This window comes from Gossypium hirsutum, chromosome D04 (assembly GCF_007990345.1).
Source record: "Gossypium hirsutum isolate 1008001.06 chromosome D04, Gossypium_hirsutum_v2.1, whole genome shotgun sequence".
NCBI lineage: Eukaryota > Viridiplantae > Streptophyta > Magnoliopsida > Malvales > Malvaceae > Gossypium > Gossypium hirsutum.
In genome coordinates, this window is record NC_053440.1 from 39,660,597 (window position 1) to 39,732,685 (window position 72,089).

A 72,089-nucleotide genomic window follows, 5' to 3' on the forward strand; every position below is an offset into this window, starting at 1 on the left:
TTACCTTTCTTATACCTTATAACATAAGGAAAAGATTCAATGAATTCAACCCACCTCGCATGTTGCTTGTTTAACTTACCTTGTCCTTTTAAGTGCTTAAGTGATTCATGGTCAGTGTGAATCACAAACTCCTTTAGTAAAAGGTAATGTTGCCAAACTTCTAGTGCCCTTACCAAGGCATACAACTCTTTATCATAGGTCAAATAGTTCAAATGTGCTCCACCAATTTTCTCACTAAAGTAGGCTAGTGGTTTACTATCTTGCATGAGGACGGCACCTATACCTACACCAGAAGCATCACATTCAATCTCAAAGGTCTTTTCAAAATTAGGTAAAATAAGAATAGGAGCATTACACAATTTATCTTTAAGTTCATTAAATGCTAATTCTTGCTTATCTGTCCAATGAAAAGATACATTATTTTTAATAAGTGCAGTCAAAGGCGAAGCAATTGTGGAAAAGTTACGAACAAACCTGCGGTAGAAACCGGCTAACCCAAGGAAAGACCTTTCGTCAGAAATAGTTTTAGGGATAGGCCATTCTTTAATTGCCTTTACCTTCTCCTCATCCACATGGATTCCTGTAGAACTTATCACAAAACCCAAAAAAATAAGCTTATCCATACAAAATGTGCATTTTTCAAGATTAGCAAAGAGTCGTTCATGCCTTAACACATTCAGTACTAATTTAACATGCCCAACATGATCATTTAAAGTTTTGCTATAAATTAGTATGTCATCAAAATACACAACGACAAATTTTCCTAAAAAGGTCTAAGTATGTGGATCATTAATCTCATGAATGTGCTAAGAGCATTAGTTAAGCCAAATGGCATGACTAACCACTCATACAGGCCATACTTAGTCTTAAAAGCAGTTTTCCATTCATCACCTTGTTTCATTCTTATTTGATGGTAACCACTTTTTAAGTCAATTTTAGAAAAAATGCATGCACCATTAAGCTCATCCAACATATCATCTAATCGAGGAATTGAATATCGATACTTTACCGTAATCTTGTTGACAGCACGACAATCAACACACATTCTCCAAGAACCATCTTTTTTTGGGATGAGAAGTACAGGAACCGCACAAGGACTTAGACTCTCACGAATCAACCCTTTCTCTAAGAGATCTTCAACTTGCCTTTGCAACTCCTTAGTTTCTTCAGGATTGCTTCGATAGACTGGTCTATTCGAAATACTCGACCCAGGCACAAAGTCAATTTGATGTTCAATCCCTTGTAAAGGAGGTAATCCCTTAGGCATTTCAGAAGGAAATACATCCTCAAAATCCTGCAAAAGATCAACAAAACAACTAGGCAAATGTGTATTAGGGTTAGTCAAAACAAAGTTTTCCCTAAACCTAATAATTACAAATGTTTGTTTTGTACAAAGAGCAAATTTGATATCTCGAAACCTAGCGAATAAACTCACTCTCTCATCTCGTGACTTGTGTGTGCAATCACTCACTAATGTTGGGCCTTTAAGTTGGCTTTTAACACTAAGGGTCTCTTTACTCTCAGCCTTTTTTAATGATTTGACCTTACTTCCCTTACCCATCTCACTAGCAAGTTTGAGTTGATCATTGTAGACTTCTTGAGGAGGAAGTGGAGCCAAAGTAAACTTCTTTCCAAGGAACACAAAGGTATATTGGTTAAGGAAACCATCATGATTTACTCGTCGATCAAACTGCCATGGCCGTCAAAGTAATATGTGCCCAGCTTGTATTGGAACAACATCACACAAAACTTTATCAGAGTATCTACCAATGGAAAATGAAACTAAGCATTGTTTAGATACTTTTACCTCCCCACTATCATTCAGCCATTGCAAGCGGTATGGCCTTGGATGCTTCATACAAGGTAGGCCAAGTTTCTCAACAAGGGAAGAACTTACTACATTGGTGCAACTTCCACTATCGATGATCAATGAACTAGGTTGTCCACCAATCAAACATCTCGGGTGGAAAATGTTATCTCTTTGTTCGCACCCTTCCTCTTTAAACTGAACATTTAAAGCCCTTCGAGCAACAAGTGCTTTCTCACCATACTCCAAGTATTCTTTATACTCATCATGAGTATGCACATCATCAGCATCTTCCAAAGGAGGCATCTCATCTTCGTTATCAGACTCAAAATCAACCTCGCCATCTTCTCGAATCACCAATGAATTTTTATTAGGGCATTCTTGAGCATAGTGACCCATTCCTTGGCATTTGAAGCAAGTAATATCTTTTGGCTGCTTAATGGCACTAAGAGAAGTAGAAGAAGAAGATGGAGCTCGATTAGTAGAAGTAGAACCTTTAAATGAATTAGGCATACCTCTATCTTTGGAGTAAGTTCTAGGCTCATTTGGCTTGAACCGTGCATCTCTCCCATTCCACAATCTGTTATCTTGTTTTTGTCAATTTCCTCTCCAAGTAGGATTAGAAACTGAACTAGCACCCCTCGTTGTCCCTTTCTTTCGTAATTACTTTTCAATTGTGAGTGCGGTTTGAAGCATCTCTTCAACATCATATAGTGTTGTAACTCAACTCGATTTGCAATCTCAGGCTTTAGGCCGGCAAGGAATCTAGCCATAGTCACCTCAGCCTCTTCAACAAGATTAGCTCTAATCTGAATAGTCTTCATCTCTTTGTAGTAGTCATCCACAGATCTATCTCATTGAACAAGATGTTGGAGTCTTTGATGGAGTTCTCGATAATAGTATGGTGGAGCAAACCGTTTTCGCAAGATGCGCTTCATTTCAACCCAAGTAGTAACAAGTTGCTCTCTATAAAGAATCCTGCTTTTACATAATTGATTCCACCATGTTAGTGCATAATTAATGAACTCAGCGACAGCGTATGTTACCTTTTTCTCATCAGAGTAATTGTAACAAGCAAAGACTGCTTCCATCTTTTCCTCCCAATCAAGGTAAGCATCAGGATCATTCTTCCCTAAAAAAGAAGGAAATTTTGGTTTGGGGGTGTCATTGTTTCGCTCCAATCTTTCTCTAGGTACATACTCGGACTCAAAGTCATCATCAAAAACATGATCCTCCCTTCGTTTAAAAGTTCGATCTCGCGAATTTAATCGGCTTATAAAGGCTTCGTTCAACTTCTTGTAATTATCGACAATGTATCTCTCTTGAGTTGTAAGTTTTGTATCAAGATACTCCCTTTGCTCTTGTAACATTTGGGTCATGCGATGTTCGAATTGAGTTTGCAACTTTTTCATCTCTTTTTGTAACAACTCGACTAAAGGATCGTTCTCTCTTTTTTGCTCATCCTCTTCATTTTTACTAGTTTGGGATCTAGTGATCGGCATGGTATCTATGAAAAAATCACACAAACAGGAACAAGAAAGAAATAATAATAATAACCTCACTCGTTAGCTCTCAAAAGAATAACTCTCTGAATGATTCAAAACTTGTAAATATGTTTGGAGAGGGTTACTAATCAAGATCAAATGACGGAGGTGCAAACTTCAAAGAAACAATGAAGATCCTAATTGCTTTAAGAGGCCAATAAACTTGACGAGGCAATTTGTAATGGCGGCTACACGGATAAAGGAATTGTGCGTGCCTTTAATATCTGCTAACACAAGAAGAAACAAAGTGTTAGAAAGCGTAAGAGAAACAAAAAAAACGTAGACCTGCAACGATCCCTAACTCTAGAGTCAAAGAAAAGCTTTAATAAGAAGAAAACTTAAGAAAACTCTACCCAATTTAATAAAAAAACAAAAATCAGAAACGTTCTGTGTCTTAAGATTTTGAAAAAAAATTGAAGCTTTAATTATACTTGAGTCAAGAAAAGATGAAGGAAAAGAAATTCAATTTTGGGAAAAATAAAAAATAATAACAATAATAGGAAAAGAAGAAACCTACGTATGAAAGGTAGGTAACTTTTTTTTTTGCGGTTTTTTTACACTTTTTTTCTTCTTCTTTTTTTCTTCTTCTTTTTCTTTTTGCTGTTTTTTTAAAGAATAAGAGGAGAATAAACACAAACTTCAAAAAAAAGAGAATCGACGAAACCGATGAAAAGTGTTTTTGGTATTTTGACTCGTTTCGGATTTGATTTTAGCTTCAAAAATAACACCGAATGGCCTGAAACTGATACCAACTGATGCAGAACCCTGGATCTAGACATAAGAGAAACACAAATTAGAAATAAAAACGAGAATAAATAAAATTAGTTAAATAATAATAATGATAAAAGGATAGATTTGCCCTATGGAACCCTTGGTTAACTTGCAACCAAAAACGCCAATAATTTAGCGGCTCCCTACGAAACCCCTAGAAGAAGAACCTCTAGAAACACCGATGAACGGGAAAGAAATTTGAATATTTGTAACTCCGAAATACCCTCGAAAGTAACAAACTCCAAACTAAATAGCAAGAGAAGAATCACTCTACTATCAGAAATTTGCCTCACACAAATTTGGAAGAAAACAAATACTCTCTTTTTTTATGTCCTTCAATGTGTAGAAAACAAGCCTATTTATAGGCAAATTACAAGAGTAATTGAATCCTAATAAAAACTCTTTAAAGAGTAATTGAATCCTACTTAAACTCTTTAAAATTATCTAAGAAAATAAATAAATAATAACCTAACCAATAAAATTACTTAACTCATAAATGATGTGTCCCAACCAATGAGAATTAAGTAAATAATAATAATAAGATACATAAAAGATTAATCCACCAATTTATGGGCTTTCACTATTCCAAGATTGGTCCAGTGAATTGCATTCCCATATTTGTCAATGTCACGAACATGATGAATTAAATTTGTAGCAACAAAGTCTTGGACAAAAGCATTCATCTTTGATTTTTAATTGTCATTCCTTCCTTCGAGTGATTGGACCACTAGGAAAAACAACACATTGAGTATCACCTCCTTGGCTCGTATCAGTGAGGGATTGCCTAAATATGCTCTAGACTTTATGAATTTTGAAAAAGACTTTATATGATCGATAATTTGATAACAGCCTTAATTGATGTATGATAACTATTATTAGGTGCCCTACTAAACTTAGTGGAATAATTAGGACATGTTGGCATGCCAATAGGGATTAGATATAGAGTTTTGATATGTTCGGAGTTATGTTGCCTTCAGGACTTGCACATATTATATGCATTCTTTATTGGCCTTTGGGATATGCATTCAATTTCATTTTAGGATGTCTTCGTGTTTTGCACTTTGGTTCTGTTTGGTGTGTTTTGGAGGCTAAGCACTTCGGTGCTTTCTAGTGTGTTCTAGATGGTTCTCGTGTACCTAAATCATTTTTCTAGAGTTTACTATGGGTGAAATAAGTTAACATCTTAATATTAATATTGGCTTATGTATTTAAATATTATATATGACCTAAGTGGTGTATATTGAATAATATTAACAAAATAAGTTAATGCATAAGTGGACCAAGCAATATGTTAATCATGAAATATTTTGAGATATTATGCTTTAATCTTTGTATCATAAACAGACATTATGCATAAATAATTAAGCTAAATGAATTAGTGAATGACAATAAAAGGGAAGCCATGAACTAACCTATATACATGAATATGGTCATAAGATAAAGATTTGAGTTTTAATACCCTAGATAAGAGGTGAATATGAACATAAGATTTATCTATTTGTATGAGAAAAAATAAGCTATAAGAGAAATCTATATAAAGAGGTCATAACAATGGTATACTTGATCAAATTTCACTTGAGCGCTCCTTAAGAGTTATTTGTTTGAACTTCATAATATGGATGACTATTGAACCATAAGATTGTAAGTGGAGCTCTTATAATTTGGCAATAAGAATTGAATCCACTAGTCATAATTAAAATGTGGCATGTGTAAACTTTGAAATGAATACTCTTGGGGAGCTCTACATTAATAACATATATGATTAGTAAGATTATCCTTGTGTACTTATTGAGCTCATTGAGCTTATGCATTAGTTGTTTAAAAACTGTAGGTTGAGAACGTGCAATGTTTACTTTGGATGGATAATTTGATGCTTAAAATGTATTTTGGTATGTTTTTTGTGCAAGTTTGAGAACGTGTGCAATGTTTACTTTGGATGGATAATTTGATGCTTGGTATGTATTTTGGTATGTTTTCGTCTAGGTTATGTTATGCTTTACGGGCCAAACTTAGTTTTTGGAAATTTGGCTCAAACTAGGTACCAAATGGCCTAATTTTTTATACCAAAAACCTCGTTGCAAAGTTGACCTACAGTATGTGATGTCACGACATCGAGTGGCCTAATGTTGTGACATAACAAACTGTTTGGCGACATCATGACGTTAGCCCTGAATTTTCAAAACTTTACAATTTGATCCTATTTCAAGCTTAGGTTTATGAAAGACTCGATTAAGGCTTGGATTTAATTGTATATCATATTATCAATGTGTTTAAGACATGGTGGAATGTTTGAATGATTTATTTACGATGTATTTTGTTGGAAAATATGTCCATATTGTAGTAAACATGTAATTGTTTTCTATGTATTTGAAAGATGAATAAATAAATTTCACATTTCACTATTATGTCTTTTGTATTTTTGTCTTTTATATTTTGCATGCATAGCAAAATTGTGACAAACAAATATTAGCTCATTGATTGTCTAAGTTCAAACTGATGATAAGTGACATTGTAAGAACGTTTACATTGTGAGAAAGACAACTTACTTCAGTAGATAATCTAAACGAGTCTATAATCCTGTAAAGTAATCAAAGTGAACAATTGATTCAAATGTTGAGAAAGATTATCTAGTCGTCTACAAATCCAGTTGAGCAGATGGCTAGTCTTGGCTATCGGAGCAGTTGACTCCACAAGTAGAGACATAAGTGTCTTCATTGGCAGAATGATTCATTAGACTGGACCCAAGATGAATTAATTTTTAATCCGTTTGTGAATTAATTCACTTGTGACGTTCATGGTGTGATTTACCTAAATCCTGAGTTTGTCACTAACCATGCGTATGTAACTCATGTGAATTAATATAAGTGGAGGTTTATGCTTTAAAGATGATCGAGTCAATAGCCGGTATGTTGAGTACATGACTTGTGTATGGCATGGCATGGCTTTACTAGCAATAGTGGAATTCATAGCTCAATTAAAAAGCTAACGATATCCTCTCATTGGCATTGTGTGGATTGATAAATATGGAACGTGGCCACGGGTTGCTTATTCTCGAACGAGTAATTTATCATAGTAATTTGTTGATAGTGATCATATTAATCATTAATATGACACAATGGTGACAATGAGATAAAATATAATTGTATTGAGTGAACAGATTTAACTCAAAGGAATCAAGGATGTCATATGATGGTAACACACATATGACGAGATCATTGGGCAAAGCACTTGGATGAATTACTTTCGTAAAAAGTATACAATAAAGAGTTTTCAGTCATGGTACTTCTTGTGAACTGACTCCATGATTAAGAAATTGTGAATTATCGGAACGATGCTTCTGGACAAAATTGCAATTATTAAAGCCTAATTGTATATGTCTGATTGGTGCCTCTGCTAGCTCAACAAAAGCTCGATCGGATTGCATTTGAATCAGAAGGAAATTATACGACTTCAGAAATAATTTAATTGAGTCGATTTGTTTGATGTGGACTTAAATTGGATGGTCGTAAGAATTGTTCAACTAGAGAATTTGATTAAAGAATTTGATTAAAGAATTTTCTTGAAAAATTAATTTGGAATATCTACGTGATTTTTGGGAAAATTAATTTTGAACAAGTAAAATTAAATTAATCAAATTAATTAAATTAATATGATATTTTTTAAAATTAATTTTAAAGTCAGACAATTGGCCAATGGGTAATTAAATTTAAAAATTGGACCTGAGATCGTAAATTGGGCATGGGAGCTCAAAACCAAGATCAAGACCAAAAAACTGGTCGAACTAGGCCTGGTATGTGAAACCGACTAATGATCCAACCGGCGACTGGACTGGATTATTTAGACTGTCACTAGCCCAAACTGAACCGTAGTAATCGAACCAGCTTAGGGTGCCATCAGCTGCGACGGTGGCATTCTCGTGGCCAACAAATGTCGACAACGATGGGTCTTTGGTGGTTATTATTTAGGCACTTGAATTCAAAATAAAGTTGTAAAGATAAAAATTCTCTGAAGAAATTATTTCAGAAAATTTCTAGATATATTTTTCTTATTTACAACTTAACCTAAAAAGTTAAAGAAATTGCGAAATTAACTCATTGCGAAGAAGACTACTCGATCGAAGAGTTCATCCTAGACGAATCGAAAAGGTACAATTTTGATTAAGTATTTATTACTTTAAGAACCACAACCAAGTTCTTGTTTTGGAAAAAAAATTAAAACTCTGGTTTTTTCGTTGCGTTTTCTAAACCCGATTTTTCTAACAATTGGTATTAGAGCTAGGTTGTGCTATCTATAAGTATAAACAAATAATCAAAATAAATTTCTCTTCTTCTTAAATGATTTGATTAGATAGAAAGTGACATTCTGTAGATCTCATGCATGTTTTGAGTTATATATGGGAATGAATGCGATATTATATATTTGTTATATAATTCTTTTTCTCAAGGTTGTGGTTCTTAGGAAATAGACATTGGATATCATTTCTACGTAAGACTTTTTTTAGTTCATAGAATTTCTTATAATCGGAACGGCCATAGGATTTAAATGTAATTTTTTCAAAAGAAGTCCATAACAAGGAGAAGATGGAATGATGGTGGTTGAAGACCCAAGGAATGCCTTGTGGCAAAAAAATTATTTAATTTATTTTTTATTTATTTTCTCAAAATAGAACCATGGAAACCTTGGCAGACAATTTAATTTTAATTACCTATCTCCTTATATATCTATTTTTATAATTTTTTATAATATTTATAATATTTAATGTTATAATTGTGATATATATATGAGATGATCCACAGTTAATCGATTAAAAATAAGAAGTGTGGTAATGAGAAAATCCATGCATTGTGGTATTCTGTTCACTTCTTTAGGTTATTCGATTAATATGAGAAATGTGGTAATGAGAAGGTGCATGTTTAGGATTGGCTCTAGGTAGGAAAGGCTTGGTTTTTAAGTGGTCAAATTTGACTCACCTCCCTTTCTTGGGACCCTACCTGGTGCACGGTTCACATTCACTTCTTCAGTTTTTTCCCTTAAAAGAAAAACTATGGAGAATCAAAATTATTTGTTTTTATGATTGATTCTTGTGTATAAATGAATGTGAATATTATAAAATTATTATAGCATGACATGCATGTATTGGAAGCATGTCATATAAATTAGGTAAGAATGCCACTAGGACTATTGTATGATCATTCTGGAAATCTGAGATAAAAACCTTGCATGGTTTTTTCTAAAATATTAAATGGGAGAACGCCCTTAAACTAGACCTACGGCCTCCACTGATGGTCCCGAAGTGGTAGCATGATAAAGTTTTGAGTTGATTCCTATCCTGGTTGCACCCCAAGGTAAATTTTGTCATGTGGGTTCACTAGATGGGATTTACTTTTAAGGACAACTAATCATGCATGACTCTCAGAGAGATCTTCCCAAGATAACTTACAAATGAAAGCATGTTCATGATGGGTATTGAGTCAATGGTTACACACTTAAGATCATCTCTTATTAAATAGTTTCCAAAAAAATGATATTTAAGTTAGAGATGATGTTTCTTCTACATTTCAGATCAAATTGTAAGAAGTATTTGGATTACCTAGACGAAAAGGGCAAAGGTATGGAACTCTCTATGGTTGAAGCTTGCTTAGTGGAAGAATCAATTAACAGCTGGGTTATTGATTCTGCAGCCACTAACCATGTGTGTGTTTTCTTTACAGGGGTTCAACAAAACGAGAAGTCTGCATGACAAAAGCCTCTCATTGTGGATCAAAAATGGGAGCCTTATTTCAGTCGAAGAAGTGGGAGACGTTATTTTACATTTTGATAATTTTAGGAATATTAATTTAAAGGACATGTTTTATGTACCTTATTTTAAGAGGAATTTAATTTCTATAGCATGTTTATTTAATGACGGTTATTCTATGTCATTCAATAAAAGGATAGCTATTCACAAAAATCGTTCTTTGATTTGCAGTGGATTGATGGAAAACAATCTCTACTTTATCAAACCAAATAACTACTTGATGCTTCAAGCTGAAATGATGGATAAAAAGCTTAAAACTTCACTCTAATAAGGGGTACCTATGGCACTTAAGACTTTGTCATATTAACTAAGAAAGAATCACTAAACTCATGAAAGATGGTCCCTTAAGTACGCTGAAGGAAATTAGTCTTCCACAACATGAACTTGCTTGAAAGGTAAAATGACTAAGAGGTCTTTTAATGCAAAAGGTACAAGGGTCAACCAAGCTTTAAAACTTGTGCACATTGATGTATGTGGTCTCATGAGTATTAATGCCTGAAGAGGTTATGATTATTATGTGACTTTCATCGAGGACTATTCTTGATATACATATGTTTATCTAATCCACTGAAAAAACAAAACCTTTGACAAATTTTGAGAGTTTCGTGCAGAAGTGGAAAATTAAGTAGTTTATTTGTAACATCTCGTTTTTCAGTAGTGTTGGAAACAGTAGTTTCAAGACCACAAGTCTAACGAGTAAGTTCATAAATATTATTATTTAATATTACAATGAGAGTATGATTTTAAAAAGGTTTTAAAAAGGTATTCTTTTGGAGCATGCATAATCAAGATCGAGTGGAAAATAGAGGAGAATGAAAAATTACTAAAATTCCATTGTACTTTGACATTTTTGTAATTTATCCAGGTAAGTTCGTACAGTTAGAATTTAACATCAATATGAATTGTTGAGTAAATTAACATGATACAAATTATATATTTATTTTTAATTGTTGATAATTAATGGTAATTTGAGATATAATGTTGAATTTGATGCTCGGTTTGGATTGAACACGGTATAGAGTACAATTGTGATTTGGTGTGTTTCGGGGGTTTGGAGTGGAGATGGTATTGGATGGAGATATCTATATATTACTCGAGTAAACTGAGGTTCAATATTTGTTGCGAACTCTCGTGTTATACTCTTTGTCTGCTGTGTCTCAGTTGGATTAGCTCTTATGAGCTTCTGTTTGCGTGTTTCGATTGGATGATTTATCGTTTAATGCATTGAACTTACTAAGCTTCATTAAGCTTACTTGTGCTGTTTAATGTCATTTTAGATTCTCGGAAGGTTGGATGATCGGATCGGTACTCAAGTCACACATCCAGCTCAATTTAGTAGTTTTTGGAACGTTTAATTCAGATTATATGTCATGTATAGGCTCTTGTGTGATTACTGTTAATGTTTTGGTTTATATAAAAATTATGGATGATCTTTTGTGTAAATGGTCAACTTATATAATATATAAGAATGAGGTATAGTTTCTATGCTAATGTGAATGATATGTATTAAAGAAATGTTGCGATTGAGATACCGTTGATAGGTATTTTGGATAGGTATGAATTGAATGGTTTATTGTTCTGTTTGTTCGGTAATGCTCTGTAACTCTATTTCGGCAATGGATACAGGTTAGGGGTGTTACATTTAATGGTATCAGAGTCAAGTTTAGCCGATTCTCAGACTAAACGTAGTGTGTGAAATGTCTAGAATTACATGCCATATAAATCTATGATAGTGTGATGTGTTTGATCTGATCTAACCTTTGTTTTCTTATAGATGGTAAGATGTTAGACTGATCTGATCGTGCTGACAATAATGAGGTTAATAGTAATATACCGACCTCTGATCATTGGAAGAGTAGTAGTGTTCCGATTAATTCTGCTCAGGAACATAAACTTAAAAATATGTTCTTTGATTTAACGAATTTATGCAAATGAATTTAAAATTAGGTCCATAATGTAATGTTGTTAATTAAAGATATGTTTGATGTGTATATATAAGAATTAGATTTAGTGGCTTTACGACCTCCACCCCCTCACCTTCAAAGTCTCATACAACGGAATTCATACAAGATTTATGTTGATTAAGTCTACAAAAGAGAAGCTATAGAATTCAACGATTGAATTAGTAATAATGTGGTCAGAGCTGAGAAGGGGTTAGCAACTAAAGAGAGTTCTATAAGAGATATTAGATTTTTATAAAGATCATTCGAGATACGCAACAAAGCTATTAAAGAATAGGTTAATCATGGGTAATCGACTTATTCAGCCATTATGACCGAGTATCTTACAACGATCTCCTCTAGATATTCTATATGTTCTTTTATCTTTAGAGATATGCAATTGTTTATTTTCAGATGTAATTTTTATCATATGGGAATGCTAGCTAACCATAATGTTAGACGAAAGTATTGTTAGTCTGGTTGATTATGATCGGCATTGCTCTATTTTTCTTTGGCATTCTATTTTATTATGTTCGGTAGAAGATTCAACAATAAGACTCATATGATGTTATTTTATTTCTTGTACTGGTTGATCCTCTGAATTATATATATGCAATTTATGTTGTCTCTATCATAATTGCTTCCAGTGCGTAAGAGCGATATTCTTCTGGATTTTGTCTGGGTTATCATCGATCTCTTTATCATTCAATGTGGGTTGTATTCTTGAAAATTCAGTATAGCTTCACATCTTGGATTTCATTATCTCGGTTTTCTTATCATTCATATTATTTAATCTATCAAACATGGTTCATCTGTAAAGGATATTCACTGGCCGAAGGTAATTACACCTATTATGGTTATAATTTCTGGCTCAATCATGAAAACATTGTGATACAAATATTAGATTTATAGAGGTTGAGTTACTGCACTTGTGTTACTAGAACTACATTCGGTTTTTCTCTTTTATTTCGGAGTACACTATTGATGTTGAGGTAATGTTCTATCTATATGGTTGAAACGTCGATCTTATTATAGCACTATGGTTTTAATTCATCTAATAGTTGTACCTCTAGTATGGTTCAAAGCTTCAATGTTAATAATTGAAATAGCTTTATTATATATCCCATTTATAGTTTTCATGAAGGGGATAGGTAATGAAAAAGTATAGACAATGGAAGATCGAGCTCAACCTTGAATATTAATTCTCATTATTCAGGTAATCTCGGATTATGACAATGAGTTAAAACGGGATGTTATATGTCGTTTGAGTTAATACAATTTGTAGAAATCTTTGATTGATATTCTGAGGGAATTATGATAGATTGTATGTCCCGGTTGTCTTGACAACAAGAAGAATGGATTATTCTGAAATGTTATTATCTGATAGTTAAGATCGAATCAGTTGTTTGAGTTTATCCTCAAGTCCGGGAATAAATTTTGTGCATTTACGGGTAAATTGAGGGATAGTAGAAATGAGGGATTCATATTCTAGAAGACATGATACAGAAATATATCTATCATATCAGTTATAATCGGGAAATGTCATTGTAGGTTAAAGTCGTCTCGATAGTTGAAGCTGTCGCGCTTCTGTTAAATGATATTACTTAATGCTTCCCATGAAAAGGGGAATAAATATCAGTTAAAAGTTACAGATGTAAACATGTCAGAAGCATCAGTCAAAGTTTGATAATTCGGGTTCCTTGGTTATGTTTCGACAGACGGTCACTGGGAATTTCTCGGTAGTTATACTACTGATGGTAAAGTTATGACATGAGAACATCATAGTTGTTCAGTTAAGCTTAGATATAATATCAAGTTCTGATATGACTTCTGATACGAGTTCTGGATCTAGATGAGTTATGATTCATTTATTTTTGGACTACTTTAAGAAGATGAAAGAAATATTTGATGTAATGACTTCTATCTAGTGAAAAATTTCGAGGACGAAATTTTCGTAAGGGAGGGAGAGTTGTAATAGCCCATTTTCAGTGGTGTCGAAAATAGTGGTTTCGGGGCCACAAATCTGACGAGTAAGTTCGTAAATATTATTATTTAATATTTACGAGTCGAGTATGGTTTTAAAAAGGTTTTTGATATGATAATTTATGCTATTCGAATGATTAGTTCAGTTCAAGTGGTAAGACCCTAAGGTCAAGTGATTTTAGAAAATGAGGCATCGGGACCCGTTTCTATAAACCTAGCCATAAATATTTTTATAAATATTTGAGTGTCATTAAGGTGGTATTAAAGTTTCGTTGAAAAATTTTAATGTTTCGATAGTTAATTAAGCAAAAAGGATTAAATCGTAAAGGTTGTAAATTTAATGCCTATAACATTATTTGTATCTAATGGATATAAAAGCATGAAATAAGGGCCTAAATTTGTAATTCAACCAAATTAAAGGATAGTGGATGAACATGGCTTGGCATTTGGTGAGATTTGGTTGAGTTTTTAAGGGTAAAATGATAATTATTCAATTAAACTTAAAATTAAATAAAACAATTAAAGCAATCATCTTTCTTTTTGATGTTTTTTTGAATTTGAGAATGAAAGAAGCCATGGAATAGGGTTTAAGCATTTAGTATGCATGATCAAGATCGAGTAGAAAATCGAGAAGAATGGAAAATTACTAAAATGCCCTTGTACTTTGTCATTTCTGTAATTTAGCCAGGTAAGTTCGTATGGTTAGAATTTAACATCAATATGAATTTTTGAGTAGATTAACGTGGTACAACTTATATATTTATTTTTAATTGTTCATAATTAATGGTAATTTGATATATAATATTGAATTTGATCCTCGGTTTGGATTGAACGCGGGATAGAGTACAATCATGATTTGGTATGTTTCGGGGGTTTGGAGTGGAGATGGTATTGGAGGGAGATATCTGTATATTACCTGAGTAAATTGAGGTTTAGCATTTGTTGCAAACTCTCGTGTTATACTCTCTGTCTGCTTGTTTCGGTTGTATTAGCTCTTATGAGCTTCTGTCTGGCTTGTTTCGATTAGATTAGCTCTTATGAGCTTCTGTCTATCATGTTTCAGTTGGATTAACTCTTATGAGATTCGGTCTGGTGTGTTTCAATTAGATTAGCTCTTATGAGCGTCTGTCTGGCGTGTTTCGGTTGGATTAACTCGTATGAGCTTTTGTCTGGTGTGTTCAATTAATCTAATGATGTACTATTATTCGTAAGTTGTTCTTCGAATGAAAAATATCGGTAAGGTAATCTGTTTAATGAATGTGAAAGATTTTTTATTTATTGAATATTGATCTGAACATAGATGAATTCATTGGTTGAAATTATGGATGACAGGGAATTCTAATGGTTGATTATTATTGTTTGAACTATTGTATTTGGTTCGATAAGATTTATTGTTTAATGCGTCGAACTTACTAAGCTTCATTAAGCTTACTTGTGTTGTTTAATGTCATTGTAGATTCTCGAAAGGTTGGACGATCGAATCGGCACTCAAGTCACATTATCTAGCTCAATTCGGTAGTTTTTGGAACGTTTAATTCAGATTATTTGGCATGTATAGGCTCTTGTGTGATTATCGTTAATGTTTTGTTTATATAAGAATTATGGATGATCTTTTGTGTAAATGGTCAAATTATATAATATATGAGAATGAGGTATATTTTTTATGCTAATGTGAATGATATGTATTAAAGAAATGTTGTGATTGGGATACCTTTGATAGGTATTTTGGATAGGTATTGATGTATGAATTGAATGGTTTACTGTTCTATTTGTTCGGTAATGCTTTGTAACTCTGTTCCGATGATAGATACATGTTAGGAGTGTTACATTATCCATAAATACTTTTTGGTCTGATCGAGGTGGGGAATACTTGTCTGACGAGTTCTTAGGATAACTCATTGAGAATGGGATTTTATCCCAATTAACTCTATCGAGAACTGCACAGCAGAATAGCATTGCTGAGAAAAGGAATAGAACCTTGCTTGACATGGTTCGCTCAATGTTAAGTTATTCACAACTCCCTACTTCCTTGTGGGGATATGCGATACAAACGGCTTGCTATATTCTGAATGATGTGCCAATCAAGTCTACTTGTAAGACACCTTATGAACTATGGCATGGAAAGGAACCCACTCTAAATCACTTTAGAATATGTGGATGTCGAGCAAACATTCTAGATAAGGATGCAAAGAAGTTTGATGCACGGACAAAATTTTGCATGTTTGTAGGATATCCGAAAGGAACAAATGGTAGATTATTCTACACTTTGAAAGATAATACGATCAAAGTTTCTACTCATGCTACTTTCCTTGAGGAAAGCTACATGGATAACTTTAAGCCTCGAAGTAAAGTGGTACTTGAGGAACTTTCGGGAATTGTAGAATAATCACCAAGTTCAATTCTCAAGAAAGTTGTAAAAAGACCTGCAAACAATCAACAACATAGGAGAATCCGTTGTTGTGGGAGAATTTCTAAGAAACTGAACTTCTTCATCTATGATGGTAGTATTTATAATATGAAAGTCAATCATAAGGATGATGATCCACTCACTTACGATGAGGTTATGTAGGACTTGAATCCAAGATCTAAAAACAAGTCATGAATGCCGAGATGGATTCTATGAAATCCAATTCGGTGTAGGAACTTGTAGACTTGCCGGTTGGGATTAAACCCATAAGATGTAAGTGGATCTATAAGAAGAAAAGAAATGTAGAAGGGAAAGTCGAAACAGATAAAGCGAGACTTGTTTATGTCTTCACTTCTAGTGGTGAGAAGAATTATTTCTAGTACGAAGTTCAATAATTAAGTAATCAATGTTACAATCCACAAAAGAATGCAATTAATACTTAATGCTTAGGTTACGATAAATACGAAACAATGGCCTTTCATACCACATCAATAACATAAGTTATCTTCACTTCTTAAAGGGTTCTCTTTGAAATTCTTGTTTTTCTCTTATTTTTCTTCATTTTTCCACTTCTGGTAGTGAGAAGAATTAATATGATCATCCATTTTATGATTATTATATAGTCACTTACTACATCCACGTCAAAGATTACACCTTTATTTATTGCTACATTCGCTTCAGGGAATAGAACAAATTTAATACGACAAGCTTTATGGTTTTTCATTTAATAGTTCATTATTCAATAGCACATTTGAAGCATGAAAAGTTGAAAAAAAAATTCTACAAGTCCTCATCAGTAATATTCTCCCAATATAATTTTAATTGAGAACTTAGTACTGCAAAGTTATACTCGCTCACAGTTTTAAAATGTTGTAACTTCAGGTGCATCCAATCGTAATGAGATTTAGATAGAATTATCATATTTTGTTGCTCGTATCTTTTTTGAAAATTATTTCATAATTCAAGTGGATCTTTCACAGTCAAATATCTTGCTTTCAACCCTTCATAGGGATGATGAAAAAAGAAGATCATAGAGATAATCACAGTCAGTTCAATTTAATAACAAGAGTGATAATTATAATTCAATAACTCAATCTTTGTCTATCCTTTCCAAAGTCAAAATAGATAGATTGATTCATATCAAATATAATCTTGTATTGATTCACAATGTCAATATGAGATCATTTACCGTGAATGTCTCTAGAGGATTATACATTAACCATCATTAAATTTGTTCTTTTAGATATTGATATATTAGCTCCCCTAGAGCTTTCAACTAATTTTTTACTATCAAATATTGCATTAATATTGATTTGTTTCAGTTCTAATTAAGATAAATACTTTCTACATGTAGAATTGTATTCATATCACATTAGTAAGATAAGTTATATCTACCCTTTAAAGGGTTATCTTGAGAACTATCATTGTTATCTTATTTATTACTATTTCCATTTCAAGTGGTTATTATTATGCCACTTATTACATCTATGATTATATCCTTAAATTTTTTTTATACTTTCATTCACTTGGGGGAATGCAAAAGATCTAGAAGGGTAGACTTCTAAACGTCCCAATATATTCTTTATTTAAAAAGAATCAAGATCAGAAAAACTTACGCTTGAGTTGGCAATCAATATATTTTTAAACAAAAAAACATTTGGTAAGAAAAAAATATGTACTCGTATATAAAGTAATATAATATTAATATATTTCTATCAGAACCCCAAGCTTTTAAAACATTAAAAGAATATTACTATATTATATATTTTTCAAATATTATAAGACATTAGAAAATTATTTGAAAATGATATACTAAAATGGTTCATTAATGAACCATATAAACCCATCAATATTTAATAATCCAACTTAATAATAATTTGAGTAGATTTAAAACAAATACATAATAATCATACCTCAATCAAAAAAATGCCAAAGCTCCAATCTAAAATTTTCCCAATAAACCCAAGATCAAGAACTAAAATCAATGTTGAGATCAACTCGAAAAGATAGAAATAAAACAAGTTTATCAAATTAATCATAATTAATCATGAATTAAAATTAAAATGAATCTAAACATAAAATACGTAAGGAAAAAAAATTCCTACAAATCCCTGCATCTTGCATGTTAAGGTCTCGAAGAATAGATCTGATATTCGATCCTTAAATGAATAAATTCAATCAGATATGGCTAAACATGTTTTACATATTTCTTGGCACAAAAAAATTTGAAAGTTTTAAAAGTGGTTGAGTGTAGAAGGTGTTAAGGTTATGAGAGGTTATGGGTTCAAATATTTCTTTTTGTGGTTTTATCTCTTAGTGTCCATTGATTTTATAAATCACTTGAAAAAAATATTATTAATATTTGAGTGGTTAAGGTAGGAGGACTAAAATAGATTAGGTGATGCAACATTATAAGGGCAAAGTGGCTTATTCAACACTTCTATAAACTTAAATTTCAAACTAAAAGTGTTAATTAGAAAGGGCAAAGGTCTCATAAAAGTAAATGGAAAACATGAAGGGACTTTGGGTGCAATAAAAAATGTGGAGGTCCTTTAAGAAACTGAAAAAACACAAAAGGACCTCCTCTGTAAATATCCCAACCGTTTGCCATTTTCTCTTTTTCTTTCCTTTTCAATTTTTAGTAACCTTTTCCTTTTCCTTTTTCTTTTTCTTTTTTGCTTAGCTTCCTCTGGTTTTTTTTTTGGCTAGTTTCGCCTCCGGCGACAAAACACCATACATGATGGTAAAAATTTAATAATTTTCTTTAAAAAATAAAATATTTGTCTTCTTCTGTCTATTTTTATGAGAACCATGATTGCCTTTATTTATTTCCAAAAAACAATTTCCAAAATGAACATTTCTTCTTCTTCTTTTTCGATCTCTTCAAATCTGGAAATCCAGATCTCAAATAATTGGTTCTCATGGTTAGGTTTTCAACTGATGATGCCATTTAACACCCCAAAAATCGCTGTCATAAAAGTGGTATTAAGTTGAAATCGTGTGTAGTGAATTTCTTGATAAAGCAAAATAAGACATAAAACTGAAAAAGGAAGGGTGTTAGATGCGAAAAGAAGTTGAATCAAGAAGTATGGCATGATGTATTAATTTAAAATAGGGACTAAATCATAAATTGTGAAAAAGTATTGTGGTCTTAGTGTAAATATTCATAATTTATGGAGTCAACATATAAATATGGAAAAATTAAAGGAGAAAAGAGAAAATACCCCAAAGTAGGGGAGGACTAAAGGGTAAAATAAATTGGAGAATGAGGGACCAAATTGAATAAGTGGAAAATAAAGGGACTACATTGGAATTTTACCAAAAGTGATAAATGACACAAAAGTGAATATTGAGATATTAAAAGGGAAATTCTTTCATTTATCAATCAAGATAATTATCGTGAATTATTATAAAAATAATTGATGAATATTTTGTGTTGAAATGTGATTGGAGAAATATTTTATTATTTTAGTTATTTTACTATAAGATATTTTATATTTAAATATTTTAATTAATCAAATAAAAGGGATATTTTTATGGAAAATTCTATAGAATTCTCTCATATTTCCGTGCTTCTCACGCATAGAGAAAAAAGAACGTTCTATTTCATACAATTTGGTCCCTTGTTATCCATTTCTACTATTTCACTCTAAATCCTTGAGAATTTCCTTAAGCATCCAAGAGGAATGTTGTAGTAGAGACCCTAGAGAGTTTAAATATCATCTTGGAAGCAATAAATTGGGAGATTGAAGTGAAGAAATTTAAGAAGAAAGTGATGAGATTAAAGAGACAAAGTAATAATTCAAGTTTTTCCTTATGAAATTTATGTTTAATTGAGGTAAAGACATACGAAAGTGATTTCTAGTATAGGGATTGATTATGTTTTAACGTGTTCATGAAGTGAGAATGAAGAAGAAGTAATAGAAATTTTGTGAACTATGAAGAGAAAGTGATATGAATTATAGTATGTGAAGTGATGATGTAATTAAATTTACATGTAAGCTTTTAGGGACTAAATAAAATAATAATAAAAATTATATTGTTATGTACAGTCAAATGGTCTTGTATAAGAATCTAATAGTTGATGAGTGAAATAAGTGTTAAATGTTGGTATGTGTGATATGATTGATAATAAGTAACTTTTTTACTAAAACAGTTTTTTATAGCAGTAGTAGACTTTGAAAATTCACTAGAAATTGCGTTAGAGGTTAAACTAAATATAAAATTAGATTCTATTGAGTCTAGTTTTGTATAGAAGAAACAGTGTAAGCAATGGAATGGTAGATCATGAGATAAATAAGTTTAAATAAGACAAGGTCAGATTGATTTTGGGCTCCCTTATTCTGCCTTAGAAAAATCACTAAAAATTGTAAAAAAAATATTTAGAAGATAAAATTTATATGTTAAAAATATTAATGAGCCTATTTTCAATAAAAATGAATAGAAACATTATATGAATCTTGTACTGAAAGATAAATAATTTTTAGTAGAAAAAAGTCAAAATTACCTAACAACGAAAAAAATAAAGAAAAAAATTTATTAATTGACTTATATGAAAATTCTGAAATTTTTATAGTAAAAACTTCATTTAGCCTAGTTTCAAAAACAATAAGGTGATCTTAAATTTGAATTCTACAGGACAAGATATAAACTATTTATGTAATTAGTGAAAGAATAATTAATATTACATATAGGCATGATATACTAAAAGCCAAAGATTCTAATATAAATACATGTACATATAGGATGTGGAATGAAGAGGAGGTGGAAAATAATATAAGAGTTGTAATGCTAAGAAGTTTATATAAGTGATGGAATTGTTAATATATAAGAGAAGTTTAAATGAAATTGTTGGGACATTAAGTGAGTAATTGTTATATAATGAATTGAAGAAGTATTTGTTGATAAATTGAAGTATTGTATGGATTTAAATTGATTGGAACGTGAGTTGGATTATGTGTTATTGATCTTAACACAAATATAAAGAAGTTTTGACTTGTTTTGCATAAGAGGATTCAAGGTCATCGCACTAGCCACAAGATGTCGTGACATGAGCATCAGAGAATTTAGTGTCGCAATACTAGCCCCATGATGTTTTGACACTAACCCTATTTTCCTCTGCCTTTTTCTTTTTTATTCAAAAGAGTCCTGAATGAATCATGAATGCAATCAAACTTTAGAGAAAGCCTAGAAATGGTTTATAATGTCTTAAATGACTTTAAAAATGTATAAATGATGAGAAGAACTTGAATAATAAATTTGGCTATTGGATAAAGTATTTGTCCTGAAATGTAGCATTCCTTGCGCAGGTTTAGGTACTAGCTCGGGTAAAGGGTGTTACACTATATTTTCCAAAAGAGAGAAAGAAAAGAAGAAAAGGAAGAAAAAGAAGGACGAAATTGAAAAGTTATTTTCTAATGACGGGCATTCTTTTTTTTTTAGTATTTTTTGTGTTCTAAGAAGATGGGGTTATGAATGTCATGGTGGTCGAGGACCATTGATCCAATAAAGCCACCCTCACCAGAGCTCTCCCTTCATTTTATTCCTACATGCAACCAAAAATCAACTAGTAAAAAAAAAAGCTCTACGGTTCTACCTTCAAAAAACTTTGATTTGCTCTGTATTCTAATTTCTTGGGTTTTGATCTCTCTGATACTGCTAACTATATTCGATTGTATTATGATTGCTCACTCTGAACATCAATCAACCCTTTATTCTCTTTTTTTTTCCAGAATATATATTGTGCTACTATTCTTTATTAACCCTTAATCATGCATAATATTGAGTCTTAGCTCGATTGGCATTGACATTATTGTCAGTGCAGGAGGACGTAAGTTCGACTGCATTGAAGCACATTATCCTCTTATTTAAGAGTTGATGAGAGGCTATGAGTAGTTCTAACCATTGTATCAAAAAGAACATAGATGATAAGAACATATAATAAAATTAATGTTAAAAAAAATTAACTTTAATTTGTTTTGTGTATAAATAATTTTACTAAGTGAATGAAAAAAAAAATGTGGCATTTTCTTTTGTCCGTTCACACTAACGACAACCCTAACATGTAATATGGACTTTAAAAAAGTTAATTTGGAGTTTTAAAAACAAATTAGATTGAGCCTGAGACTAGAACTGATCCCCGCTTTTGAAAATTGATTTGGGCTTTGCAAATAATCTTTCAAAGTTAAGCCCAAGCCCCCAAAACAAATTTCTTTAAGACTGATTTTCTTAATTTTCTAAAAGTAATTTTTATTTTTATTTTTAAAAAATTAATGTTTTTATTATTTCAAATATGGATATTCAAATATCCACTCCACTTCATGCCAAAATTTCAAAGAAATAAAAAAATAAAATTCGAAAATTGATTTCGAAACCAAAAATTAATTAAATCTAACTTAATTCAATTTTAAAGCAAAAGAAATTATTTTAAAATTAAGTTGATAAAAATTTAAATTTAGAATCAAAATAATCATGCCCAAAAAAATTCATTACCCTTCAAACCCAAATCAAAATTGCAAGTGTCTATTATTACACTTTTTAAAAGAATTATCTTTTTAATTAAATAGTTTATCTATTTATTACTTTTAGTGTTATTTTAAAAATAATTATTATATACGTATATTATTTTAAATAATATTATTCAAAGAATTAAATATTTTAAACCATCCATCTAAATTATTAAATTTCAAAATTTAAAATCAAACTTCATTATGCAATAATTAAGTATAATTATATATTATTTAAAATAATTTGATTATATACAGGTTTTACTTTTATTTTTAAATTGTTTTGCTATTATTTGGTTCTCTCTAGCATTGAAAATAATTTGATAGTAGAGATGATTAGAATTTGAAACGTAAATAATTAAATATTTATTTAAAAACCTCTTCATTAAAATTTTTATAATATAGGTTGTGTTAAAATTCATTTTTTTTCAAAAATCTAGAGTCCTAAATTAAATCCGCGACTTGGATAAACTTATGATCCTGTTCCGCACCCTCATTCATATCAACAAGGGTCGGTTATAATTTTTTTATCAAATTATCTGGATGAATGAAAAAAAATATTAAAATTCAAATACACTATAGAAAAATAGGTTGTTAGCGGCGTTTTTTTGGCCCTAGTGATAAGCGCCGCAAAAAATGCCGCTATAGAACATGATCTTTAGCAGTGCTTTCCCTACGAACGCCGCTATAGAACATAATCTTTAGTGGCGCTTTTATTACAAATGTCGCTAAAGAACATGCTTTTTAGTGACGTTTTTTTTAAAACGCTGCAAGAGAGTCGAGCATGTTGTGGCGTTTGTAGCTAGAATCACCGCAAAAAATCATGTTCTTTAGTGGCGTTTGTAGTAAAAGCACCGCGATGTTTGTGGGAAAAGCGCCGCTAACTTTAACAGATTTTACCAATTTATTTTTATTTCATATAGAACCCGAATTTTCAACATATTTTCCTACAACTTCAAATCCAACCAAAAACTTCAAATCTAAATAATACTATCATGAAAGAAATATGCATATGACCTAAATTAATAAATGAAATAACAAAATATATTCAAAAGTTATATTGTTAAGATATTCTCACAATAAGAAAACAAAAGTCTAAGATGGCGGATTCTGCGATTGTTTCAGCTTAAACATCTTCATCATATTTTTGAAGTTGTAGCTGGAGTTCGTCATATTTTCTTGTTGCCTCTGTTGCCCTTGCTGCTGCCTCTGCTTCCCTCACTGTTGCCTTCGCTTTAAGTTGTAGTTGGAGTTCATTATGTTTTCTTTGAGCCTCTGCTTCTCTCGATGTTGCCTCCACTTTAAGTTGAGCAATTTGCTCAACTGTGCTCACTTGCATCTGAGCCATCTGGTCTCTTAACCTTTGAACTTCAGCTTGAGCCTGATTCACCGAAGGCATGTATTGCTGCGAGCTGGATCCAAAATATTGGGTTGGGCTAACAAAAGATCCTTGAAATTAAAACCCGACCATACCTTTTAAGACCCAAAACTTCAGTAATAATTCGGTTATCAATGTCGTCCAAATTAACATAACTATCACTTAAAGCCATCGCTTCATACTTCACCTTTTTATCCTTTAGTTTCTCCTAATAAATCAATCAATGAGTTAGAAACGAAATATATAATCAAACAAATGCGACATAACTTGGCATTATTTGCATTACAAATGACGAATCAAACCATTATAATTAAACATGATAAATATTTAAAATAATTTAAATTTTATTAAGTAAATATACCATAATTTCTGTAGCTTCAGTAGTCATATGAGATCCATCTTTCTTTCTATATGTAATGTCAAAAAGCTAAAAGCGTCAAACTTTTTGACCAGACGACAGTTCCTACAATATAGTAGGAAAAATATTATTTAGTAGAAAGTAATTAATATTTGACAGAATTAATAAATTCAAAATACCTCATCATCAGCTACACAAGCAAAACTTTTCGACCCAACTGTGTGCGTGAATTTTTGTTTTTGCCTACTTGTAGTTCCAACTCGCTCACAATCCTACATTATGAAATTATTATTACGTATATAGTAAATACTATAAACCGAAATAATTATAAGAGTTTGGAAGTATGTAATATCTCTTCTTTCTTTGAATTTCAAAATCTAACTGCATCTTCCCATTGGTACCTCAGCATTCCCAGCGGGACATTTTGCAATTTCTCTTCGAGGCTTATATTTTTCTTAAAATATTACTTCTTTAAAGTACTTTTATGGTCTCTCCATTTCTTTGCTAATGCTTTCTTCATATAATTATTCGAGACCTCTAAAGCAAATCTCTCCTACAAATAACACAAGTTTAGAAAGTAAATATAAATGAAATTTAAACCAAAGTATTATAAATTACATTCACGTTATTACCTTAATATTATTGACAGCTTGATTTTTGTTACTATTAGACATATGATGCCATGACTCGTAATTGATTGACAATAGATTGGCATTTCGTGCTATAATGCTCAAGTATCCTGCTAAAAGTTGAGCTTTTGATCCAATAGGCTGACCATGACTGTTTCCAGATACTTTGACACACTCCACAGAATTTAGATCGTATAAATCATTTAATAGCATACGTCCTTGAGTTTTGTGCCTCCCACCATTTTCAGCTAAAAAAATGGTATATGATAATATAAGAATTTGAAACAAAAATCAATAATAAAAGTCAACATGCATGTAAATTAAAGTTAACATTACTTTGAATTTCTACAGGTTCGTCAACTATATTCGGAACATTCAAAGATCCAATAGCAGTCTGTTGATCACTATTTATTTTTTCCAATTTTGGAGGATTTTGAATAATACTTAGATCTCACAATCTTCTTCTAGGCATATTATCTGCAATACACATAAAATAGTTGAAATATTAGTAACTAATTACAATAATAATAGTACATATAAAATAGTTGAAATATTTAACAAGATCAAGATTTAAATTATAATAATACATATAATTAAAAAAACTTAAAATCTTACTACATCATGATTCGTAAATATATTCATCCACATCCTAGCGAACCCATTGAAATTGTGTACTAGTACTAGGGATAGTTTCATTTAAGATTTGTTCTGAAAAAGGCAAAGTTTCTGATCTTTCGTCGATGTCATCTCTACTTCTATGGCCCATGTCAAACAAGTCTCTAGGGGTGTTACAGAGTATAATGTACCAACCCTCGTTAGTTGGATCTTTCAAGTAAAAAACTCGTTTGACTTGAGAAGAAAATACATATGGCTAGTCTATTAATTGTTGTCCAGTGTGAATTAATCGAGAGAAGTTCACCATTGTAAAACCAAATTGATCTTTTTTAATTCCATGAGCAGTATTAATATCAGCCCAACACATCGAAATAAGACAACCTTCCGTTTGTCATAGTAATCTAACTCAATAATGACCATAAGAAATCCATAATACTCTACATTTCCCTCAACAGGATTACTATCCATAGCACTAGCATAACTTGTAATTGAATAATTAACAACTATTCCACAATTTTCAGTCCTCCTCAATCTTTCGTAAGATTTTGTATGAAACTTGAATCCGTTAACTAGGAAGGCATTATATCTTTTTACTACTCTATTCGGACCTTGGGAAAGCCATTTAACTTCTTCATTGATGTCCTTTCCACTCCAAACCTATTGAATTGAAAGTAATTTGATTAATTATAATGTTATACGAAAACATTATTATTTGTCATTAAGAGCTTCAGTTGCATACCATCTTCCTTAACCATTCATGAAAAGATTCTGTGAATAACTTATGAATCTCTCGATGTTGTAATCTTCGGGAGCGTGAACGAGATCTCAAGACTTGTTTAAACTCACTATGTTAAAAAGTGGATTACTTGGTTAGAAAATAAACAAATCAAAAAGATGAATATTTATCAAATTCTAAAAATTACTTGCGTAATGGTTCAATTGAATCGTGGTGAACAAAAACATATCGATGTGCTTATACCTAGGATCTATCATCTAAGTGTGCAATTTCAACTTTATCGATTGGTTGCCTATAACTTCGAAATAGATAAGTTTCAACTAAGTTATGATTAGTGAGCCCATCATTTCTACTTGGTCTATTCAGTCTTGTTTCAACATCTTCTAAATATCTAGAGCAGAAAGTCATACACTCCTCTGCTAAGTAAGCTTCAGCAATTGATCATTCTGGATAACGCTTATTACAACAATAAGACTTCAATTTGCATAGGAACCTAAACAGGATATACAACATTATCAAAAGTTGTAATTAAAGTTATATTCATGAATGAATGAAAAATTTTCAAATAAATTAGCACCTCTCTATAGGATACATCCACCGATAGAAAACCAATCCACCAAGTTTTGCTTCATGAGGGAGATAAATTAGCAAGTGCACCATAATAGTGAAGAACGAAGGTGGAAAGATTTTCTCCAAATTGTATAAAGTCAAGGCGGCTTGATCTTGTACTTTCTCAAGTTCTTCAACAATTAAAACTTTGCCACAAATAGCTTTCATTATATTGGATAGTTCAATTATACAAGATGTCACCTTTTTTGACATACAACAGCATAAACCAACTGACAGTAAATCCTGCATCAAGATGTGATAATCATGTGATTTTAAGGAATATAGTCTTCGATCTTTAATACTTACAGATTGAGATTATTTGATGTATACGTATCCAGGACCTTTATATCCTTCAACACCGTGCAGAACACTTTTTTTTCTTTCTTCGACATTGCAAATATAGAAGGCGACAACCAAGATTTTCCATTTAGAAGTAATTAGGGATGAAGATCACATCGAATTCTTATGTCAACTAGATCAAGTCGACTATCAAGATTGTCTTTCAATTTTCTATCGATTTTGAGAATTGCCCGATGATGTTCTCTCAAACATTCTTTTCAATATGCAAGACATTAAGATTGTGTCGTAAAATATGAAGCTCCCAATAAGGAAATTCAAAAAAAATACTTCTTTTTTCCACAAGTTCGCCTCATTAGGATCATCATTTTCATCAGATTCATCATCACTCTACCAATCAACATCACCAACATATACCTCCCTCGGTCTTTTCTTTGTTTGTGTGTTGGGTGGTTGATTCATCTTCTCCTAGCTAAATTGATATCTTTTAACATGAACAAGATTTCAGATCCAATGGTCTGCTCAGGAGCTTTTCTGAACTCTTTAGTACCATTAAATAGAGTCCTATAAAATCTAAATCTATGATTTCCATCTAACCACCGACGATGCCCCATATAAGAGAACTTCTTCCCATTATATAACCACTTCGAACATGTTTGTGCAGCACAAAAATGACAAGCATAACGTCCTTTGGTACTCCAACCAGATAAATTAGCATAAGCCGGGAAATCATTAAAGTCCACAACAAAGCTGTACGTAAATAAAAGTTCTCATTTCTCAAGACATCATATGTTTTAACACCCGCCCATATCTGTTTCAACTCTTCAATAAGTGGCTGCATATAAATGTCAATATCATTCCCGAGACCTTTCTCTCCAGGGATAATCATAGATAAGATAAAAGAAGATTGATTCATGCAAATTCACAGAGGAAAACTGAAAGGAACAAGCACTACAGTCCAAGTACTGTACGAAGTACTCATGATTTTAAAATCATTAAATCCATCAGATACTAGCCCGAGCCTTACATTTCGAGGATCGTTTGCAAAGCTTGGAAATTTACTATCCATCATTGGTTCGTTGATCATGATGCCACCTCATGACTCGGCTGTCTTTGACGACATGAAAAGCCTTTGAAGCCTTGGTATTAGAAGAAAATATCGCAAAATCTTTACTGACTTCTTTCTTGACTTTGCCTCACCTTCATCCTCATACATATCTTCTGCATTCCTATTCATCCAACGAGGTTTACCGCAAAACATGACAAGACTATTGGTTTTTCTGATCACTCCAATACAACAAGTAGTCATTTAGGCAACTATGAATTTTGTCATACCCAATGCCTAAATCCTTTATCAGTTTCTTCATATCTTTGTATGAATGAGAGATTTTTGCAAATGAAAACATATCTCTCAAAAACTCTAACAACAGCATAAAAAAGTTCCTAGTCCACCCTCCCAAACATTTTAAGTGAAAAAGACGAATGCAGAACGACAGTTTTGAAAATTTTGATCCCTCATAAAGTTCTTCATTCATTTCATTAAGTAACTTGTAGAATTTTGCCGCTTCTCCATTTGGCTCTTCATCAAGTGCACTTCTTCCCGTTTCGGTAAAAGTATTTCCACCAATATCACAATCATCGGATGCAATAATTTCAAGTGGAAACGATTACAAACCATGAATGTGCATATTAAATGCATCCCGCAACATATCTTCCATGTCATCTTCTCTATGAGGACAAGTTGAAGAGGTTCTACGAGGTGTACACTTTCCATGGAAAATCCATTTTTTATATCCCCAAATAAATCCACCAACAATTAGATGTTTGTAGACAACTTCACGAATATGCCAATTGATGTTGCCACACTTCTTTCACGGGCAAAGAATCATATTCTCTTGGCTTGCATTTTGAAATGCAAAATTTAGAAAAGTTTGTACTCCATTTCGATAATCGTTGCTTACCCTTGACAAATCTATCCAACTCTTATCCATTTCGTAGTTCTTAAAGTCTAAAGTTGACAATAAATCATGGTTACTTAAGTGTTCTAAGTAGATTTAATTTATGTTTATAATATGATTGGTTAAGTGTTCTAAATAGAGGTGATCAAGGGTCGGGTTCAGGCAAGGCCCAAACAAATTTTTAGGCCCGTTTTTTAAGCCCGGGCTCAGCTCGGCCTGAAATATGGGCCTAAAAATTTATCCAAGCCTAGCCCGAGAGAAAATTGCTAAGCCCGAGCCCGGCCCTTATTAAATATATATTTAATATATATAATATATATTTTATTAAAAATAAAAAATATATTTAATATAAAATTCGGGCTGGGTCGGGCCTGGGCCAAAAAAGTTTTACCCGAGGCTCAGCTGGTTTTCTAAACGGGCCTCATTTTTTGCCCAAACCCATATTTCAGGCCTATATTCGAACCCTTCCATTTTTCGTGCGGGCCGTCGGGCCGGGCCAGGTAGCCCAACCCATGATCACCTTTAGTTCTAAATAGATTTAAGTCAAATTTCAATTCTAATTTTTATATTATGCTCAGGTTTATATCTCAATGTTTATAATATGATTAATTAATCTAAATTTATTATTTTGTAAATTTAAGGCTGTAAATAAATCGTTTCAGTAACACTCCAAACCCGGCCTAAACGTTATAGCCGAATCTGGCAATGTCACATTGCAACACCCTTTACCCGTACTCGACGCCGGAATAGGGTACGAGACATTACCAAAACACATACATTTATAAACGTATTAAACTGAGTTATAAAATTTCATACAGATTAAAACTTTCAAATTATTATCTTCAAATCGCTAATTAGGGCTTACAAGGCCCAATATATATACTCATTCGATCCAAGCCTTATAGCTATCACCATTTGTTCATTTCATAGCCATATATGAACTTATAATCCTTCAATTTCTCGTCATATGAATTTATCAATTATTACTTGTTTCTCGCGAGAACCTGAATTGATCCGTATCATTTCATATTCTCGTATCATCATATTTTTCCTATTAAACCATTGTAATATATTAAATATTCAATATATTGTAAAGATTCGCTAATCTATCTCATATACTTTCACATAGATTAATTCACAATTCACAAGTCTTATCATTTCAAAGCTTATAAGACACATGTACATATCTATACTAACTCGTATGAGTCTCATACTCATTCATATGCTCAATAAATCCGTTAAATCATTTCAACATTGAAGAATCCACATTATGTCAGAAACAATACTAATAATAATCATAAATCTTTTCATATTAATTTCATATATCACTTACTGAACTTCAAATATCATTTCATAAATATGTAATTCACTAACACATCTTGCCATATACAATATCCAATTTGTGAAATCACTTAATTGAATTCAACTTCAACAATCACAATAAATCTATCACTTCAGTGTGAGTCCATGTAACACTTACCAACTTTGTCAAATTAGTGAACGTATTATGGAATTGAGTACTTTATTTTCTCGATGCCATAGTCCAACTATGGTCTTACACATAATCACATAACATATACCGATGTCATAGCTCAGTTATGGTCTTACACGGAATTACATATCACTTATTGCCATGGTCCATCCATGGTATTTTCCGTCAATTCGTCTTTATCACTGAACGAAAGTACTCAACCCTGCGTTATACTCAATTTGAACTTTCTTTCCAATTTATCTATCTTTCTCAACAATAATAATTCAACCATGAATATATATATAATAATACATTATGTCATGCATAATACTAACAAATACTTGTTTGGTTTCATCCATATGAATTTACAATTCAATTCATAATAACTAATTGAAATGAAACATTATGTCATTTCTAATTCAATGTTTATCAAAAATAATCGGCATATGACCAATTTATATACAAATCATTCATATATTTTATTTTTCCTCCTCCTCTCCATCCCACATCCTTAATGTACATAACACTCTTATAAATAACATTTTCTATAATTTTACTATTCACTCACATGTATATTCAAAGCTTTCTATCCGAGTTAGAGTCACTAAATTATTTTTATCTGGAGTAGACCTGTCCATGGGCCGGGCCGGGCCAGGTTCGGGCCGGGCCCACAAAAAAATTTTAGCCCGTTTATTAGGCCCGGGCCAGGCCCGGCCCGAAGAAAAAATATGGGGCCCAAGCCCGGCCCGGCCCGTTTTTAATTAAAATTAAAATTAAATTTAGTTTTTTTAATAAAATTAAAACTAATTGTTATTAAAATTAATTGTTAGTAAAATTATCAAATTATTAATTGTTAATTGTATTAATTGTTGTAATAAAATCTAACATTTGATTAGTAAATTTATCAAATTATTAATTGTATTAATTGTTGTAATAAAATCTAACATTTGATTAGTAAATTTATCAAATTATTAATTGTATTAATTGTATTAATTGTTGTAACAAAATCTAACATTTGATTAGTAAAATAAACTTGATGTTTTATTATTATTATTTTGTAACACTAGTCAAGGAAATGAAAGTAAATAAACTTAAAATAAAAAACTATTATATTTTAAAAATAAAAAATATATATTTAATATTTTTCGGGCTGGGCCCGGGCCAAAAAAATCTTGCCCGAGGCTCGGCCCATTTTTTAAACGGGCCTAAAATTTTGCCCAAGCCCATATTTCGGGCCTATATTTTTACCCAAACCCTCCCATATTTCGGGCGGGCTGTCGGGTCAGGCCGGGCCGCCCAGCCCATGGACAGGTCTAATCTGGAGCTACAGAGCTCCAAATTAAGATCCGTTAATTTTCCCTGAAACTAGATTCACATATCTTCTTACTATAAAATTTTCAGAATTTTTGGCTTAGCCAATAAGTACATTTTATTCTTTAAAGTTTCTCCTATTTCACTACTCTACAGTTCTGACCTCTCTTCACTAAAAATTAATTATCCCACTATACAGAATTTGGATGGTACTTACGTTTATTTCACTTGAAAATAGACTCATTCAAAGTTCTAAACATATAAAGTTTAACCCGTAATTATTTTTTAACAATTTTTAACAATTTTTCAAAGTCAGAACAGGGAATTCCAAACTCATTCTAACCCTGTCTCACTAAACTTAAAATATCTCAAAATATATAAGTCTTTTGATTTCTTTGCTTCTTTTATGCAAAAATAGACTCATTAATATTTCATTTCATATCTTATTCACTCTCTAATTCTATTTACACCATTTTTGGTGATTTTTCAAAGTTACACAACTGTTTCTATCCAAAACTATTTTGTTGCTAATTCTACTATTTCATAATTTCACTTTTTTCACTTTCGATCACTATTCAATTCAATTCCACACATATATTCATCATTCAATTACACTTAATCGTTACATGATCTCATGTATTTTCACTAGTCAATTTCCCATTGAACACTCGGAATATACACGGATACGTAGAGAATTAGCACATAAGTGCCACACTGATATATAGCTGAAGCTACCACTGATACGTAGCCGTAGCTATCACTGAAATGTAGTCGAAGTTACCACTGATATGTAGTCGTAGCTACCACTAAAATGTAGCCAAAGCTACCACAGATCAATAACACTGGAAATGTCCACGGGCTTGCTCACACAAGCTATCAGGTGTCTGCAACACATGCTAGATCACCCAACACCCGGGACTCACTGTAACACTGTAACACTGTAATACTGGTCCCTAGTGACATGTCACTTGTATCCACTTCTATTCCTAAGTTCAACCGGGAATTTACACTTAACACTTTATTTTAAACACTTTATCACTTGAATAATTCATGAAAAATTTTCCTTCCACATTCAATATTAATTCACATATCAAATATAATTCACAATTTATAAAAATATATTGTTATTATTTACACGTAACTTACTTTGGTGCAACAATATAAAAATTTAGCAATTTAGTCTTTAATCTTTTCTTTTCTCCGATCAAGGTCGATTCCACTTCTTTCTTCATCTATAATAACATATTTGACTTATTTAGTACTCACATTTATCAAAACAGTCATTGACTCAAATTTTTGAAAAATTACAATTTTGTCCCTAAACTTTTGCATATTTACACTTTTTCCCCAAAGCTCGTAAATTAAACGTCATCCCTTATTCTTATGTATTATGTCATGCTGAACATTTTTCCCTTCTATGGCAACATCGAATTCCCACTCTAACACTTAATTATGAACATTAGGTATTTTTACTGATTATGTTGTTTTACTCGTTTTTACTTAAAATCGCTTAGCAAAATTTGTTTAACATAATTTCAAGCTTCATATTCTACCATAAAACATCAAAATAAACACATTTCAAATCTGGGTATTTTTCCAAATATAAACCCTAGGTTAAATTATTGCTAGAATAAGCTAAATCAAGTTACCGGGACTTCAAAAACGTAAAGAACATAAAAAATAGGGCTCGGAATCACTTACTATGGAGCTTGGAAGCTTGAAAACCCTAACTATGGCTCCCCCCTTGTGAAATTCATCCAAGGATTGAAGATGGACAAATTTTTGGCTATTTCGGCCTTTTTAATTCTTTTAATTACTAAATGACCAAAATGCCCCCAACTTAAAAATATCCTATTTCACTTATGTTTATTTTTGTCCAAAAAGTTAACCAATGGTCTAATTTCCATTTAAGGACCTCTAATTTAAAATTTCATAACAATTGGACACTTTTAACATGTAGAACTCAACTTTTGCACTTTTTACAATTTAGTCCTTTTAACTAAATTGAGTGCCCAAACGTCAAAATTTTCGAACGAAATTTTCAAAAAATCATTCCATGAAATCGTAGACCATAAAAATATAATAAAAATATTTTTTTTCCTCATCGAATTTGTGGTCCCGAAACCACTGTTCCAACTAGGCCCAAAATCGGGCTGTTACAGTTTATGAGTTGGATCTTTGTTTATTTATATTCGTTTGTTAAGTTGAATAAATCAACATTAATAAAAATTTAAATTTTTTTTATTAAATTAACCTAATATAAATGAAACATATCCAAACTAATTATATTCATGCTAGTTTAAAACTGGTTTAGTAAATCATTTAAAATAAACTATTGTTTAATTATATAATTAATACTATTATTGTTTAGGTGTTTCTTATAATCTGTTTATTACTATTTATGTTTGTTTATTTATATCTTAAAAAAATAAGATACGTGTTACTTATATAATTAAATGAACACATTTAACCTAAAATAGTAATATCAAAAGGAGATATGTAAGATATTATGCCTTAATTCAAATCACTAAAATGGATTTATCTCAAAAAAATATTGTATTAAATTAAAACATGTAAGTAATAAAAGGTACTTACAAATGCAATTAAGGAGAGCTTAAAATGGAGTTGTTTGATTGGGCAATTCAAATGAGCCTATCGAATACTTCTTTTGTAGGATCAAATTCACAGTTTTAATAAAAAAATATAATAAATAAATGATAAAATAAATTGACATTAATATATATTAATTCATGTTATTTAAATTTATTGAATTCCAAGCAGTTAGATGCATATGCAAAATTGCAAATTGGTGAATGCATAGTGGAATTAAGCCTTTTATTTTACACCTACAATTTAGATTAAATTATATTTTTTAAATTAATAAGACCAATAATTGATCTAACACATTTTTATATATAATTAAAAGATTATTTTGATTTTCAACTAATTAATTTAATGAGTCAAATTATCAAAATTGTAAAATAAGACTCATATTATAAGGATTTAATTTAATGTAAAAATAAAATAAAAAATTGAAATTAATTAACACAATTATTTAATTTTGTACTATTTTATCAATAAAAGTTATTTTACTATAAGTCTAGTTAATTCTTCTCACAATTTTTTTTTTTAATTTGAGTAGTCATTTTTCAAATATTCGGGCAAACATGTTTTTACCATAAATCTATAATTTACTTGCATTTTTTTTATAAAATTTAATATATTTTAAATTTTTCTCAATTATTGTGCTAACTTAAATATGGGCATCTGAAATAGATTCAAGAGATAGTAAAAATTAAAAAATAGGTAAAATGTGTAAGAGAAATTCACTATTTAAAATGCATTGGAAATATCCAATATTTAGTAAATAAGTTTTTTTATTTTAATTTTATAAATATGATATAAAGTTAGATGCTATATTTGAAGAGAAACACCAAACAATCTACTCAATATTGTTTTAATTGTTGACAAATGTGAAATTAAATCATAGCTAATTGAAACTTACATATCTATAAATCTTATTAAGTAGATTCACATAACATGGAAAAAAGAAACGATTAATTATATACAATTTAAAAACATATATTGTTAAAACTTGTCATTTATTTTAGACAAAAATCTAATTAAAGAAGTATTACTTGCATTTTCTATTCATATTTCATTATTTGATGCATTCTCAGTAAATAAAATATATAATTTGTATTATTTTTCAGAACATACTTAAAAAAATAAAATGGAAAATATAAATGAAGGCAGATTTTGCTGTCTGGCTGTCCATGAGTTGGGCCTTCTTAAATTTCTTACCCGATTTGTTTTCTTTTTCTTTTTCCCAAAAGAAAACCGTGTAAAAAAGAGAGCAAGCAGGAAAGCAAGAGGAAGATGGTAGCTAGGATAAAAGGATAGTAGGGTAAATTACATGTCAAAGTTAAGAAACTTTTAACCAAATATTTTGAACAAAAAGAACTAGTGCAGAAGAAGAAATTACTGTCTCTATGTGTCGAGCAGACAATTGATATTTTCCTACAAGCATTAGAAAGAAAAAAAAATCAAAATTCAATGGAAACAATTACAACATTAGAAGCAAGAAATGAAGATTGGGCAACATTCAAATAGCCAACAACAATCAGTCAGCACTTGTGCCAACTTTATGAAGCTCTAAATGTAAAAAAACAAACTGAACAAAGAAAGATGGAAAGAAAAAGCTTCAATTTTCATTCTTTGAAAGGAACTGTGGTGCATGGAACACCAACTAAAAAACATTAGGGAACCAGAGAGCAAGAAAGAGAGATATATAAAGAATGAAATATTGTCTACACCTGCTCAACTTCAACCATTTTTTTCTTTTTACACTAATTCATATTGTCTATGTAATTTTACAGTAACAAGAACACATAAATAAATTAAGAAAAAAAATTATGTACAGGAAATTTGTTTGTTATCGTGTCATGACAAGCTTCTGTTGAACTTTAGATTTTAGTAAGTTAGATTACCCTAAAGTGATTTCTATTATTGGTCTATACTTTGGCAGACACTCTACTTACCATTGCATGATGTAGCAATGCAAATTACTTTTTTTCCCAAATATTATGAATACAGTTAATCAGTAGAGTTTATTTCCTCACCTTAATGTCTGACAATCTTAATGGTCCATCTGCTCCAACTTTATTTCTTCGGTTCATTGACCAACTGTTTGTAGCCTTATTTTGTTGATCTTTAGCTGTAAACAGAAACCATGGCCAATCATATATTGTGTTCTTCTAAAAAAAGAAAAATAGAAACCATGCATAAATAGGCATAGCAAGAAAGCAAATAAGGACATTGCAACCAAATTTGAAGAAACCATGCATAAATAGGCATATCAAGAAAGCAAATAACAGAAACCATGCATAAATATACATCAATACCATTAAACATAGCAAGTTGAAACTTGTTACAATACGGGAAATGCAGAAAAGTTGGGCTGAGAAATTACATAGGATAGCGCACCTTGGCAAAGAAGATTATGTTTGGTGGGTGGAGAGGGGAACACCTGTTATCTGCCAACTAATGCTGATAACTACGTATCTCCAAACCCAAACTTTAATGTTTCCCCAAACCAAAACAAATTAACATTCATAAACCCAGTACAGTAAATACATACACCAAGTGCTAACAAATATTTACCTAAACCAGCTTGCAAATAGAAAACAAAAAATCATGAAGCTTCCTCAAATGCTAAAAAATTTCCTAAACATCGAAATTACTAAACCTTTATTAGTACCACATGTTAAAACTGGTGTGATAAAAACTCAAATTATAAGATAAATTTTATACTTGGAAGCATTTGAGTAGAAGATATCAGCCACAACAACACACATCGTTAGATTGAGTTATTATGTGTTATATCATATAATTAGAAGATTACTATTTACTCATATTTATATCGAAACTCTCATGTTTAAATAAAATTTTATTATTTTGTTTCCAAAAAAATAAATTTTTATAAGTGAATATCTCATTAACTAGTATATCAATCACAAAAATTGGAATGGTTATATCTTAGAATGATTTTGGTCCATTCCTCGCCAAAATTCAAGTTGCAGGGCATGTAACACCCCTTACCCGTATTCGACACCGGAATAGGGTACGAGACATTACCATAACACATACACTTATAAACATGTTAAACCAAGTTATAAAATTTCATTCAAATTTAAAATCTTCAAATTTTTAACATGCTTTTATAAATCTTCACGTTATAACTTCAAAATACTATATTTGTAACAAATAGGGCTTCTGAGACCCAATACATACTCATGCAATTCAATACTTCATTTCCATTTCATTTAATTCACGATTTTCATGTTCACGACTCAATTCAATTTCTCAATCCAATATACATTTCAATACCATAATAATTCATTTAATTCAAATCATATCATTTGCAATTTTCGTTTAATTCACGTACAGTTCAATTTCATTAAGTTCAATACTAATACATATTTATCATTTAACTTAACGTCCCCTTTTTGCATCATTTTACACTTCAAGCATGAACTTAGCATTTCATTTCCTTTCCACTCATGTTTCCTATGCATATCACACAAGATATAACCATTACACTCAACCATAGTCGCAAGCTAGTTCGTTTTGAAAACTAACCACATGATAGACCATTTTAATAAAGATTACAAACTTTAAACCTTACCACCCTTTTATGATCACAAGCATATTTCCACCTAGGCATTTACCATCTCAATGCATAATTTTATAAATTTATTGTGGCGTAATCCAGCCACAACTTGGCCAAAGCCTAAGCATACACACCAAACATGCTAGCCAAATAAACATATAGTATAAGCATTATAAGCATGGATAAGCACCACATTTATTTATGTAGCAAACTTATCAACATGAGTTAATTCATAAACCATTTGTGACATTGCTACATACCAAATCATATACCAAGTATACCACATACACATACTATGAAACTTTATTTTCTCACATGAACTTTAACCATAACTAATAATGCACAATTATAAACATCATTTCTTTTCAATCGTTTATCGATTATAATAGAGCATTTGGCCAATTATACACAAATAATTCATATGTTCTTCCAATTTTCCTCCTCCCCCTTTCCATTCCACATCCTTAATGTAAATAACACTCTTAGAAATAACATTTTCTATAGTTTCACTATTCACTTACATGTATACTTAAAACTGTCTCTCCAAGTCAGAGTCACTAAATTACTTTTAGCTGGAGCTACAGAGCTCCAAATTAAGAATCGTTAATTTTTCCAAAAACTAGATTCACATATATTCTTACCATAATATTTTCAGAATTTTTGGCTTAGCCAAATAGTAAAGTTTATTCTTTAAAGTTTCCCCTATTTCACTGCTCGACAGTTCTGACATCTCTTCACTAAAAATTAATTATCTCATTGTACAGAATTCAGATATTTTTTCCGTTTGTTTCTCTTGAAAATAGATCCACTGAGGATTCTAAAAATATAAACTTTATTCAATAATTATTTTTGTACAATGTTTGAAAATTTTCCAAAGTCAGAACAGGGGATTCTGAACTCATTCTGACTCTGTTTAACTAAACTTCAAATATCTCAGAATATATAACTCTTTTTCTTGCTCTATTTCTTTTATGTGAAAATATACTCATTCAGCTTTAATTTCATATATTATTCAGCCTCTAATTCAATCTCCACCATTTTTGGTGATTTTTCAAAGTCACACAACTGTTGCTATCTAAACTGTTTTATTTCTAAATGTATTCTTTCATAATTTCACTTTTTCACTTTCAATCACAATTCAATTCAAAATTCACTTTTCCATTTCTAAGTCGATATTCAATTCAATTCCACACCTATATTCATTATTCAATTAGACTTAGTCAATTTCCCGATGAACACTTCAGAATAATAACAAATACTCGGCAGATTCAGCACATAGCAACCACCTTATTAATCAATGATGTCCGGTGGAATCAGCACATAGCAACCACCTTACTAATCAATGATGTTCAGTTCACATAGTAGCCTGCACATAGTACTACACATGTGACCATTACCATCTAATACACGTAGTAGCCTGCACATAGTACTACACACGTGATCGAAACTATTCGGTACGCATAGTAGCCTGCACATAGTACTACACATGCGACCTATCATTTCGGTACACGTAGTAGCCTGCACATAGTACTACACACGTGACCATCACTTTCACTTTTACATAGTTGCCTACACACAATCCGTGCCACACATGTGATCATTTCTGTCACTTCATTCTTATCCCTTTTTATTCTAAAGGTTCATTCGGGAAATTTTTACTTTTTCTCACTTTTCTTTTTATCGATCAATTTTAATTTCTCGTCTTTCTTGATTTATAACAATACATTTAACTTATATAACATTCACACTATTCATTCCAGTCCAAAAATTATACTTTGGAAAAATTACATTTTTACCCCTAAAGTTTCACAAAATTATGATTTTGCCCCTAGGCTCATAAAATAATTTTTATTCAATTTCCTTACATTTTAGGCCTAGCTGAACCATTTTTATAACTATAGCGGTCCACAATACCCACTTATTCACACACTTGTGACATATTTTATAACTTTTACAAATTAATCCTTTTAGGCATTTTCATCGAAAATTACTTAGTACAAATCGTTTATCACACTCCAAACATTCATATTCTTCCATAAAACATCAAAATACATGCATATCATTCATGGATAAATTTTTAAACACAAACCCTAGTTCAAAACAATGGTAAAAATAGGTAAATCTTGTTACGAGGATTTCAAAAACGTAAAAATCATTAAAAACGGAGGTAGAACGGACTTACAATCGAGCTTGAAAGCTTGAAAAACCCTAGCCATGGTTTCTCCATGCAATTTTCGGCCTAGGGGTTGAAGATGGACAAAAATTGGCTTTTAATTTTGTTTCTAATTCATTTTAATAACTAAATGACCAAAATGCCCTTAATGAAAAACTTTGGAAACATGCCTAACCATACCCATTTTTGTCCACCAACTTAACCAATGGTCTAATTACCATATAAAGACCTCCAATTTAAAATTTCATAACAATTGGACACCTCTAATATATAGAACTCAACTTTTGCACTTTTTACAATTTAGTTCTTTTGACTAAATTGAGTGCCCAAACGTCAAAATTTTCGAACGAAATTTTCACAAAATCATTTTGTGAAATCGTAGACCATAAAAATATAATGAAAATAAATTTTTTTCTCGTCGAATTTGTGGTCCCGAAACCACTATTCCGACTAGCCCCAATTTCGGGTTGTTACAGGGCATGCCAATTAGTCTTTAGACTTTAACTCATATAGGAAATCATTTACCTTTCACGTAAATTCTTCCAAAAGAAAATATAAATATATATATATATTTAGGGTAGATTAACATTTTCTATATTCGTATTTTGTTATTATATATAGGAAATCGTTTACCTTTCACACAAATTCTTCCAAAACAAATGCTTATGTTCTTAAAAAGAAACAGTCCTGCTAAATAATTTAGTTAATCAAGCACTTATGTTCCTAGTACCCCAATTTTCTAAGCACCCAACCAGCATAATAACACAATGTACTTAACTGAACCATCAATGAAAACCCAGAATTCAGAAGAAAAGAGAAAATAAATTACAGCATGTCTATAGATTAAAGAAAAACACAAAAATAAAAAGCCAATAAGAAAATTAAAAAATTTCTAAAATTTTAACACGATTGAAGCTAAAATTTCTAAAATTTTAACACGATTGAAAATTAAAGGAAGCAAAACCAACCAAAGACAATGTGGATTGAAGCTAAAACAATTTCTAAAATTTAACACGATATACATGATAAAAGTAAATTTTAACAAACTCAAACCAAAAAACATGAAAAACCTCACATACTTGCTAAGACCCACAGAGGCTGGCGAGTGAGTTGGCTGCTGAGTAAAGTGGCTAGGCGTCGGTTGCTCAGTTACAGCCTCTGAGGAAAGGGGGCACAGTGGGTGTTTAGGGTTTTGGGAAATCAAATAATGTGGATGGGGAAGGTAATATATCTGTAGAGCAGAACTGAGAGGATTTTGGGGTATAAAATAGAAGAACGGGTTTGTATGTTTTAGTCAAGCAAAGAACAGACTGAGAAAGAAAAGGGAATCAGGGGAGATGATATCAGCCATTGTTGGGAAAAACGTCGCCGTTTGAGAAAGAAAAGGGAATCAGTTTGTATCGAAGAATAAAAACGGCACCGTTTCAATAAAAATTAAAATAATTCGCGGCATTTATGGGAAAAACGTTGCTATTGCTTTACCTTTTGTGGCGTTTATAGGAAAAACATCGCTATTGCTTTACCTTTTGTGACGTTTATGGGAAAAACGCCACTAATGGTATATATTTACGGCATTTTCGGTCCAAACGCCACTAAAAGTTTAATTTGCAGTTTTAAAAAAGTTTTATAATTCATCTAGAACGGATTTAAATAGCCATAAAATAGTGATAACATGAATAATGCTCGGTGACGTTATATTTAGTTGGTTAAAATAGAATAGAGCATGACTTGAATAGTTATTAATAGGAATGGAATCGAGAAGTTTAATTGGGTAAAATGATGTCAAGGAATAAAAAAAGTAATATAACAAATGATATTTTGATATATTTTTATCAATAAGATTCAATATTATATTATATGATTTTATAAATGCTTAGCTATAAAACATTTCCTAAAAAAACTATAAAAACATATATACTTTTTATTAATCAACAACATAACTGTTGGCTTAGCGGTTACTAACAACCACATCGTTAAAGTGACAATCAACTACGAAAATTATTAGAGAAAAAGCTTAATTAATTAATTTTTAAGATTTAAAGACTAAAGTGAACGTGTTTTCCACCAACAGACTTAATCAAATGTTTATATATTTTTACTTGCAAGCTTTACTTTTTTTTAAAAGTAAAAATATATAAACATTTGATTATGTTATTTTTATATGAAAAATTTGTTTTAAAGGATTTTTTTGTTCATTTTGATAGGAGGTGGAAGAAGCAGCAGCTACATATACTCCAGGTACTTTATATGAGATTTGTTTTAAAGGATTTTTTTGTTCATTTTGATAGGAGGTGGAAGAAGCAGCAGCTACATATACTCCAGGTACTTTATATGAGATTAATTTAAATATTTTATTTAAGTGTAATTGATAGTTAAATTAGTTTAATATTAGTAATATTCTTATTGCTAAATAATTTTTAATTATTGAACTTCATGTATTGGTTTTATGGTTAATGTGTTTATTGTTTCAAATCTGGTTTAAGTTCGAATCGCACTACTGTTAAGGTTTTACTCTCCTCTTATAATTAAAATAATAATAATTTTAAACTATTATTTAAAATGTGTGTGTTCTCTTTCTTCTTTCTTTTTTCTATAGTATATAATAGAAACACCATTATGAATATTATCCTGTGCATAACAATAGTTAAAAAAAACTAGTTCTACATAATAAAGAGTTGAACCCACGCGGTTGAGGCCGTTAATTTGAGTTGGGCTTTTCAGATCGTAAGGCTATCGAAATCTTAAATTTGACAAAAGTCAATTTGTAGGTTGTACCAGGATGAGTACATAAGAAAAAGTTAGTAATCATGACGTTCTTGGTCGCTATAACTAACTTTTTATTATACTAATAAACCAAATTATAAAGGAATTTTAATTAGTTGAGATTATCTTTTCAAATTCTATGATTTTTTTGAAAGTAAGATTAAAATGATGTTTTAAATTCTATCTATAAAAATTAACGTACAAAAATTTTCTCTTACCAAATAGAGGAGTGATAAAAAGATTGAATGTAGTGACGAAAAGTTTGACAACCAACCAAAATACTTCTCTTAAATAAAAATATAAAATGTAAGACGGGGGTTTTAAGATAAAAAAAAAAGATAAAAAAAACTTAATAGCAGTTGGCATTGCATCTCTATAAGGAAAAAATAACTGTTCAACCAAGGAAAAAGACTGTTCAAAGTAGCAACCAAAAACATCATCCTACAAAGAAAACTAAACTGAAATAAGAAAATTCCCAAAAACCAAAAACATCCTCGATTCTTTATTTCCAATGCCCAATTGTGCTGGGGATTTCAGTTGACAGCAACTTCAGCAGACAGGAAACTGGGATGAAGAACATCTTGTCCAGATACTTTTGCATTTGACAGCTTCAGAACCTCCACAGCTTCCTCCACTTTGGCAGCCAGAGATTCTGGTGACTCTAATAGCAGCAGCAGTTCTGCATTGTCCATCTCTAACAGCATCCCTGTGATTTTCGGAACCAGATCAGGCTGCAGACAACAACAATGCCATTGAGATATTGAAACATAAATAATAATAATAATAATAAAATTCTATGGGAATTTATTTTTACCTGGTGTTTCTGAACAAGGGGGTACAATCGTTCGCCGAGTATCGTTTTTTGCTGCTCGGGGGAAGCTGCAGCAAGCATGCTACTCAGCACCTCAGATCCTTGTGATACAGCTGCAACAGAATTGGAAGCCGCTGGTGGGACTCTAGATCCTTTGTTCACCTCTCGTGCACGACCATTTGGTACATATTTAGCTTGCCCACCCCGCTGCAAAATGTAGCTCAGATATTTGAAATATAGCTTCATGACGTATAACAATGAACAAGGAAAAAGGGAGAGCAAAACAACCTGTAAGTTACTTTGATCCTTTGAAGGAATGATTGTCTGAGTTGGTTGTTGCAGTTGTGGTACATATGTGACAGAGTGAGAACCACCCTGTGGAAGAGCATGCCCGTTCATACGACCCCGGTTTTGTCTAGTTTGCCTTGGATTACTAGGAACCTATACAAAATAAAGTAAAATAGTAGATTGAATCACTAATCTACTCATTAAGATGCTTGCTAAAAGGAGGATAAATAAATACCATGGGCAACGATGATGGTTGGATTACTAGGAACCTATACAAAATGAAGTAAAATAGTAGATTGAATCACTAATCTACTCATTAAGATGCTTGCTAAAAGGAGGATAAATAAATACCATGGGCAACGATGATGGTTGAAAGGCTGGTCTGGTTGGGGGTACAAAGCCGTTAGCCCTCCATCCTGGCCTCAAACCTAAAGGTTGGTACATCATTCCTGGCCGTGGAGGTACTTGTGGAACGACGCCGGTTGGAGCTGTGTAGTAAAGTGGGTGATATCCTCCAGGGAAAATAGCTGTAGAAGGCCCTGCTAGTCCGGCCATACGCTGCGCATACTGAAGTTGTAAGTGTGCTTGTCTATCCTCCTTCCTTTGAGCGATAGCAACATACAATGGCTTGTTGTGAAACATGTAGCCTATAAAAAAAAATGCAACAATGAGATCATCGACAACTTTGACAAGAATACCTAATACCTACTTTCAACAGATTAAGATCCAACATTGCAAGTGAAAAATTAACATACCATGAAATGTGCTCACAGCTTTGGCAGCCTCCTCAGGAGAAGAAAAACAAACAAATCCGAACCCCTTGCTTAATCCTTTATTATCTCGCATAAGTTTTGCAGAAGTGATTGTTCCACACTGACTAAAATGTTCTCTCAGTTCTTCATCGGTGACTTCATCATCAATATTCTTCACATAAACATTCGAAGCCTGAAATTCAGAAACGAATAAGGTATAAAGAGTTATAAACTCACTATCATGAATTACATCGGTTCGAGGAATGAGATCAGGCATACTTTATATTTCATGATCTGCTCTTTTCGTCTTTCCTCGAATTGTTGACGCAATATTTGCTCCCGTTCTGCTTTCTTCTGTGCCCTTGCTACATATATAACCTTTGAGCCTAATCAATGCAAATGTAACCACAGATCAAAATAAGTGTATCAGTCTGTTATTCGAAGCAATTAAGGCTTAAAAATTGGTTAGAAAAACCAACCTAGTTGTGATCCATTCATCACTTCCATTGCCTTCTTAGCATCATCTGGATTTTCAAAGTTCACAAAGCCAAAACCTCTAGAGGCTCCATGTTCATCCTTTGCTACAACCAGGCTAGCGATTTTCCCGAACTCGGAAAACTTCTCTTGCAAAGTCTCTTCTGTGATTTCTGGATCCAAATCCTTAACGTACAAATTTGTATATTTGACATCAGGACTTGGCAAAACCCGATCACTCTTTTTCATAAATTTCCCAACATATCTGAGCCAAAGAAGAACAAAATTTTTTTCATAAATTTCCCAACATATCTGAGCCAAAGAAGAATAAAATTATAATTTTGAAATGACTAAATTCCAGAGAAAATTAAACATGAAGGCTCTTTCAAGAATTTTCATACATCTGCTTATCCCCAAAAATGGTGTCATTAAGCTTCTCAATAGCAGCACTTGCAGATTCCTCTGACTCAAACTGAACAAAGCCATAACCTTTACTCTTCCCATCCTCAAACGTTGCAACTTTGCAAGATATTACATTCCCAAACTTGCGGAATAACTCTTGCAGTCCCACATTATCAATTGAATCACTGAGATTCTGATATGAACAAATAGACCAAATTCATTTCAAGGGAAAAGAATAAACACAAAAATGAAAGTTATATAATATTTGCTCAATCTTTGAGTAAGATATCTGTTAAAAAGGAATGGGAAGATCTGAACCTTAACAAACACATTTCCAACTCCATTTTTTCTTGCATCAGGATCTCGAAGTGACCACATCACCCTTATCATTTTCCCATTCAGCAAGGTATGATTCTTTGCCTCAATAGCATGATGTGCTAGCCAAATCAAGAAGACGTAAACAAAGAACATTTTAGAGATGAATCATATAGAAAAAACTTCAACCAAGAAATGAACGTACAACCAAACAAGTTTAAAGATCAGAAAGTCTATCTGTTAATCGGACTCTTCGATTTTCATTTTCTGTGAAGCATTTTTGGCCAAACATATTCAGATATGGGGCATCAGATACATTCTCTAAATACATAGAAAAACTTCCATAAAATTGTTATACTTTTATCCGACTGAATCTGACACTCATCCCTACACTAATATAGCCAAAAGTAATGAAGGAAGATTAATGGTTCTAAGAAATCAACTCACGGTTTAACAAAATCAATCAATAAAAATAAAAACTAATTCTAATACCAACAATAAGATGTCTAGTAGCATTAATCATGGATCTCAATAGAGGTCTTTCAAAAAAAAAATCGATCCAACAGCAAATACTTGAAGACCAAACCTAAGCAAAAGCCAAATTCCCAAACCCTAAATATATCCCAATATCGCAAACCAAAAGAAAAAGATAATAAGAAATCTGGTATACCATCCTGAGGAGAGATGAAGTTGACATAGCCATAACAGAGAGATCTTCCGGTAGAAGAATCCCTACAAACATGAACAGAGGCCAAGCTCTTGAACTCAGAGAAAGTTTCGATAAGATTAGCGTCAGAGACGTCAGGGTGCAAGTCCCCAACGTACAATGAGACCGGCGAAGCCGTCACCGTTGCCGCCGATGGAACCGCCATTGTTATTAATTGGTAATCCCCAGTACTAAAAACCGCAAATATTCACTTTATTCCTCTTTTCTGTTATTTAGAGAGTGATTAATGACAGAGTTTTGGGGGGGGGGGTTTCAGAAGAAAATAAGAAGAGTTTTTTGCATGGACGCAAGCAAACGAGAGGAGTTTGGGACGTTAACTATAAGGAAATGCAACGCACCCCTTGGGTTAATGCACGCGCTCTTTGGGAGAGTTTTAACGCTTCCTTCATACATTTTTTTAAAAAATTTTAAAATGTATTTTTATTAATTTAAAAAAAATAAAAAAATACCTTTTATTATAAAAATAATCTAGAAAATATTTTTTTATTAATTTTTTAATAATCTGCTAACGGGTGTGCAAATTTTTAGGTGTTTAATCGTTTTACTTAATCTGAAAATCTATATAGTAATTATTTGTTCATTAAATATTTTTTTCCATATTTTATTCAATTAATTGAAAATTATTGATTTGGCATATGATAAATACAAGGCCAAAATAAAAATATAAAAGGTATAAAAGTTTATCTAAATTCTAAAAGACTGCTTCAAACTTCAAACTTCAAACTTCAAACAAACTACTTTTTTACTGTAGCTCTCAACGATTTATGGCCTCAATTCCCCAAACACCACGCCCCTTTCTACGAATAGTTGTTCTATTTTATCTATTTTATATTTTTGTAATATAATTTTTCTATTTTAATTTTATTTTTTTATTTTTTTAATTTAGTTTCCTCTCGAAAAAATTAGATTATATTTGTTAAAAAATTATATTAACATAGTGAAAAAAACAAAGTAGAGATAGTTGTATTAATTAAATTGGTTGAGGGGGATTTGTTCTTTTTGAAAAAAATTTCAAAGTGTCGTCTTCAAAAACGCTGATCTAATATCTCAATGATGAAATGTATTATTTCCCTGTAGTGGTATCATATACCCCAATAATTGACCTATATTTAATAGCTTAGGGGTTTGAATCCTACCAAGGGCGAGATGTTCACGTCGCCTCTTGGTGGGAGATCATACATTCACGTACAATTAAGGTGTCCCCCTCCAGGTACCCTACTCACCGAGAAGTGGGGGATAAAACCTTTCTTGGGGGACATGATAACACTTCAAAGATTTCTCTCAAAGGAGTCGATCCTTCCGCAACAAAAATACTAATTAAGTTGTATAAAAAATTAATTAAATTAAACATCTGTTTGTTCGATAGACCATTAAAAAAATTAAATCATTTAATTTTTTACACATTTAATAATCTAAAATAGAGCAATTTAATAGAATTTTTTCTATAAAAATGTGAAAAATAATAAATATATAAAATTTATTTATCACGTGATAGATTTTCAATCAATTTAATTTAATTTTATATTATATTATATTATCTTATAAAAATTTTCCTTTTAAAATTTGATTCTTACTTAGAATAAAGTAAAATGTTTAAAAATTAAGTATAAAATGTAAAATATTTTTTATAATTTAAAATATATATTTATCAAACAATCTAATTATATTCAATAATTATTTTTAAGTAATATATCATACAGTTTTATAATTTAAATCCACTATTTAAATTTTCAATATTAATTTTTTTTTTAGCATTTCATTTGTCAGTTTATCGAACAACTTATTTAATGAAAATATTTAAAATTTTAATTAAATAATAAAACAATCACTTACATTTTATTATTTAAAAAATTATTTTTTAAATTACTTATTTATTGTTAACTAAGTCACTAATATCTATGATCTATATCCATTATCCATAATCTATTAAGAGTTTTTAATTTTACTAAAATTGATTAATTTATTTGATAAAAAAATTATCATGTTTATAAACAAGAATTCTAATTTTTTTTAAAATACTTTTATTAAATGAAATTTATAATAATAAATAAGTCAAACTTTATATTCATTTTATTATGTTTCATTAACCAAAAAAATTATATAATAAGTAATTTTATATTTCATATATAAAATTTTATAATATTGCATTTTAAAATATAATATAATATAATATAATATAATATAATATAATATAATATATTTATATTAATTATATATTATCTATAAATAATTATCATCAATTTATTAATTGTTAAGAAAAAAAAAGGAAAAAAAACAGTTGGCTTAAAAGGACACAAATTTCTTGTTGTGAGAATAAGGAAAGAAAATGGGGTTCATATAGTAATAAAAGAAATGGACTAATTCCTTAACTAAGGCCTCCCTGTTTTCTTTCTTTTTTTCATATGGTCTTCTAATTTCACAATGTTTGCAAAGTGTGCACTTAGTTATTTCCTTTTAACATCAATTTCTAACATACACAATTTAATTGCATGTTTATATTAAGTCTTAAAACATATTTTATATTTTTGAATTTATAAAATAAAATTATTTCCTTATTCAAATTCTTAACCTTTTTAACATAAAACTTATACTACCATTATGCTTTGATATTTTATAAATTTTTATTTAATTTAAATATATCATATTTATTTGTTAAAATTTTCCAAAATTTTATTATTCAAATTTAAATATATTAATTTTCATTAAAAATTGAATATATAATCAAAATTACATCAATATTTGTGGAATGGTAGGAGTGAGCAAAATTCGATTTGATTAGAAAAAATTGAAAAGAAATTGAACTTCGAATTATTCGAATCAAGTCAACTCGAATATTTTTTTAAATTTCGAGTTCAAATCAAGTTGAATTTTCGATTTCGAATAACTCGAATATGAAAATTAAATCAAAATTAAAGTTTAATGCATACAAATGCATCAGATTAAATTTACGTATAATATTACAAATTATATTAAAATTCATGTATAATTTAAATATTTATCTCGAAAATTAATTGTATTTTGATTGTTTTGATTTAATAAGAATTTATTCATTAAAAAAGCAATTAATAAGGGCCACGTGGATGAAGATGAATGGAGGTTGAGTTGCTTAGGTGTCTAAGCAAAAGAGGTAAGATGAGGAAAGGGGTAAGGATGGGATCAGGAAACTTTCATAGTATGTTTAACTATAATATTATTAACGGGGAAAAGAGTGTACGGACTGGAGAGATGAAAATGGGAGTTTTGTCAAACAGAATTTGCAGAGAAGACTTGAAGCCTGGCGATCACATTTACTCCTGGAGATACGCCTACATCTATGCGCATCACGGTTCCATTTCTTCTTTTTTCCCACTCTTCATTTATTTTTTCATCGATCAATGATTTGATGAATTTTTCAATGTTAATGAAATCAGGGATATACATAGGCGAGGGAAAGGTGATCCATTTCACCCAATCCCAAGGTGGTCGAGAGATCGGCACCGGAACCGTCTTAGATCGTGTAATTTTCAGTTCATCATCTTCAGAGGCTTCTAATTGCGCCGCATGCGGCGATCAATCGGGTCGCTACGGCGTTATTTCTTCCTGCTTGGATTGCTTCCTAGCCGACGGTGAGTTATACCTATTCCAATACGCCGTTTCACCGGCTTTGTTTCTGGCGAAACCCAGGGGAGGAACCTGCACCATTGCCGCTTCAGATCCCACATCCGAAGTTCTTCATCGTGCTTCCTTCCTACTCCATAACGGTTTCGGCGTCTACCATCTATTCAAAAACAATTGTGAAGACTTCGCGATTTATTGTAAAACCGGGTTGCTGGTAATCACAAGGATCAGCGTTGGTCGGAGTGGGCAAGCGACGTCGTTCTTGGCGGCTGCTAGCGCCATTGTTTCTTCACCGTTGAGATATTTAACGACTAGCTTTAGTGGCCTGGCTGCTGTTGGTTACGGGATGTATTGTTTTAGCCGCTTGGTTTCCGACATCGGGGTTCGTCGTGATGTGGAAAAAGTTGCGGTTGAAATGCTTGTTTCCGCTTCTGCAGGGTGCCAGGAAACTTGATGATCTTCACACTGAATTCAATTTCTTTGTAATTTGAACTCATAATTGCAGAATATTGGATTCAAATATATGCTTGCCTCTATTTATAAAACCTACGTATATGGCATGTTTGGAATATTTTACCTATAAAGACCCTTTTCTAAGCTTATTTATGAAATGGGCTAATTTTTTAATTATTTACTAGAGATAGCTGAAAATGATAAAATGCATTTATGGAGGAGCGTTTTTGGGTAAAATTTCAGCAAAACGTACCATTGGGAGAGCAGTTTTGCCATGTCAACACAAAATGCACTGACGTGGAAGCATTTTGTTGACGTGGCAAAATCGCTCTTCAGGGCGCGTTTTGCTCGGTGTTTTTTTTTCCAATAGCTACTTAATTTTTTTACCGTTAGAGGGTCCAACAGTCAAAAAAAATTCTATAAAAACCCCCTCCTATATTTTTCATACCTTATTTCTTCAAAAATCGGCAAAAAAACTCTCAAATTTCTCCTTAAATTTCTCAAAGCTCTCTTTAATTAATTATTTCCTTTAATTTTTTTTCTAAATTAGTATTTTTTATATAATTTTAAAAATATTTGATCGTGTTAGTAATGGCCGGGGAATTAATTCGTCTCAATTATAAACATATCTCCGTCAAACAAATGAAAATGGTAAGGGTTAATTTTAATTTTTGAATATTATTTAATATTTTTTTATTTTATGTAATTTTAATTAATTTTAATTTTATAATTTTTTATAACAGTATGTAGATCGGGTGTGTTACAATATTATATTCGTAATATGTCTGGTCCTCCATCACCATTGATGGAAAATTACTTGAGGCAAGCGGGTTTTTGACACATGGCCACTATAGGCCGGAGGTGTAAGTTGGGCCTGAAACTCATCAGCGCGTTAATAGAGAGGTGGAGACCCGAAACGCACACATTTTATCTTCCATATGGAGAGTGTACCATTACTTTGGAGGACGTGCAGTTTACAATTGAGATTGTTGGTGGATGAGTCCACACTCACCAAGTTCGTTCAATCTGCTAATTAGGGAGTCGTATGCTACGATCTTTTGGGTGCGATTCCGGATAATATTTATGGAGGTCGGATCGAGATGGGCTGGTTACGAGACACATGTCAGAAGCCGGGTAATGATTCGACTGAAGTAGAAAGAATACAATATGCTCGAGCATACATCCTTGAGATGATTGGAGGTTATTTGATGTCAGACTTGTCACGAAATCTCGTACTGAGGTGGCTACTAAAACTCGTTGATTTTAGAGCAGTTGGCGAATTTAGTTTGGGGTCTGTCGTGTTGGCAACATTGTACCGGGAGATGTGCGGGGCGACGCCACCAAATAAAGCCAAAATCGAAGGTTGCTTATCACTACTACTATCATGGGCTAGATTTCGCTTTCCATTTTTACGTCTTCGAGTGAGCCACACATATACATTCCCACTCATAACAAGGAAAAATTTATGTTTGATTTTACAATTATTACATAGATTTAAAATATAATTGTATGCTAAAATTTTATTTAATTAGGTGGAACCATTCGGCGAGTTATGTTGGAATATCTACCGCTCTTGAAGATGTATGGCTTCTATTAGACCAACGGTTGAAAGCACAAGTAAGTATTAAATAATATATATACATAAAATAGTTGTTTCATATTTAGTTTTAGTATTATGTATATATCTAATATTTTTATCACGTTCATATAGTTTCAATGGACACCATACGAGGATCCGACAATTCGAGCAGTAATTTCGGATAAATTCTTTCAAAATCTGAACATTTGGCATGTTAAGGTCCCATTGGTCAACTATGCTACTATCGAGATGCACCAAACAGATAGAGTGTTGCGGCAATTTAGATTCAGACAACCGATTCTCGAGGCACCTGAGGTGCTCAATGATGAGCACAAAATTGACTTACGACAAACGAATGCGAATTGGCCGATATTCTTCTCGGAATATATCGAAATTGGGGAAAATCAGTATGATCATATACCTATTCGCGAACTGATCATCGTTCTAGAGTTAGCGTGCGCACCGGATTACATGCTATGGTTTAGGATCCATCACAAGACATATTTGCTGTTGGAAGAGTAGAAGCGTTGGAAAATCCGTGTCGAAAGGGAACAACGGAGCCCTTTAAATCCAAATAGAAGGGATGATGGCATGGGCCCATCAATAGCGCCTACACAATCACCGGGTCCAACGCCTCAACCGACGACACCAACACCACAGCCCCTTCAGATTATGCCAAGTGCGTGTCCTAGCCTTTATATGTAACCTAACCAGGTTGGAATGCATGTCTCGGTGCATCTCCTTTCCCAATAACTTCGACTCAACCCCCGATATATAGGCCATCATTGCCAGAGGGATCGCACGAGGCACCGTCTGGGAGCTCATCTCATTACCAATCCCCATCGCCTTATGGGATTCAAAAATCTCCACTATGGGTGATGCAAACACCTCCACATTCTTTATTCTATCAAGGTGGGTCATCCTCCCAACACCCACAACCGGAGCAACCACAACCCCTTCAGAAGCAGAACCAATGAGGAATCCAGTGCGTAATCATCGACCACCCCCATATGGCACTGATTCCGACCAACACATACATTGATTTTTTAATATGTTTGTACAAACTATTTTTATATTGTTTAATTTAATAAAATAAAAATTGTTTTTAATATTTTAATAGTAAATTATTTTTATATTTTTAATAAAATAGAAGTTCTTTTGAATAAGACAATAAAAATAATGCAACATAGTTTCATTAAAACAATTATCAACTATCTCAGTTTGGACATGATCGAATTGTATGACCTGGGTTCCTACACCATCCGCACAACTTCTGATTGTTCATTCTTTCCCGAATATCCATATTATTACGTATTCTACTCGAGCAAGGTCGACCTTTTGGTTTGCAACGCAATTATCTATCCGGTAACAACTTAAACAGAGCAGCAATACAGACAGCCACTTACATTCATCTGGGACCAGTGGGAATACGTGTCTCCACACATTGTACATGTACTCTATTTTTTACACTTCGTCGACATATCTCATGGAATCCAAATGGAGATTCTGACAAGCAGTAATTGCATGAACGCATGGATAACGAAGTGCGTCAAATGTCCTACAGTCGCAAGTCCTATTTCTCAGGTGGACACGATATTGCTCACTGGTAATACCTTGGTTCGATCTGTCAAACTCCGTCACACGAAACCATAGGTTGTCATAATCGTGACACACTGTGTGCATGGTGTTGGTCTGCATCTTCACCTTGTTAATTTCTTACAATACCTTCCAAAATCATACATGGCCTCCCTGTATTTGTCCTTTATAACTTGCTACTTGTTTTGGAAATAGTGCCGGCAAATGAAAATATGTCTCTTGCACAACCGAGGTTATCGGTAAATGACGCGTTCCTTTTAGAACACAATTTATGCATTCAGCCAGGTTTGTAGTCATATGACCATATCGTAAGCCACCGTCGTATGCTTGTGTCCACTGTTCGAAAGGTATGTTACAGAGGTAGTCTGCGCCTTGTTCGTTAACTGAACACAAAATCCCCAACATCTCATGAAAAAGATCATTATTGATCTCGTACTTTACCAATATAATTTGATAGCGAAAATTACATACCACTATTCCATTAAGAATGAATTGAATATTAAAATGAAATTATATTAATAGAGATTAAATACCCATGTTGGTCACTTGCTGTCGTTCAGTGGTAGACCGATATTGCCCATAGTAGTTGGACGCAACGTGCCTTAGACAATATCGATGGTGTGTGCGATCCCATAAGCTACCCTGTTGCTCAATTGCGGCTAGTATTCCAGTGCCCCAATCTGATATAACGCATATATCAGGTTGGGGGTATACATGCCCCCTTAACCTAGAAAGAAAGAAATCTCAGTCATCACCTGACTCCCCTAGTGTTATTGCAAACACAATTTTAAAATTCCTAAAACCCTAAAACTTAAATTATTTTTACAAAACCCTACCCCTACAACCTTAACCCTAAATTATTTTAACAAAACACTAACCTTAAAAACCCTAAACCAAAAAACCTTAGGGACTAAACATGGAAAAATCCCTAACCTAGAAAAACACGGAGCAAAACGCACCCTTGGGGGAGCGATTTTTCCACGTCAGCAAAACTCTTCCACATCAGCTCGTTTTGTGCTAACATGACAAAATCGCTCCTCTAGAGGCACATTTTGCTGAAATTTCATCCAAAAATGCTCCTACGTGGACGCGTTTTGGCATTTTCTGCCCTTTCCGGTAAATAATGAAAAAATTAGCCCATTTCCGTAAATAAACTTGGAAAAGGGCCATTATAGGTAAAATAGTCGCATGTTTGGTATTCTTGACTCCACTTCATTATCTAGCATTATGTTAAATAATGCCTTAATTTTTAAAATTATGGTTAGGTATTTCTATGTTAAAAATTGTAATTTCTTTCTGCCAACAATTCAAATATCAAATTTTATTTTTGTTGGAGTTTTATATGAATATCACTTATGGGCATCAAAACCACCAAATGTAAATTCCTACGACAAAATAACAACAAATTGAAATATAGAGTAGTAAGGTCAAATTCACAGGGACTGGTTGTCTAATTTTGCCTTTTCTCGTGACCAGAATCGCTATCGCAGTAACAGTCATGCCTACGACTAGTGCGTTGTAATGTTGAAAAATAAAAATGGGGGTTTTAAATTGATTAAGATAATAAAATAAGGAAATACAAAAAAATAAAATAAAATAAAATAAAATAAAAATATATTCGAAAATGCAAAAATAAATTTAAGAAAATAAAATAAATGGATAAATAAAATATTTTTAATCTTAACCTTAACCTTGGTGTACTCCAATCTTGAATCGATCCTTAAAATAGATTTTCCTTTCCAATCGATAAGCTGGCCAAAGCAATCAAGGATCCCTCAAATCACCAACTCTTCCTCTCGTATTCAATCCCGGTATCACCTAAAAATCAACCCTTGTCAAATTTCCAACCACGTGGCACGTACCCGTAATTTGTGACTTCGATAGCCTTGTAATCTGAAAAGCCCAACTCGAATTAACGGCCTCAACCGTGTGAGCCGTTTAAATCCGATCACTGTCTCCCTTGACGGAATCCAAGTAGCTTTTTCCAATTGAACACGCCAATTTGTTCGTGGGATTTTAAATAAAGCACCGCTGACTCAACTTCCCAACTGTATGCCAAACGATTCCAACCCAATACGCATTTTTTGAATTGAAACCGAATCAACTTTGAGGGAAAAATTTGTACTATCCCATATATCGGAGAGATAACGAATACCAAATTGCAAAGTATTTAGTGTGGGTTCATATCTCACGATTACTTTGTCGAAGTGATAACTGAGATAAGGCTAAAAAGGATTTAGTTAATCAAGAAAAAAATTATGCTTTGAAAGTGGTTTTGTGGAATTGTGGAAGATGGAAACGGAAAAAGGCCTTGGAAGGTAATTAAACCAAAAAATGAAAGTTAAAGAAGAAAAAGAGAATGAAACAATAGTATAGAAAAGTGACACGAGATGGGAAAGAAAAATAATGAATTTTATTGAATGTCAAAGGCAAAAGTGTGTGTTTAATTGGCTGTAGCCACTAGGTATTTATACACACTTTTAGTGCTAAAATTTAGCTAGATTTTTCCTAAATATTATCACTAAATGATCCTAAATATTATCACTAAATAATTGTAAATATTATCATTAAATAATTCAAAATTTAAAAATCAAATTTAAATTAAAGATTAAATTTAAACTAATTAAATAGTTGTAACAATATAAAAATCCTTCAATCTTTATCTAGCCACTTTTAAAAAAAATCTTTAACCCTTTAATCTTTATCCAATCATCTTTGAATCTTCAATCTTTCAATCAAGCCCTCATCTTTGCTTTTTGTTTCAATTTAGCCAATTTTTGTAAGAGTTTGAATTCAGCATATCAATTTCATTCCTGATAAGAAAATCCCAAATTAAATAGCATTTTATCCGATAATTAGCCAAAAATAAAAATACGAATTTATCTTGCTACCAAATTCCCCCTACTTAGCATTATATCCACTTTCCTAGTCAAGCATGATATCCACTAAAAATAATTCGTCAATCCTTTTCAAAATCAAAACCCCTTTTCCTAGTCAAGCATATTGCAAACAATTAGGTGAATAAAAAATAAACACCTGCTAAACTTGATCAATAAGAATTTTATAAAATCTCGAATAATATGTCAAATTCAACTATTTCAATAAATTTAGGCTTAATAAAACATGCGAAACAATCATACCCAATATATACTTTTATTTATATCTATATACATTTTTATTTTTTGTTTTATTTTTATTTTTATTTTTTTCAAACGTAGTCCAGTCTTTTGACGCGAAGTGAGATGACAACCAAGCACCTCACCCCGGTTACTCAACCCGAAACATTCTATTTATTTATAATGAATTCGAGACATAATCAAATCTTTTGACGTGAAATGAGATGACAACCCAAGCACCTCATCCCGATTACTCAATTTCACATGTCCCTAATCGATTTATTTCTCCTTTCTCAAGGTAGCTTGGTTAGCTGAGTGCTACAAGCTTCGGCTCGTCACCAAACCTTTTGACGCGAAATGAGATGACAACCCAAGCACCTCATCCCGGTTACTCAACTTGGTCACATTTCTGAATCTTCACTCTTAACCAAGTTATTAGCAAATTTATTTAAAATGAGTACTTTCATTAGGCAAGTTAAAAAAAACCAACAATTTTCATGAAATATTGACTAAGGCATAACATTTTCAATTCTATAAAATATTCATTGATCAAGCAAGCAATAGTTATTCATGATTCACCCACTAATTTAAATAAACTAAACATAAGAATTAGAGTTTTATTTCCGAAACGAATTAAGAAATTATTCTTAGCAAAACACATGCAAAGAATAAAGTATGACATGATACTACGAATCCCCTACTTAGCCCACATTGTCCTCAATGTGTAAATTAAAATAATAATAAATAGAAGGGTCAAGTGTACTCCCCGTGTATATTCAATGGGTCGGAGGATGGTGGAAGGGATCACTTTGTAGCATGTTGGGGATGCTTGAGATGCTGGCTTCCATTGTTTCAAGGCAAGCTTCAATGCGATGAAGTTGTTATTCTACAGTAGAAGGTGGTTGCTCCTCTTATTCTCTACTAGCCAGATTGTGTCTTTGTCGAAAGACTTTATTGCTTCGAGTGGCTCGTGTACCTGAAATATAACGCGAGAAAATGTATTAAACAATATTTTATTTAATTCTCAAATTAAACTAGAATTTAAAATTAAATTAAATAAATAAAGATAAATATGGGTTGCCTCCAATAAAGCGCTTTTGTTTAATGTCGTTAACTCGATGACCTAAGTATTATTCATTTGGTTCCTCGAGAATTAATTCTTCCATTACGTGAACTTGAAAGTTCTCATAGAAAGATTTCAAGCTTTTCCCTTTGACCTTGAAGCATTTTCCAGATTCCTTTATCATCGCTGGATTGAAATGTATTTGAGCTTCTCTGCTTGGGTTTTCCTTTTCCTCTATCTTAATCTTTAAATGTTCTAGTAACAGTTTGAGTTCCAATTTTGGGGACTGCGAAATAGCAGGCAAAAATTTAGTTTGAAAAAGAGAATTCAAATTCTTTACCTTGACTTTTGGGAAACTGTGGTGCCTCCATGAAAACAACAGTTTCACAAATTGACTCTTTGAATGTCATTAATTCCTCTAGTTTATCTATTGTATTAAGGTCTAAATTCCTACGGAGCACAGTTTGTAACCTATCCTCTTCATCATACTCAAAATAAAATTTCATTAGTGGTTCAATAATATCAACATTAGAAATATTCGACATTGTACTGGGTTGGCCCATCGCCTCATAAACATTAAATTTTACCACCTCACCGTCGAATTCCATAGTGAGGGTTCCATTTTGAACATCAATCTTTGTACGTGCGGTACTTAGGAATGGTCTTCTGAGTAAAATATCAGAAGCATTTTTTGAGTAGTCATCCTCCATATCAATGATGTAAAAGTCTACAAGAAAAATTAGTTCATTTAACTTTATGAGGATATATTTCAGCACCCCTTCTGGATATACGCATGATCTATCTTCCAATTGAATAATCACCTCTGTTTCTTTTAAAAGACCCGTGTTTAGCAATTTAAAAATAGATAAAGGCATTACATTAATATATGCTCCCAAATCACACATGGCTTTATTTATGCCAATATTACCTATTTTGCAAGATATAAAAAACATATCTTGGTCCTTACACTTAGGCGAAATTTTCCTTTGTAGCATTGCAAAAACATTTTCTCCCACATTTAGCCATTCGTTTCCTTAGAGCTTCTTTTTGTCGGTATATAGTTTTTTCAAAAATTTTGTATAGCGTGGAACCTGTTTAATTGCATCAAGTAAAAGAATATTAATTTTTACCTTTTGGAATGTCTCAAGGATTTTTTTTCCTCTCATTCCTTTTTAACTTGGGCGAGCTTTCGAATGTATGAGGGAGGTACAAAAAATGGTTTATGAGGTGCCGGCTTAATGGAAGCGCTAATTCAGCTTCCTGTTCAATGTTGTGGTCATGACTCATGCCAGGCACTAGTTCTGACTCTATTTCATCTTTTACGGTCACAACATTTGCATTTTGACGTGAGTTTGGCTCGGTTTGAGATGTCAATTTTCCTTAGTTCTCCAAACGACTAATTGTAAGTACTAGCTTACTTATTTGCTGATCTAGTTCTTGGAAATGTACTTCAGTCTTTTGTTGGAACTTTTTGGTGCTAAAGGTTAACCTCTCTACTATGGCTTCAAGAGATGACTTTGGAGATTGATATTGTTGAGGCAGATGTGGTCTTGGTTGATATGGTTGATTGTATTGAGGGTTTGACCCATAGTTTAAGTTTGGGTGATCCCTCCACCCTACATTGTACGTGTTTGAATATGAATCATAATGCCTTTGAGGTGGCCTTGGGAAGTTCCCAACGGTATCTACTTGTGCAGTTGTGTCTTCAAGTAAAATCAGGCACGAGTCAATTGGATGATTTGGCTAAGCACAAATCTCGCATAACTGAGTTGGGTTCGATTTTCCTGCAAGCATACTTTTAACCTCATCAATCTTATTTACTATGGAAGGAGTATTTAGGTCATGAACCCTTCTCATAGGTTCCATAGGTGGTTGATACTATTGAGAATTTGCAGCCATGGTTGAAATTAATTCCTTAGCTCTTTGAGGAGTTATGTTCACAAGAACCCCTCCACTAGCGACGTCAATCATCTTCATTTCCATCGGGAGTAACCCCTCATAGAAATACTGTAGGAGTGATTGTTCAGACAGGCCATGTTGTAGGCAACTTGCGCATAACTTCTTGTATCGCTCCCAATATTCGTAGAGTGATTCTGCTTCTTTTTGTTGTATTCTGCCTATACTTCTTATTAATTTGGCTACTCGAGCTGCTGGAAAAGACCTGCCAAGAAACAATCGAGACATATCAGTCTAAGTATTAATAGATCCCAGAGGTAAATAAAACAACCATTCTCTAGCAGAGTCAGCTAATGAGAAAGAAAAAGCTCGCAGTTTTATTTGATCCTTAGTTACTCCTAGTTTCATGCTCAGACAAACCATGTGGAACTCTTTCAGATGAGTATGAGGGTTCTCATTTTTCAAACCACGGAAAGTAGGCAATAAATGTATCAATCCTAACTTTAACTTGAACGGTGTTTCACCCACCGGATAAGTTATGCATAGCGGTTGTTGTTCATCTGGTGCAACTGCAAGTTGACATATAGTTTGATCTACCATTTTGTCTAAATCTTTGGATGAGTAGATATTTCAAGTTTGTCTTTACTCAACAAATGACCTTTCATATCTTCGAATGAGAGTTTTTCTCTATCATAAATTAGAGTCTCCCTAAAAGACTTGTATGAAGAGGGTAGAGAGCACAATAATAGCATAGCCTGATCTTCATCGTCAATCTTAACCTCAACATTCTTTAAATCATTAAAAAGAGTAATAAATTGACTAATTTGATATCTAAGAAGCTCACATTTGTTCATTTGAAATGTAAATAGACGTTATTACAACACTAAATGGTTAACTAGAGACTCAGTCACAAAAAGAGTCTCTAACATTTTCCACAAGGCAGATGAGGTTTCTCCATCAATACCTCCTGCAATACCTTATTCTCAAGACACAATTGGGTTGCAGACAAGGCCTTTTCATCAAGCTTTTCCCATTCTATCTCATATAGATTCTCAGGTTTTTTCTCGGTAATGACCTTTTTTAGGCTGGTCTGAACTAGAATTGCCATCATCCAAACTTGTAATAGATTGAAATTTGTGACACCATCAAACTTCTCAATGTTAGACCTTATTGTTCCCATCTTTGAACGAGTTAATCTACGAAAAATTGAACTAACTCTGATACCACTTGTTAGGGATTGACCTGATTAAGCAACAACAAGTAAAATAATGGAAGAAATTGAGAAATTGAACACACAAATTTAACGTGGAGACCCCCTAAAGAGGATAAAAACTACAGGTAAAGATAATTTTACTATAATGACAAAAGAATAAAGAGTACAAAAAGATGGAGATAAAAACTAAACCCCGAAAGCCAAAAACAAAGAACCCTTAAAACGTAAACACAAAATTCTCCATAAAGTGTTATGAGTTCTAATCTTTAATGGGTGTTTTCTAAAGTTGTAAAAAAGTTTATTTATAGACTAAATTCATAGGTGAAACAAATTATGCTTATAAATGCTAAATATATTATACTAATAAATACTAAATCTTCTAGAAAGAAAATATATTTTGTTTAACTTGACTTGCAAGCAATCTCTTATTTATTTAACAGGAATTTGGGTCATACAGCTCTAACATTTGTTTTATTAATTAATCCCTAGAAAATTAGGATTGTGGCTTTTTTATGATAGATTAGGATTTTTATGCACAAATTTTTTATTTATTGAATACTTTTGGGATTATTGATTTTGCATGAGATTCTTAACATCATGATGGAGTAATGATTTTTAGAGATTTAGTACAAATCCTTGAAGAAATTAAGATTGATTAATACAAACCCTTGAATAAATTAGGATTGATTAGAAATTTAGCATTTTTTTATCACATTTGGTTTTCTTTTAAGTTTGGAAATTAGGAATAAGTGGGGGATTAAATTGAAAGAAGCCGTAAGTTGGCGGCCTCTACTGAAAAATTAGGAAAATTGAGTGGCTGAATTGGACATGGTTGATACCCAATTCTGGTTTGGTTGGATTAAAATCTATTAGTTCCTTAGTGAGAGACAAAATGATTACCAACAGATGGTTTCTATGGGGTTGATAACTGAGCGTGAAGGGATATGAATAGCTAGGAAAATGACTTCCTAGGGAGAATTCTTCTCAAATATGTTTCACCTTCTTCTCTTCTTCAACTTCTTCCTTAGTTGCTCCGAGAAAGAGATAGTTACGGGAAGCTCTACATGGAGTGGTGATTATGAGGTTTAAGTAAAAAAAAGTAGAGAATCCAGTAAGTTAGTAAGGTTCTTAGTCCTTCGGTATACGTAAAATTAAGAAAGTGAAGTTAAGGATTTCCAGAAACCTTTTTAGGTGTTTTGCATGTTTTTGGAAAACTTAGTTTTGAGCTGAAAGTACTAAGTTTAACTCATGGTTTTTTGTTATAATGCTTAGCTGCCAGGAGAATGGAAGCTCTGACATTCTATAGTGCCCCAAACCCAATCGGGACGGTTCGACCTGAATTTCGAACGTCACATTAGCCATCGAAGTAACTCTCCATTAAAACCACCACAAAACACACTAACCACCAAACACACCTCACACAATTATTCATGGAATATTGGATAACCTAAAGTTATGCATTCGTTACGCTACTCTGATCATCAAGTCATCAACATAATTCATAAATTAAATTTTTAACAAGCAAATATTCTAAAAGCTTCAATTGAATATTCATGCAGGTGATAGGGTTTTTAAAAGATTATATTTGAAAGGATTTTAGAAACCATTTTACTTAAAAACAAATGATTAGGTCTAAATCTTAATGTAGTAAAATGTTGGAAAACTCCAATTTCATAAGGTAATACGTATAAATCTTGTTTAGGAAAATTCATTAAAACATGATGCATACTAAACTCATGATTAATTTCTAAATCACACATAAAACATATAAAACTTACCTTAATAACCAATAGCTCTTCAACCTGCACTTACAAGTTAGTCAAACAATTACTCATACCATTCATCAAACATTCATAATCTACCATTCAATCATCTATCTGAAGCAATAATAAAAGCTCTAAATCAAACCAATTAAAGAGTTCATAATGTCCAATTACAAACCATTAACAATTCAAAGTCTAAAATCGTCTAGATTAGTCCCACATTTCCTTCCTTATTGAGTTGGAAACACATCAAACATACTCAAGGTAAATTGCTTTGCTTTGGATCACTTGGTAGCTCACTTCTCCTCCTCATTTCAGCTATATCCTTGCATTGTTAAACATAAAAGAGTGTGAGCTTTTTCAAGCTCAGTGAGTGCTCAAAGATTGCCACAAGTATTCTAAATGTCCAAAGTTAAAAGAAAACATACTATCATAATTAATCATGGTAAGCAATCAAGCATAATTCATAACATTCACATTAATATGTTGGCATAATGTAATTATGAACATATATACATAAATATATTACATTGGATAACCAGATTTCCAAATACGACCAATATAATGTGTAACATAAAGCTATCACCCACCAAACACAACCAATCATAGCCTCCAAACACAACCAATTTACCCTCCAAACACAACCATATGTATCCTTCGAACACAACCAAATATACCTTCCAAACACAACCATATATATAACCTTCGAACACAACCAAGTATACCTTCCAACCACAACCAATATACCCTTCAACATATCCACTTAAACATGTATACTTATTGTTTTATACAAACTTTCACATGTCACACAACTTATGTTCATATCACATTTTCAAGGCTCATATCATATTCAATCATAACCACAAAAAATTTTCATTGTCATCTTAATATACATCACATAACATATCACATTTAAGCATCATTTGCAAATCATCATTAGATTAAGTAGAAACACTTACTCATGGAACTTAGTATAGGTGATTAGGATACCTAAGCTCCCCTTTAACACTTTGATTTGTGCATACTTGTAGCACATCAAACCACTCACCTTGCAACCTTGGCGTTAATGGCAAAAGCTCAAATAAGCCTTTGTTTACCTTTGCCCTTACTTGTAGAACCTCCCAACGAGTCTGACACTTTGCATTCACATTAAATACATTATAAAAACATTATGAACAACCTCAAGCACATTTAAATCATATAAAAAATGCAGACCACAACTCATCTATCATACTTACTGAAAACTAGCTAATTTTGTCGAAAATGTGATTTCACCACTCAAATCTAGTTTTTAAACCTTAATTTTGATTCCAAACATCCTAAACATCATTTAATTACATATTTAAATCTTCAATTTAGGCCAATTACATAGATCTGATTTTTTTGGAAAAATCAAGCTAAATAAATTCATTAAAAAGGGGAAAATGTCCAAATCTTTTGAATTCCTTGAAAATATTTAAAATTGACTTTAAAAACCTAAAAATAGCTTTGAAATTGCAACTTACCTTATTAAAACGAGATCCACCATTTTCAAGCTTAAAATCAACTTAAAATCAAATGATTTATTGAGATATTGATTTAATCAAATAAAACTCAGTTTGAAAAGCTAACACACTTAGTTTGATCATGAAAATTCATAATCTTACCTCAATTTTGAAAAATTGATGAGCTACGAAGATAATTCAAGTTTGGAACGTGTGAAAAAATTAGAGAAATTGAGGTTAAAAACATGAGTATTCTTCAAAATTTAAGAGAGATTTTGTGTTTGGAGAGCTTGAAAATCAAAGAGGATGAAATAATTTCGGGAGAAAAGCTTTGATTTGCCATTTGACAAAATTTGAAAAGGATGATGAATAGGAGGGAAGAAGAAGACGTGGGGGTTGTTAAATAGGCAACATTTTTTCTGAAAATTGGGCCATTGTCCATTTAATCACCTCCAGTTTTCTCCCTTTTCCAAGTTGGTCATTGTTTTTCAACTAAAGTCAATTTCAAAATTATTTTCAAATCCAGTCTTGTTTTTAAAATCCATTTTAACCAAATTAATTCCTGAACACACAATTTTAATTTATTAACCTAAAATTATTAATTATAATTATTTTAATAATTTATTTAATTAATTTCTAATTATTTTAATTATCTAACCCAATTACGGTTTTCGATTCACTTACCCCCGATTTACTATCCCGATTCTACTGGCTCAGTTTTTGGGGAATGACACGTTCAAAAAAGTTAAGCATAAGAGGCAAAGAAACATCAAGTGAGTTTCTATACTCCATATCTAGGAATACTGTAAGCTTGGCGTGACTTTGTGTCAAGTTTCCTAAGGGTCTGTGATGATGTATGATGTCCGCTGATTGTGAAATGCTAAGTATGTATAAGATTGCTTTGGTATATAGGTATCCGCCAATGTAGTTTAATATGCATGAAGTAGTTATTTCTATGCTTAAAAAGATAGTGTACTCCATGATAGTATGAAAGTGAAATACATGTTTTGTGTGATTATAACAGTGGGGTACTGAGGAGAAATTATTGATAGGTTAGATGAAGTTAGGATTTGGGAAATGGTGTTTCTGTATACCGCCATACGGTGTTGCCGGGTGCAAACCGTGATGTGCGAAGCTTGATAAGTGCTAAAAGTAATATGTTTTAACCCATTCTTAATGCATTTTTGGGTGATTATTCGATGTTAATTGTGAATTTTATGCTCCTAATCCTTTAAATTCATGTTTTGATGCTTAATAGAGCACTTGGGAGCAAAATGAGCCAAAAAAATAAAATTTGAAAAATTGAAGCAAGCTACATAAGCCATACGGGCGTGTCGTAGGCCGTGTTATTTTTACGAGATTTCACACCTAACTTTAGCAAATCATGATTTTTAGGTATTCCGGACATTCTAAGACGTATATATAACAAAAATAAGAATATACGAGTGAGCCGTCAAAGAATATTCAAGAAAACAACTTGAAAAACACCATTGAAGCAGATTCTAAAACAAATTTCCTTTACGATTGAAGATTCCCAGTTGATTTCTTAGGAGATTATCATGAGTTTTTTTATTTCTTTCGGTTATACTATATCTTGGATGTTTTTATTTTCAAGCATGAACTAATTTTCCAAATACCTAGGGAGATGAACCCTATGATGGATTCTGTCGTTTGATTTTTATTTTACATAATAAATACTTAGTTTATTGTTCTCAATTATGTGCGCTTAATTCTTGGTTTAATATTTCTAGATTATTGATCCATGTTTGATGTGCTTAAATTAGAGGTTGAATAGACCTTGTTTAAGAGTATATATTGCGTAATTGAGTAGAGTTGCATGCAATCCTAGAAATAAGATGATATAAATCTATCAGGTTAGAGTCAAATCTAATAGGGGAATCCAAAGCACGAGTTAATGTGATAATAGGGGTTTTAATTAGAAAGAAATTTCAATTAATCAACTTAGAGTCAGTTGCTCTTATGCTCGAAAGAGATATTAGCATAATTTAGGGATTTCTATGGATCAAGTTACTAAGTAAAGAAATTACGTAATTTAGATTAATAGCGGTAGATAAAGTATTAGGTAGATTCTTTCTTGGGTATTATTTCGCTTATTAGTTTTTAATTATTTTTTTACATGACTTGTTCTTTGTTGTGTTCGTTAGTTAATTACTTTAGTTAATTTTAGTTTTTAATCAATCACTCGAATTATTCGATTAAATAATAGAAAGACAATAATTACTAGTACTTTTAGTCTTCGTGGGAATGATATCTTTGCTCATCGTAGTTATACTATTAATTGATAGGTGTACTTGCCTTAGTCAAACTTTTAGTTAGTTCACGACGCATCAAAAATTCAGGCCTTACAGAGGGAACATTACGGTGTTTGAGCATCAAGGTTAAAAGTGACGAAATGGAGGAATGGACAGATGGATAGGGGAATGGAATTTCGTTAAGATTCCATAATCTGGTGTTGTTGAGTGCAAAGCATGATATGTGAAGCTTCGAGCCTTGTGGAGGGGACAACACGATGTTCAAGCATCAAGTTTAAATAAGAAATAGAATGATATTGATTGGTTCTTCAGGGCGACACTATGGTGATGATGATTAGGTTTCATAGAGCAAGACCATATGGTGGTTAACAGGCTTTATAGGGTGACACCGCGATGGTGATAAAATTTTTCGGGGTGATACCTCAAAGAGGTTTAAGGCTTAAGACCATAGCTCGACTATGGTGACTAATGGAGTCTGCCATGACATTAAACATGAGGTATATTGTGTAAGACCATAGCTCGGATATGGCAACATAAAGAGTCCGTCAAGATGTTAAAAACGGGGCAGTCCACTAGGACAGTAAACACGGGAAAGTCTATTAGGACATTAAACATGGGGCCTGATGAGTAAGACCATAGCTCGATTATGGAAACATAGAAAGTCTGTTGGGACATTAAAACGCAGGTAGTTCGTCGGGGACATTAAACACGGGGTAGTTCGCCAAGACAGTAACATGGAATAATTCGCAGGAATAATAAAATGAGATAGCCGTCGGGGTGGTAATCGTGGAAAGATCATGAAAACAAGGAATAATACAAGTGTTGAAAATCAAAAGCTATTCAAAAGGTTTGAGAAATTCGCCGAAAAAGGAAAAATAATGGAAACGAGAAGGGTGTGCCGAAACAGTAGGCAAGAGGTCAGTAGGGCATAGAGTGTTAACCCAACTAAAATCAGTTATGGGAATGAAATGCCAATAATGCCTTATATATAGGTAAAAGAAAAAAGGAATTAACCGAGGATCGCGAACAAAGATCCACCATTGAGAATCGCTAAGAAAGGCTTAAAGAAACTATGTATGCTAGAGGAAGACCTTAGAAGGTCACAGGAATTCATTTCTAAAATAAGGTTCATTGTACCCATTGTTAGTGCAAGAAGGTTTGGCCACATGAACTTTAAATCGTTAAATCGGTAAAGAGAGGTTAGTTAAAACCTATTGATAGAAAGGTACTAAAAAGGGATAATCCAAGTGATAAATATGTCTATCAAGACTATTCATCATTGTGGAAAATCTATTGCAGATATATCCACCAAGGAGAAGTTTCATAGGGAATTGTCATATAAGGGAAATCAGGAACCAAAACAAATAATAGACTGCTGGAAACCATAAGCCAAAACGGTTCAATGTGGACGTATTCGATGTGCTTTAAAAGTAATGTATCGCAGTTAGGGCGGTTTACAAAGGGTAGTCCACACAACAATTTCAACCCGATTGTAGGGTAAAAGTAGAATGAATGAAATAAGGTAAGTCCGCCAGTAAGGCATGGGCCTTTTCTAGTAGGCTAGGCCTGGTGAGAAGAATATCAGTTAATCCGCCAGAACTACGATGTGGTTATAAGTCAAACTAAAGTTAATCAAGTAATTTGTGCAAGGAAAGACAAGGATTCACAATGTTGATAAATCATTTAGAATCCACCAGAATTGGTTGAACGGTAATAAGCCAACTAGGTAACAATTGCTCAATGATCAATTCGCCATTAAGGAAAGGCAGAAGTCGAATAACAGTCTAACACTCCAGTCAAAAAGGGATTGTCTAAACGGAACAGGGAGTAGTGTATTTAGTTCTTTTCTATTTTAAACCCCTTCCAAGATAAGGTTTATTTTTTTAGTAATGTAGGAAAAAAAACTCACTAGGTTCATTTGAACTTACAAGGGTTTTAACTTGTGTTCGCAAGATTTGCTTGATAAGGAACTCGATGATGGATCAAGCTAGACCGTGTTAGATCAAGGATCATTTAGTCAAGTGTCATACACATAGGAATGGAGTACCTTTAGAGGTTTTGCCTCGGGGTTCAGATATGCTGTAATTAAATAGTATCTTTTTAGAGATTTTTTTTTTAATTTAGTCGACTACGTTTGAGTTAAGGGTCATGTTGTAATGATTATTTGAAATAAATTAGTAAAGTCTTTTTGGAAAATTTTTGACTTTAGTCTGATATTAGACCAAACCAGTTCAATTGTGACACTCCAAACTCGGACTCGGCGATGGGGTCAAGTAAGGGCGTTACATTTTAATTTAGAAATTACTGTTACTAGTGTAATTACTATGAATCTTATGTTTGAAAATTTGATTTATTGTATTCTCATGACACTAAAAAGCAGTTAAATGATATTAATTTTTGAGAAAGAAAATTACTAATGATATGTTAGCTTCATGAAAACCTTTACGTGTTTAAGGTTTATATATATATATTCTAAATGTTTAACATGAATGAATTTTTTAAAAGAAAAAACAACAAGGAAAAAAACTGCTTTATATGATTTTTATAAATATTTTAATTTATAAAAAAATGGCCACACAATTCAAATTTCTTGGCTCTACCCTAGAGAACACTTACGGTTATATACCAAAAATTGGGATTTCTTGCTTGTTTTGTTTTTGTGTTTGGTAAAAGTATTTATGGGTCAAATTGAATTTTGTCCCTTTTACTTAAAAATTGTATAAATTAATCCTTATATGTTAGATAAAAAAGTAAATTTGTCATTTTTATTAAAAAATTCATCCATTTCTATTATTAAAAATTAATATAGCTAATAAAATAACTAGGCAATTATATGAGGCATTCCACGTGTATCTCATTTTAGCATATATATAGAGATCAACTTTTAATAGTAGAAATTGATGGAATTTTAATAGAAAGATCAATTTACTTATTGATATAATGTAGATGAACTAATTTGGCCATCTTTTGAATAAGGGTTAAAATGTAATATGACTCCTAATATAAGGGCTCTCATGATAATTTTACCTTTTTGTGTTGTGTTTTCGTCTGTTATGAGTTAAAATATTTGAGGTGCTTCTAATTTTGTGTGTATATATATATCCCATCTCTGAATTTTACATGTCTTTTTCTCTTCTTTTGTATTAATTTTTTTAGATAATTTCTATTACATGTTCTTTTTTAATATTTTGTCTTATGCTCTAATAGAGACACAAATCTTTGTTGCCCGCTTTATATTGTTACTGTTACTGTAGTGTCTCGGGTTCCATGGATAAATTATGCTAGAAGTCTCCAACTATGTTTAAGTATTTTTTTCATCCAATTATAAAAAAATTACAAAACAATCATTTAATTGATCTAATTTGTCTTTTTGGTCCAATTCTTTTAAGGAAAAGATGACGTAACAGTTATGGATTTAGTATAATAAAAATATTAATACTAAATGATTACATATTCTACTAATCTGATTATAAAGAAATTGTCTATCACATTTATATCTTATTTTAATTTAGTGCGGGTTATAATAAAATTCTAAAATTATTTTTATTAAATACTTAAAAATCATATAAAAATTGAAAAATATATTATAAAAATTCTAAACACCCCTAACTTTCCCTTAATTAAAGATTTATTTTATATTAAAAATGATATATATTGATTTGGTAGGCCCCATTTCCTTGCATGGGTCCCCAACAAGGAGCCATAACTGTATTGCTGAGAATGGGATGCGTTCACTGAAAGTTTTACTGCTCTTTGGTTTTGGTATTTGTGACGGTGAAGTAGTAGGAAAAGAACTAGAATGAGAGGGAGTCAAGCTAGTCGGTGAATGTGGATTAATAACTTTTTTTCATATTAAAAAATCAATTGCAACAATGAGCAAAGAAGTTAAATTTTCGCACAAAATCTTTAACCATCCACATACCCCATCAAACATCAACCCCAAACGTGTATGGTTTCTAATATACCCATCAAACACCAGCCTCCACCATAGAGTGTGGCTGCTGTAGTTGCCAAGCTGGTGATAATGGCGATGGTGGCGATTGCTTCGGTGAGATCTCCTCTCACAAGCGGTGCATGATAGAATGGTAAAAGTAGTTATGCATATCCATTCAACCAAACAAAGAAGCCAGTTCACCATGTTGTTCTTCAACTAGCTGCCGGAGACAATATGACGGCAACAAAACTCAGTGTCGACACAAGCAAAGCAAATAACTAGTTGATTTCATTACTTTAAGCCCATCAACAATGGAGGAAAGCAATACTTGAGCTAAGCCTTGCTTCGTAGCATGAAATAATGGAAGTAGCTATAGATATTATGCGTGTCATTATAGCTCAAAGGCTTAAAGCTAAATGCAGGTTACGTGTATTTGACACCATCAACTTAGCTGCTTGCACCCTTCTAAACATTTTCCAAGGGCAAGAAAGTGTGGCTTTAAGATTAAAAGAATAACATTACTGCCCTTATTGTCTCAGTTATTATCAATAACACTACAAAACTTAAAAGACCTATATTTGAAGGTGGTCTATTATATTCAAATAAAAATCACCAGATTTTAACGAGAGAATGGGTAACAATAATATAAAACTTAAACATAATGAATATGTCATGTTGACATATAAAAATAATTTTTTAATGATAAAAATAAATTAATGTACAAGGATTAATATGTTCATTTTTTGAATAAAGAAAATAAAATGTAATTTAACTTCTAGTATAAAAATTTGTATGATACTTTCATAAATTTAATAAAATTTTTTAACATCAAATTACTTAAATTGAAAATAAAGCTGAAAAGGAAAAAACTAAAGTAAAAGGAAGGATATAGTTGAAAGAAAATAAACCATGTACTTTGAGATATAAGTCGGTTAAACGGCGAGAATTTTAGGTAAATAAAACCTTTTTTTAAAGTATGAAATCACGAATATTTTACCTATAATTCAGATTAATTGCTTTTAATCAAACGGTTGATATTGTTTGAAGTAGAGGTGATCATGGGTTGAGCGGCCCGGCTCGGCCCGACGACCCACTCGAAATATGGGAGGGTTCGGGTAAAAATATAAG

The 72,089-nt window shown here is 32.0% G+C and overlaps 2 protein-coding genes and 1 long non-coding RNA gene across 3 annotated transcripts; 1 reads left to right on the forward strand and 2 right to left on the reverse strand.

Annotated features, from left to right (window-relative positions):
- Window positions 1-35,986: 35,986 nt before the first annotated feature.
- LOC107898452 (uncharacterized) lies at window positions 35,987-37,173 on the reverse strand. Its single transcript, XR_001684405.2, has 3 exons — window positions 37,022-37,173; window positions 36,740-36,834; window positions 35,987-36,137 (listed from the first exon to the last, which is right to left on the reverse strand). It is a non-coding gene; the product is annotated as an uncharacterized lncRNA (long non-coding RNA).
- A 6,391-nt stretch (window positions 37,174-43,564) lies between these two features.
- LOC107899510 (polyadenylate-binding protein 7) lies at window positions 43,565-47,281 on the reverse strand. The gene is made up of 10 exons (XM_016825243.2): window positions 46,938-47,281; window positions 46,271-46,389; window positions 45,952-46,145; window positions 45,556-45,815; window positions 45,356-45,462; window positions 45,080-45,269; window positions 44,676-44,971; window positions 44,325-44,477; window positions 44,040-44,243; window positions 43,565-43,956 (listed from the first exon to the last, which is right to left on the reverse strand). Exons 1-10 carry the CDS (start codon window positions 47,137-47,139, stop codon window positions 43,759-43,761), a joined length of 1,923 nt encoding a protein of 640 aa, XP_016680732.2. The 5' UTR covers window positions 47,140-47,281; the 3' UTR covers window positions 43,565-43,758.
- A 2,884-nt stretch (window positions 47,282-50,165) lies between these two features.
- Window positions 50,166-51,162, forward strand: LOC107898451 (protein LEAD-SENSITIVE 1). The gene is made up of 2 exons (XM_016823923.2): window positions 50,166-50,319; window positions 50,405-51,162. Exons 1-2 carry the CDS (start codon window positions 50,169-50,171, stop codon window positions 51,043-51,045), a joined length of 792 nt encoding a protein of 263 aa, XP_016679412.2. The 5' UTR covers window positions 50,166-50,168; the 3' UTR covers window positions 51,046-51,162.
- Window positions 51,163-72,089: the final 20,927 nt, after the last annotated feature.

Coding starts and splice junctions, on each gene's coding strand:
- LOC107899510 (XM_016825243.2), bottom strand. CDS start 47,139: ATGGCGGTTCCATCGGCGGCAACGGTGACGGCTTCGCCGGTCTCATTG. Junction 45,463..45,555: donor GATGAATGGATCACAACTAG/GTTGGTTTTTCT, acceptor TGCATTGATTAG/GCTCAAAGGTTATATATGTA. Junction 44,478..44,675: donor AACCATCATCGTTGCCCATG/GTATTTATTTAT, acceptor TATTTTGTATAG/GTTCCTAGTAATCCAAGGCA.
- LOC107898451 (XM_016823923.2), top strand. CDS start 50,169: ATGTTTAACTATAATATTATTAACGGGGAAAAGAGTGTACGGACTGGA. Junction 50,320..50,404: donor CTACATCTATGCGCATCACG/GTTCCATTTCTT, acceptor TAATGAAATCAG/GGATATACATAGGCGAGGGA.